Raw genomic sequence first — 68,895 nt, 5'->3', positions numbered from 1 at the left:
AGCAGCACATCAGAATAAATCTCTTCAAAAACTTTCCCCAAGCCTCCTCCCCCTCTGCCCACCCCGCCCCGCGGCTGGTGGCCTCCTTGCGCCCTGCCGGCCCGTCCCATCAGCTCCCCACCCACCCAGCTGGGCCTGCGTCCACCCTGGGGCTCCGGTGGCTGCGGCCGCCTTGACCGGGGGCTGGGGGCTGACGGGGAGCCCCTGCCAGAGAAGTCCATCCCATACCCGGACCTACCAGGCCCTGCGGGTGGACACTGCCGGTCCCTTGGCCCACACCTAAGGGTGTTGGGCCTCCAAGCTGGGCCAAGGCACCTCATTTCAGCAGAAGAAAGAAAGCTTTATAAAATAATTCATAGGAAACTTAAAACACTCAGACACCGAGAAATTGCAAATGGGGAAATATGATGGATTGTGGGTTGAAAGAAGGCGACTTTTACAGGCAAAATTGATCCCTTGGAAAACGTTTTTGTCTGCTATGAAAAATGGACACGATCTTGCTGGGGCTTGAGAGCTATAATCCCGAAAATAATTTGCTTTTGATTTTCTCTTAGTCTCTGCTGTTCCTCTCCCTGCTCGGGAGCCCCAGGCCGGCTGGGCGTGGGGAAGGCTCGCCCCATCTAGGGAGACCCGGGCTCCCTGTTCGCTGGGGGGCTCGCCCACTCTGTGTCTGGAGGGCTACTTAGCGAGGGTCTCTCCTCAGTGGACAGAGCCCAGCCCGGACACTCCCCGTGGTCCCCCCAGCCCTCCCCCTCAGTATCCCCTGCGCCGGGGACTTTCAAAAAGAAGCACAAAAATCAAATCATTATCTCCTGGGAGAGCTTGCAGAAACCATACAAACGCTCCTCTCCCGCACGCCGGACGCCGATTCCATCAGCGGTTAATCTCAGCACGCACCCCTCCCCCTGCAGGTGGGGAGACTGAGGCCAGAGGGTAGGGTCGTCAGACAGGGGCAGAAGTGGAGCTATACCCGGAGAGGGGGTGGCTTTGTGGAAAGTGGGGACACAGTCCTGGACTCCAGCCCCGAGGGTCTGCCCCCCGGAGCGTCCCCTGTCCGCCTGGGCAAAGCCCCCGTGAGGGACAGGGCTGTGAGCCCTGGGGGCACCGGGCCAGGGCTACTCTCACCTGGAGCTCGTGAGACCACAGACCCCTGGCCCACTGGGTCGGGGTCTCCAGGTGGGCAAGGCGGGCCATGCTCTCCTGGGGAGCCACCAGCTCAGCACGTACTGTGAGTAAACGACATCCCCTCACTGGACGTCTCCTCGGATCTGCGGATGTCGGGTTGGGTCAGAGTCGCGATGAAGGGCTGCAGGTAATGGGGTCCAGAGGGGTGCTGCCTACGGCCTCCTTGTTCCTGTGGCAGCCACCACGTTTTTAGGGGCACGGGGCTGCTGTCTGTGGGAGGTATCCTAAGTGAGGGGCACTGGAGCCTGGGCCTCCGGAAGCAGTGCCTAGAGGTGGCTGATGGGGTCACCAGGTGGCCTGGGTGGCCTCCCCCCTCCTTCAGGTCACAGGGTCTCTCCAACACCATCATCCTGTGTCTTTCCTCTACCGGGAAAGCATGTGACACAAGTCACGGGGAAGACATTCCTTGAGGAAGAAAGAGTGGGGGGGGGTGCGGGGGGTGATGGACAGCTGCCCTGTGACCCTGTAAAGGCCAGGCCTCTTGCCTCGCTGGCCGGCCCTGCAGAGGGAACACGGGCAAACCCTGCTCTGGGTCAGTCGGCCCCAGGAAAGGCTGTGTCTGCAGACGTGAAACCCGGGGCACACAATCCATTTCCCTTTTTGCTTTTGCCGCCAGGAAGCAGATCCATGTTCTTGACCCTGAGCTGAAAGCATGAAGTTGTCTCTGGAAAGAGGTGACTGGCGACAAACCTTCCAAGTTGTTCACCCACCAAGGTCAAGGGCCAGCCGAATCCTGACCGTCAAGTTCCGGCGAGGCCTGGACCAGGATTCATTCATTGACTGAGTGAACCCACCTCATGGGTGACATTATAGACACCCCCATGCAGGGGTCCTGGCCATAGCAGGGGGGCTGACCGCCACCGGGCAGGATGGGGGATTCCAACAGCCCCCTCCATTTCCCCGGGAAGGAGCTGTGGTCCCCAGCAGCCTCCTGGGAAGACAATCTCCAAGGGCTGGCGCTCCATGGCCGGTGGCTCCTTGGGTGTGTGCCCAGCGCCTCCTCACACTTGGGGTGGGGGTGAGGGATGCAGACAACCCCTCCCCCCGTGATCTATTTCCATTGCCCCCCCCCCCCGCGCTGTGATCTGTTTCCATTGCCTCCTGACGATGGACTGAGCCAGTCTATAGCCAGGTGAGGCTGGCCATGCACGCAGGCTTATTTTTCAAAAATCTGATGGTTTCCGTGACAGCCTCTTGGCAGTACATCACCTTTTGGCTGCCCTGCATGACTCTGTCCCTCCTCCCACCTTTAATGGTCCTCACCTGATGGGTGAGACCTGGAAGGCTCTCTCGAAAAGACTAATTCTCGACTTGGCCGAGGTCATTGATCACAGTTGCTTTCAGACACCAACTTTGAAGGTGAGGGGGGGCGCTCGGAAAGCAAGCTTGTCATCAGGAAGCTGGGAGCTGGGGCACCACGATTCCACCCCCCAAAGCTGGCTCCCTGATGAGCCCATGTCTGCCCACTTCCCGGGGAATTTGGGGCCCAGGAGCGCCACCCCTGGGTCTCCAGGTAAGGTTGCCTGGCCCCTAGCTGGAGCTGGTGGATGTCCCATGTGGCCTGGATCTGAGCAGGGGGTGCAGAGCCGTGGGCACCTGTGCCGCCACCACCGTCAGATCCACTTCATGGAGGTCCAGCGGGGTCCTGAGTGAGCCCATCCTGCCGCCCCCTCCCCAGATCAGAGCCCCCAGTCCGCCCCCTGGGGGGCCTTCCCAGTGTGGTCCGTCTCCAGGGCATCCGTGTTTGGTAAAATCTCCTGGCAACTCTACCCTCAGCCGGGTTGAGACCCCTGTCAGCCTCTGGTTACTCAACGTAGAAGGGAAGATGCCTCCCAGGAGCCAGGCACCAAGCTGCGGGTGAGCCTGCAGGGCTCGCGTGAGGGGAATCACAGACACCAGGTCCCGGGGACCCCAGGTACCCAGGGCTGGGGCTGCGGTGGTGGGGAGCAGGGCAGGAAAAGCTGATGGGCTGAGACCCGGGCCAGCTGGAGTGTGCAGGCCGTCTGGGAACTGCAGCGGCCAGAGGGCGTGGGTCGGAGCTCTACTCCCCACAAGCCTGTGGCTGGGCCCGGGGCACGCGCTCACCTCTCTGGGGGTCCCTGCAGGAAGACGGGAGGACAAGCAGGCCGGGGTCAGCCCAGAGCTGGGAGAGAGCAGCCTCACTCTGCTTCCACAGATGGACCCCACGCCTTGTGAGCAGCTTCCCCTGGTGGTGGTGGGGGGGGGCAGGCGGGCAGGTTCCCAGGGCCTGGGGCCGGCTGGTCCAGGCCCCTTTCCTCTGGACCGTCACCTGGACGGAGGGGCTGCAGGCGGGGCAGGAGGCTGGTGGCCCTCAGCTGATTGTATTAGACAGACCATCATCGATCTGGCTCTGGTTTATCCCTGGTGCCTCATTTCAATAAACAGCAGTTGGAAAGAATTAGCAAAGGACGTGGCTCTCTCCCCTCCTCCTTTCTCCTTCGCCCTGGTCTTCCTTTGGTTTGTCTGGAATGGAAGATTTATGAAGATTCAAGTAAGATTCTCATTTGTCCCTGGGACACGAGATCAGCGTACGGAGGGCGCGGCCAAGCCCTTCTTGTTTTCACGCCCTTACATGGGGTCACGGGCAGGGGCTCTGGGCACCAGGGGATGCGGAGGGGCGACGGGGAGATGTCACCGAATGGGGTTGGGTTGGCCTTGGGAGAAGCTGGCAGGAGGCCGCTCAAGATGGGATGGAATAATCCCATCGGCCGACTCACGGTTACTGGCCAGCCCTGGGCAAGCGGTTGTCATATCCCCTGTGCCCTGTTATAATTGTATCACATGGTTGACTTTATTTCCTGTTCTTCACCCATTGCAACAGACATTTCCCCAAGTTATTCAACATTTTCCCCAAGTTATTCAATATTAAAAAAATATTTTTTTAATGGCTGCAAAATGTTCAATGGATTGGTTGTAGCATAAAACTCCTAATAGTTTCCTTGACATTTAGACATTTGGGAGGATGCTATTTCACTGCTATTATAAATAATGTTGCTCAAATTGGCCACTCGGGTTGCAGCCCTGCAATTTCCTCAGCCTGCAGCCCTCTTTCCCTGATGCCCACGGAGCTTCCTCCCCATGGCCCCTCCTTGAAGCCTCCTTCTTTCCATCACTTCCATCCCCTCTTCCGAATACTCTTCACAGCTTTTCCTCTTCATTGTCTCTTCTAGAAAGTGAGCTTGCAGGGCCCAGGCTGGGTTTTACTTGCTCAGTCCCCCCTGTCAACAACGGTGCCTGGCACACAGTGATTTTTAAAATTGATTATGACAACCATTGCCTTCTTTTTTTTTTTAAATCTAACTTTTTAAAAATAAATTAATTAATTTATTTATTTTTGGCTGCGTTGGGTCTTCGTCGCTGCGCATGGGCTTTCTCTAGTGGGGAGAGGGGACTACTCTTCGTTGTGGTGCGCAGCCTTCTCATTGCGGTGGCTTCTCTTGTTGTGGAGCACGGGCTGTAGGCTCAGTAGTTGTGGTGCACGGGCTTAGTTGCTCCACGGCATGTGGGATCTTCCTGGCAGGGCTTGAACCCGTGTCCCCTGCATTGGCAGGCGGATTCTTAACCACTGCGCCACCAGGGAAGCCCCACCTTTTTCTTTTAAACAGTTTATTGAGATATTAGTTTACATACTGTATAATTCACCCATTTAAATTGTACAATTCCATGAAATTTGTTACATTTCATTATTAATTTTTTAAATTGTGGTAAAACATATACGACATGAAGTTCACCATTTTAGCCATCTTTAAGTGCATTAATTACATTCATTATGTTGTGCAACCATCACTACTACTTCAAAAACTTTTTCATCACCCCAACCCAAAAGTCTGTCCCCATTAAACACTCACTCCCCATTCCCCGCCCCTAGTCCCTCATAACTATATTCTACTATCTGTTGCTATGAATTTGACTATTCTTTGTATATTGTATAATGGAATCCTACAATATAGGGCCTTTTTGTATCTGGCTTATCTCACTTACGATGTTTTCAAGGTTCATCCACTTTGCAGCATGTGTCAGGATGTTATTCCCTTTTATGGACCAATAGCACAATCATTGTCTTTTAGTTGGGTGTTTAGACCATTTACATTTAATGTGATTATTGCTATCACTTGCTATTTGTTTTCTCTTTCTCCCAGATGCTCTTTGTTTCCTTTTTCCTCTTTTTCTGCCATCCTTTGGATTAATCAAGTATTTTTACGATTAAAAGGGGATTTCATTTTATCCCCTTTATTGGCTTATTAGTTGTGACTATTTTGTGTTTTTGGTGTTTTCTTTAAGGATTACACATCTTTAACTTATCACAATCTACCTTCAGGTGATGCTAAACCCCTTCACGTATGTGTAGGAACCTCACAACAGTAGCCCCCTCTTGGCCTCTGTGCTACTGTTTCATACTTCCACATATGTCGTAAACCCCATGATACATTATCAGGGCTTTTTTTTGCCTTAAACAATCAATTCCTTTTAAAGATTTTTTTTTTTAATTAGAAAGAAATCATTTTATATTTAGACATGCAGTTGCCATTTCCAGTGCTCTTCATTCCCTTGTGTAGACCTCTCTTTCCATTGGGAGTAATGTTCTTTTTGTCTGAAGGATTTCCTTTAACATTTCTTGTGGGCTGGGTTTGCTCATGATGAATTCTTTTAGCTTTTGTCTGCCTGAAAAGCCTTTATTTCACTTTCACATTTGAGAGAGCCTTCAGCAGTCGTAGAATTCAATGTCGATGGACCCTTTTTTCCTTCCAGAGCCTGAGGGACACTGCTCAACTGTCTTCCACCTGCATTGCTTCTTGCAGGTTGTTGGCTGTCCATCTTCCTTCCTCTGTCCCTTATGTACTTTCCCTACTAGCTGCTCTTAAAATGTACTCTTCATCCCTGGTTTTAAGAAATGTAACATGCTTCAGTGTTGTTTTCTTCACATTTCTTGTGTTTGCGGTTTGTTGAGCTTCTTGGACCCGTCGGTTTACAGGTTTCATCAATTTTGGAAAGGTTTAGCCATTATTTCTTCGTGTATTTTTCTATCCCCCATTCTCTCTGCTCTCCCTCAAGGGCCCCAATGACAGGTGAATCAGTACCACTTTTCCTGGTCGTTTTTCTCTGTGTATTTCATTTCGGACACTTTCTCTTGCTATGTCTTCAAGTTCACTTGCCATCTTTTCTTCTTTGGTGCCTACTCCGCTGTTAATTCCATCCAGTGTTTTTCATGTCTAGAAATTCGATGCGGGTCTTGTCTTATATTGTCCATGTTCCTCTGTGAAGTGCTCAGTCTCCCCTCTACCTTCTGGGAGGAGGGAAGAGGGTGATAACATCTACTTTAATGGCCATGTATACTGAACCTCATCTGTGTCATTTCTGTGTCCTTGTGCTGAGTTTTCTCCTCATCATGGGCCACGTTTCCCTGCTTCCTTGCATGCTTGGTAATTTTTGCTTGAATGCCAGACATTGTGAATTTTATCTTCTTGTGTGTTGGGTATTTCTGTGTCCCTGCAGATCCTCTTGAGCTTTTACTGGGGTGTGCTTACATTACTGGGAACAGTTTGCTCCTTTGGAGGCTGGCCTTTGAGCTCTGTTAGTCTGTTAGACCACAGCACTGTTAGTTCGGGGATAATTTTGCCCCAAACCTGAGGCAATGCCCTCTTGAGTGCCCCACCCAATGTCCTGTGTATCATGGGACCTTCTCACTCTAGTTGGTGGAAACATAAACCACTCTCAGGTGTGAGTTCTGAGGATTACTCTTTGTGTTCCTTTTCCAGTATTGCATGCTTTCCTTACGCACATGTGTGCTGATCAGTTCCCCTGGGACTTGAGGGGATGCTCTGCAGCTCTCTGGAGCTCTCCATGCAGCCCTCGCCCCTGCGGTACTTGGTCCTTGTGGGGTCACCTTGCTTGCTTCCCATCTCTTGGGGATCACTGTCCTGTGCTGCCTACATTCCAATGTCAGACAACCATTGTTTCATACATTTTACATACTTTGCTGTTGTTTCTTTTCAACATGAAGGTAATTTCAGTCCCTGTTACTCCTTCATGGTTAGAAGCAAAAGTCCTCCAATGGTTTAATAAATACTTCTAAGTAAATAAATGAATAAGTGAATGAGTAATGCTCCAAGCATACCTTTGAGCAGAAAGCCTTCCTCCTACTTAGGCTGATTACTATTGCCTCAGCTCCATGAGGGCTGGGGTGTCCTGTCCGCCCCTGCATTGCAGCATCTGGCCCAGGTAGGCAGGGATGCTGGCTACGAATCGACCCCTGGAAGTGCACCGGAAGGTCAACAGGTATGGACAATTGTAAGGCCCTTGACCCACGTGGCTAGTTGCCTCCCAAGTCCTCATGGAATGATCCCTACGTGCAGCCTGGACTCCTGTACTCAGGGGGGATGCGAGGAGAGGACGGGCTCTGGGTGGTGGTGAGCCCTTGTTGGTTTCCACCTCAAGCCCAGGAAGCGGGATTGAGAGCTCTCCCTGTCACGTGCTCATCTGTCCAGTGGGGACTACTAGGGTTCCCAGAGGGGCCCCTCCACCCGAGGCACCACTGAATTGTAGGGCAGGGTGCACAGCTCCCACAGGCTGACTGCGTGCACGGGGTCCCAGCTCTGGTTCTTCAGGCCCTGAAGGCCTGCTGGGAGGGTCCAGAATCCTGGGCTGCTGAGGCTCCCAATAGAGGGGCCTGGAGACAGGCTGTTTGCAGGCGGGGTGGAGATGGTTTATTTCCTCTTGACATAAAAATGACGGCCTGAGTGCTGCATTATAAAGGAATTACGGCTCAGGCTCTTCTGGGCCTGCAGATTTCCCGGGTGAGCGCAGGGGGCCACGGGAGAGTCCAGGGGGCTCTGGTCTCCCGGGGAGCACCCCAGCCTGCTGTCCCCCTGCACGGCCCCTAGATGGGGGCCTCACTGGACCCTGTCCCTAAAGGGGGGCCTGGAGCTCAGCTCAGCACATTTAAGGTGCCGCCTGGGTCATAGCCCCCCACTGGGGGTGAGGGCGATAGTCAGGGGGACAAGGTCAGGGTGCCCCGTACGGGGAGGCCAGACAGAGAGAGGAGGCTGAGAACGGGGAGGAGGGCGGTCTCCTCCACATATTTCCCCTCGTCCCTGACATGACCTCAGGGCCATGGCTCCTCGTGAGGAAGAGACCCCAAAGTGTCCCCGGGTGCTGGGAGAGGGAGACGGCAGGGCCATGGGAGCCAGCAGGACAGGAAAGGTGAGTCACCCTGGAGCAGTGGTCCCGAGGGGCCCTGGTCCCCAGGGAAGGCTGGGTGGAGGGGGCGGGGCAAGGTGGGGGCTGATGGGGAGAGGAGCCTCCGGGTACTGGGCAGAGGGCCCTGCGCCCCTGGGGGGTGGGCAGTGACCATTCTGGATGATGGATCGCAGAGGCTGCCCTGATGCAGCAGATGCGGGGCTGCGCTTGGCCTCAATCGCTCCCTGGGGGCCCCGATCGATGAAGGCCCGTGAGCTGCCTGAGCAGCCTGTGATGAATGGCTCAGGACTGATTTTCACTTAATTGACAATTTGGTGAACCTGTTTGCAAAATCCCAGGTTGGGCCCTAGACGGAGCCTCAGGGTAATATATGGTGGGGTCACTGGGGCCAGGCCAGGCCAGGGTGGCAGCCAGGGGGCAGCAGAGGCCAGCCAGCCACTGGGGGCGGTGGGTGGGCAGGGGTCGGGGGGGTGGGGTGGACACAGCTAGGCCAGGGCTGAGACTTCTCTGTGCCCGCCCCGGGGAACTCACTGCCTTGGGAGGGGGTGTGTATAAGGCTGGGAGCCCAGCTGCAATGGGGTCTCCCTCTCCGGTCAGGGACTCATTGAAGAGGGGGTGGGGGGGCCAGAGAGGTCATGAAAGCAGGTTGAAATCCCCAGGCCAGGATTTGATCCCAGCCCAGCCCCTGTCAGCTGCATCACCGGGGCACTGCTTCTGAGCTTCTCTGACCCTCGGTTTCCTCTTCTGTAAAGTGGAGCCCGTTCAAGCCTGCCCATCCACCCGCAGAGCCCATCTTATGCCTCATCTCTGACCTCCCCTCCATGCTCTCAGCTCCCTCTGTCCTCCACGTGGGTGACCTCCTTCCCATCCCTGGGACACTCACCCCACCTTTGTTTTTGTTTAAAGCACTTGTCACCATTTGGCATATCTCCCAGTGTGTGGGCTTGCTCGCCTGTCTCTCTGCTGGACCGTTAGCCCCACACGAGCACAGGGACGCCGCCTGTCTGTAGCCTGGCCTGTGGGCTGACCTCCCTCCCTGCTCGGGCAGCGGCACCTGGAGGCCTCCCTGAGCCTGGGAGCGGCCACGGCAGGTTGTTACCAGGACGACATGAAAACAGGTCGAGAGCTCACCTCTGCCGCTGGCCCTGAACTCATTAGCAGGGCCAAGACTTGGGAATTGTAACAGGACCCCTGGGTAATCCCTTCTGGGGGCCACCCAAACAAAAGCCAAATTAAGCGGACAGAATTGCAGTGGGGAGGCTGGGAGCCTGGAATTTACCCCCAAGAGCAAACAAAGAATGTCCCCTTCTCAGATGTAGGTTGCGTGGAGTCTGATTTCCATCCTGTGCAATTTAAAGCCACCCCAGGAACCCGTGGACAGTACCCCTCCCTTCGGGGCTGGCACTGATGGTCCCTGGCAGAGGCACCCCTGATGGGACATGGCACCTGCACCTGCCCCGCGGGTGTTGGGTGGTCAGACGTGGGGAGGGGTCCCTGGGGGAGCTAGGGCACTGAGGGGTGTGCTCTGGGCTGTGGGAAGGCCCCTCCTCCCACACACAGCGCTCAGGGGGCCTCTGGACTCCCCTCTCCAGGCCATGCCCTGCAGCCTGTCCCCTCCTGCTGCAGCCTCGGAGGCTGTTCTGGGGAGGCTGGTGGGGGCCTCTGGGGAGGTGCTGGCCACCTGTGGGCTCCCGCTAGGCTGGAGGGCCTGGAAGATGAGCAGGGTGGGGGGCAAGTCTGTGACACCAGCTGGTCATGGCCTTGGGCCTGGCCCCCACCCCAGACCCAGTCCCAGCAGCTACTTGTAAACTTGAGCGAGTGGCCTCACTTTTGGGAGACGCAGTTTACTCATCTGTAAGTGGGTGATGGTCCCCTTGCACTGATTGTCACCGGGATCAGCCCAGATGTCCACCAGGCTTGATGCTGGCAGCGTCTGGCTGCGTGGCCGGAAGCTGTGCCTGGTGGCAGTGGTCACAGTGTCAGGGTTGGGAAGCCCCCACGTGCAGGTGAGGTTTTCGGGGGTGGGAATGGGGCCCCTGCCACCGGCGCTGCTGGAAGGGCTGGAGGGGGGACGCCCACACCTAAAAGGAGGCATCGTCCTGGCCTTGCTCTGTGGCGACCACGTGGCCCCACGGGGCTCCGGCTTCTGAACTGGCTGAGCGCGTGTGGTGGGCCGGGTGGGGTCAGAAGTGCCGGGCCTGGGAATGCGGGGCCCCTCCCGCGGTGGTGGGCGCACGGCAGGGCCTGAGCACAGCTTTGGACCCCCATCCAAACCCCGCAGGTGAGAGCCGGGTGAGCGGCAGGGGCAAGGGTCCTTCTAATGCCCCGCAGAGGCGCCAAGCACGCCCCGACGGGTTCGCTATTGACGACACGAGCTCGTCCATCCCCCCTGCCACAGATGCCTCAGCAGTGCAAACACGGCTGGATATTCACTACGATCAAGGGCTCCCCCGCCAGCTGCACCTGGGGGCATCCAGTGGACGTTTGGAGACATCCTTGAGACTGAAATCCTTCCCCTGGGAGAGCAGAAAACACCGCTGTCAGCTCGGCCCTGAGTCCTGGGCCCTCTGGGGCATTTCTCTGGGTCCAGAGTTCAAGCAGGTGGTCAGGGAGCCTCTTAGAGTTTGGCCTCCCCCACGGTCCTCTGAGGGGGGACAGCCACGGCCAGAAGGGACACAGAGGCCGGGGAGGCTGCCCAGGGCTCGTGGGCAGCAGACCCAGGGTCTGTGCGGATGTAATTAGTTAAGGATCTTGAGATCGTCCTGGCTTAGGGTGGCCCCACATCCAATGACAAGCGTCCTTATAAGAGAAAAGCAGAGGAGATTCACGACAAACACAGAGAAGCCGTATGAAGACAGGGCAGAGACTGCAGTGACGTGGCCACGGGCCAAGGACACCTGGGGCCCCCAGCAGCTGCAAGAGCCAGGAAGGACCCTCCGCTGGAGCCTCCTGAGGGAGCACGGCCCTGCCCACACCTTCATTTCAGACTTCTGGCCTCCTGAACTGGGACAGAGTAAATTCCTGTTGTTTTCTGCCATCTAGTCTGTGACAGTTGTTACAGTGGCTCCAGGACACTGATTCAGAGCCCCAGGTGTGTGCGACCCCGGCTGTGTCTGTGCCCCTCTCACCCCACCCCTCCTCACTCCCGTTGCTCCAGGAATCAAGGGAGGGAGAAGTTTCCTCCCTGTCTTAGGACCCCTGGATGGGTCTGAAAAGTGAACTGACAAGGATGGATGAACAGAGAAAAGCGCACAGTCTATTTGGTATAAGTTTTACATGACATGGGGTCCTGCTAAGGAAGTGAACACCTGAAGAAACAGTGAGCCCCGGGATGTGATGGGGGCGTGTGTGATGGGGGCGTGTGTGATGGGGGCGGGCAGTCGTGGAGGAGCCGGGAGGGTCAGGAGCGTGAGGCGAGCATAGTAAACGGGGAGCTTAGCAAGGCCTGCCGGTTAGGATTCCTCCCGGGTCCCTCGTCTTTAGAGATGAGGATTCTCCTGGCCTCCGGCTGCTGGGAGGGCCTGTCTCACCCGACGGTTCAGGGGAGAAGGTGGGGGAAGGTCAGAGCGACCTTCCTGTTTCCACAATTTTCTCAGACTCCTTCAGCTTTAAACATTCATCAAGCCCAGGTGCCGTATTTTGGGGTAGTGTGTCCCAAACCCCATCACAAGCTCCCGCTCTGTCCCTCGTCCACTTTCACTGGCCTCCGACATTTCCACGGTGACCCAAGGGGACCTGGCTCCCCAGCACAGGCCTGGACCACGCTCCAGTGATTCCAAGTGGGGTGAGCCACGTGGAAAGGGCCCAGGGAGCTGGCGTGGGTGGCTGAGCCGACGTCCCACAGGCCCGGGGAGGGGGCCCCAGCGAACAGTTGGGAAGTGTGCCAGGCAGAGGACACAGCAGGTGCAAAGGTCCTGAGGCCAAAGACTCAGAAAGGAGCCAGGTCACAGGGGGGTGGAGTGGGGATGGAGTGGGCGGGGCGCTGTCGCCAGCACTGCTGGAGAACAGGAAAGAGGGCGAGCCCCAGGGACTGCCCAGTCCTCTTTCTCACCTGGTGTCCCCCTGGCTGGTACACCTGCTTCCAGCTGGGAGCTCCCCAAGGGCGGGGCAGGACCGTGGGGCCCTGGGAGCCAGGTAACGGGTGTGAACAGATGCTTGTGGAAGCAGGGGGAGGGGCCTTTCCAGGTCACCACTCTGGGCAGCCCCTGGACGGCCTGAAGCCCCAGTCAGGAGGCTCCACAGTCTACCTGGGCAGCTGGTCCAGCCTTCCTGCCCACCTGGGTTCACCCAGGCTGTCTAGTGAAGCAGCCATGCCCCAGGGCTGACCCATGGGACCTGGGTTCCCGGAGCCTGAGGATGGACCTCCCTCCTGGGGCAGCTCTTGGGGGCGGGGGGCTGAGTTCCCCAGTGGGGGACTTTGGATCCAAGGGACCTCCTGACCCTTGACCCTTGCCCAGGCCACTTCCTGCCTCCTTTTCCTCCCTGGGCTCAACAGAGACGCTATTGTTCAGACCCGTGGAGAATCGCAGGCCTCCCACTCACCACTCCTGGTGACCCAGGGACGGCTCCCCACCCCCTCCCAACCAAAAACTAAATAAAATAAATAGATGGGAATTCCGAGGGGGCACTGGAATGCAATCAGCCAAAAAGGCCCGAGTGCTTCCGAAACGATCGGATTCATCAGCACGATGGCTCTGCAGCCCGAGTCTGAGGAAGCCAGGCTTAGGGCTTTTGTCTCGGGTGCCAGCGCCTAAGCTCCTGCCCAGGCAGGAATGTGGGCCCGACCCGGTCGCACCCTGAAACCCAACGCCGCTGCCCCGGTGACTCTGGCTCAGCAAAGGCCCAGCTCCCCTCAGCTCTGCGGGATTTTGTTCCCTGGCTGAGCAATTTCTCCAGCACTTTCCCTGGGATCAGCTCCTAACCAAGGCCATAAATCTTTTTCTTCCAAAATGCAGACCTCATTCCTTTTGGTTTCTGACACAGATTTGCAGCATATTAGACCAGGGGGCCTGGAGCTGGGGTTTAAAGCCCTAAATGAGTTTGTGAATTGCTTTTGTGGCAAGGTTGCCCCCCTCGGATGGCACCACTGCCGACGCGGACCCGCCTAGGGTCAGGGGCCCATCTCCACCCTCCCTCTGCCCAGGGCCGATGTCCTCGGTGCCACCTGCAACCCTGACCGGAGTGGGCTGGTGGGTCTACTGCTTTCCTCGCTGGTTCTAGAAGTGTCTGCACAGGTGTTTGGCATTCACAGCCCAGCCCTTTCTGTTCTGAAACAGTCAGGGCCGGCAGAAGCCCTCGCTTAACAGCAGTTTAGCTGGCTGAGCGGTCACTGCCTGCGCGGGCCGTGCGGTCTCTCTCAGGTGGCTGTGTCTTCATCCTACAGATTAAGGACGAGGCTCGGAGAGCAGCTGGGGAAGCCCAGCGGTTCAAGCCCAAGGCTTCTGTCCATCCCACTCCCCCCGACAGCCCCACTAGCGGCAGAGGCCACCCAGAAGGTCACGCCTGGCACCGTCCTAAGGCTACCCCACAGTGCAGGGCCCAGGCAGCGCTCTGAGCTCTGAGGGTCTTCACCAGCTCGGCCCCTGTCCACCTGCAGCCCTGCCACTGAGAAGGGCAAGAATGACTAGCTCTTTATTACTGCAGAGATTTCTAGAAATTTTAGACCAAGAGCCAAGATGTCCATTGGTGGTGGAGGACCAGAAGGAATTAGCCACGAGTCGGGAGCAAGTCCTCGCAGAGGGCCTGGCTCCGCCGCGACCCGAGCGTCCTCCCTGCCCGGCTCCCCCGAACCGTCTCCTGGCCCCCAATCCCCACTACGAGAAAGGGGCCGGCGGGGGCGGGAGTGGGGGGCCTGGCTGGTGCCTCTTCTCAGCCACCCACTCTGGACAAACACCGTGACCTAAAGCAGAGCCGGGACCGCCAACCTTTTCATCAAGAAAGGTTTAATTTATTGGGAGTGCGGAGTCACAAATCATAGGCCTGGAGATTTATCACCTCCAGGAGTGGAATTGACCACAGAGAGAAGGCAACATTCCCAAGCTACACTCACTCCTTTAATAAAGTTGAAAATGTAAAATATGCCCGTCCCACCCTGGGAGCCGTGGGCAGCGGCCAATGAGTTTATGGAGGGAAGTAACACATGACTGCTCGCCATTCCGTTCTGGAGAGACAGAGATGCAGTGGGGACCTCCCAGGTCACGCTGGGTGTCTATGATTTAGGGGTGATAACGGCCCGGAGCCGGGGCAGGGAAGGTGGCAGACCTGGATGGGGGATGGCGCGGGGGTTCCCCAAGCCCCCTGCATGCTCTGCCCCTGCTCCGTGCCTGGAAACAACCTTCCGAGCTCTCAGTGGAGATCCCCAGACCTGGAGGGTCTCCTGCCTGGGGAAGACGACACCCCTTAGGAGAAAAGCTAATCCCTGCCCCATCCGGCCTTAATCCACCCCTCAGGAAATGCCTGATCCCCAAGGCTAGACCGCTCGGAGATGTGAAATCAGGGGTGTTTCCTGGCAGGGGTGGTGCGAGATCTGAACTGGCCCCTCGGGCGGGGGTGTCCAGACTGGGGCCTGGAGTCAAAGGCTCTCAGACGGTCTGGCCAGTCACCTCTCTAGTTAGAGCTGGGAAACTGAGGCCCAGAGGGGGTGGGAGTCACTTGGGAGCCCACGGGCAGCCCCCAGCTCTCCCCAACAGACGCAGAGACCCTCGGAGGTGATTCGCCAGCTGGGATGGGCCAAGTGTCCCCCAGAGACCCCCTGAGGCCCTGGACCTGGCCTCCTGGCCCCCCACATACACGCCAGGCCGGCCTCTGCCTGGGACTCAGGCTGCACGGGAGGGCCGTGTGGCCTCCGTCCGCCATCCAGGCCGCAGGTTTGCTTCCTGCTGCGGTATCAGACCCGGTGGTGATGCTCTGCCCTTGGCCTGAGCCCATTTCTGCCAAACAGTGGTGTCTCCTCCAGTCACCCAGCAGTGCTTTCCTGCGGGTTTATCTAAATAAAAATGTAGAGGGTGTCCCTTTGCCCTCCGCCCGCCCCAGGACACTGTGACTTTGAGCCCCTCTGGGGATGGGACCCTCGGTGCCAAGAACTTCCTTCAGCAGGGAAATCGGAGGCGTGGCTTTGAAGCAGGAGGTGGCAGGGAGGCTGTGGAGCAACAGGTGTGCATGTGTCTATGCACGTGTGCAGGGTGTGTGTGTGGGGGGGTGGGTGCACTGTGGGCATGTGGGTTCGGGCACGCGTGCCCATGCACGCACGCACGTGTGCACACATGTGTACAGCGTGTGCATGAGTGGGCACGGCGTGGCCGTGTGCGTGCATGCCTGCAGGGGGGGCGGGCAGTTGTACCTGTGAGTGAGCGTGCGTACCTGCCTGGCGCGTGTGTTGATACCCGCAAGGGGGCTCACCTCCTTGGGTTGTTTCTTCCTTCACCAGGCCCGATGCCCTGGGATTCCGGAGACCTGAGACCCTGGGATGGGTATGACTTGGTCCCCCCCAGCCCGGCCCGCAGCTGGCCCCCCCCCACACCCAGCATAATTCTCTCCTGCCTGCCGCCCAGCTGCTCCGGCCCCCCTGCAGAGCCGCACCCTGGGCCGCCCTCCCGCCAGCTCTGGGACCACCCACTTGTCCAGCCCCTGCTTCCCCGCCCCCAGCACTCTACTTAATGTCTTTCTCATAAGGAGTTTTAAATTATAAGTCTAAATGAGGTCTATAAATTTGACTTCATAAAATTCCACGCACATCATTTTCCAGCAGGAAAGGCTCTCTAAGAAATATTTTCCTTAAGGCCCCCTGCGTCCCCCTCCCTGTGCAGTATAACATTTATTCTAATATTAAAATGGCAGGTGTTCTATAAATCGTGAGTCATTAGCACGCTTCATTGATTTTCCCGCAGCTTCCAGCCCGGGAGAAGCCACATGTGAATATCAGTCTATTCGATTGAGATTCATACCCTATTTGGGGGTCAAAGAGCGGGACCCCATGAGCTTGAACTTCTATCAGCCTAAAGCTGATCAATACTTGGAGATATATTGGGGGCCGGCCGCTCACACAGATTAAGTGGCCATAGATATGAGGTGCGGGGGCGGCCGGCGGAGAGGGAGGCAGAAGATGGGGCCCTGCTGCCTGTCCAGCGAGGCTGGGGGCTCTCCCGGGCCCTGGTGGCGGGGGTCCTCAGAGGGGCTAGACCCAGAGGGAGGGCGCTGTGATGCAGGACGGGAGCTGGCATGCTCAGCCAGATGACCCCTCCGGAGGTGGGGAGGGCAGAGGATGGCCACTGGGGCCCAGAGATCTAGAAAACTGCAGAGACCCTGGTCCCGGCCCAGAGACCCGATCCACAGAGCCAGGGGCCCAGTGAGTTCCCGCGCTGGAGGACCCTGCCGCCCGGAAGGCCACTCGGGGAGCGGGGGAGGGGCGTGCACCCTTGTTTTTAATTGTAACAAGGGATTCAAAATCTAGCTGCAGCTCTTTGTCCTGGTTTTGGGGTCTCCAGGGCTGTCCAGCAGCTTCCTCCCACACTCTGGCCTCATCCTTCCTTCCCAGGGCTGCTCCCCGAGTCGGCCGCCTTCTCAGCACATGGGCAGGCTTCCCTGCTTGGCGCTCCCGCGGACGCCAGCCATCCGGGCCTCTCCGGTCCTGCCTGGGAGTCCAGTCCATTCTGCCTGGACCCCTGGCCCCTCGAGGTCCCTGGGTGACATCGTACACCCAACACCTCTGAGAGCCCGCTGTGTCCCAGGCCGGGGAAAACCACTAGAAGGTCTGCAGAAGCCAGCCCTGACCCCGATCCCGCATTTTAGGACAGGCACGTGCGGTCAGTGCTTGCTGGCTGCGCCTGGGGATGGTCAGGCTGACCCGCACCTCTCCCCTCCCCGGAAGTGGGGGGTGCCCGGCCCTGGGGACATTGAAAAGGCACGTCCTTGCTGTGCCCTTGCGGTGGGGTCACTGCCGTAAGGATGGCCCGCCCCCTCATATATCACCGCCCACCCCGCCCCGCCCTTCAGGCCCAGCCGGCCTCTACCGCAGAAGGCAGGGGATCTGCTTAGTTATTAGGGAGATAAATAATTTGAACTCTGGCCTTTTACCTTTTCCCCCAGAGGGCGGGCCGCCCCCACGCCCCTCGGGCATCCCGCCTGGAGGAGCAATTTCATTAGGAGTCCTGGCAGCTGGCAGAGGCCACCCTGCGAGGCCAGCGAATAGAATTTCTTTATGGAGATGAGACATAGGAATATGAAAATTTAAGGCGGAGCGGATGTAATTTAACTTTGCATTATTTATCGGGGACACAAATCCTTTCTAATGTTGGCGGATTTGGGAGGGCCGGGCAGGGTTGCTGGGGCCTTTGGGGAGAGAGGGGGCGGCTGGTGGGCTGCTTTCCACCCTCTCTGCCTATACAAAAGTGATGGGGGAGTCGGCAGCACCGTTGGGCCGTAGGTGAAGTTGCAGATGTCCACACGGGCTGGGTGGCCAAAGGGGACGGGCCCAGCTGCGGTGGGCAGGGCTGCGGGCATCCAGGGGCAGCCCAGGCGGGGGAAGGACGGAGGCCCCCTGGGGATGCCCTGCACCCGACTCTGCACCCAGTGACTAGCTTCGCCCCGGGCCTGGGGTGAGCAGGGCCCTGAGCGCCCCTCACCACGGTCCTGAGCGGACCTCCTCAGGGCTGGTTAGCTCTGGATGCTGGCCTGGGGTGGAGCTGAGAATCCTCCCTGCAGGGGGCCACGGTGACAAGGCAGCACACCCTGGGCGGCGGAAGGACAGATACGTACCCCCTCCCAGCCCTAGAGGCCACAAGTCTGAAATCCCGGTGTCCGCTGGGCTGGCTCCTCCGTTCCAGGCCCTTCTCTAGCTTCTGGTGGAGCCCGCAGTCCCCGGCGTCCGTTGGCTCGTAAAGCATCACCCCATCTCTGCCTGTGTCATCACAGCGCCATCTTCCCCTGTGTCTCCCTGTGTCCCCGGGTCCAAATTTCCTTCTTCTCTGAAGGACACTACTCAGGGTCAGGGCCCACCCCACCCCAGCCCGGCCTCCTCCTAATTTGATCACACCTGCAAAGACCCGATTTCCAAATAAGTTTCCATTCGCAGGTACTGGGGGTGAGGACGCGGACACCTCTTTTGGGGACACATGATTCAGCCCACAGCAGGAGGGGGAGAGGCATCTGCCACCTCAGACCCAGAGGACACTCGTTCGGAGGACGAAATAGCCCGAGTGCTATTAATTTATCCTGTGCTCTGGAATGTTCTCTTTTTTTTCCCATAAAAAAGATTATTCAGTGTAATCTGGTTTTTCAAATATTCAATTAACTCAAAACTCTAGTTGTTTGCTAAGTTTTTAAGTTCAGTTTACAAATATAATTCTCTTACGAAGCTTTGTAAATGCTAAGAACGATGTTAAGGAACTTCTATAACTCAATGAAATGCCCTTAAACATTTAAAATCCATTTAACGACCTTAATATTTTGTCTCTTTGTTCGTAACTTTGGTTTCTGGACGGAACAAAGAAAAATTCCCCAAAGCATAAATCATTGTGTATCAAAAAAAACCACAGTGAACTTGGAAACCCAGAGACTCTTACGTCTTCTTATGTTTCCAGTGCGGTTTACAAAGTTAGTAAGAGATTGACCCTAAAAGTTGGAATCGGTCATTTAATTAAACATATCAGTTGGAATCACAAGCTGGCTGATGACTAATGGACCAAGATGAAAACAGAAAACAGCAAACACACAGATTCCTTAAACCCCAAGTGGGGAAACATTCCCATCCTTAATTCTGCATTTTCCTGAGTTAAAGTTGCTTCCCTCCCCCCCGCTGCCCCCTCACTCGGCTGCTGCCCTGGGTCACATCCCCCGGCTCTGGGAGGCCCTGGGACGGTGGAGCTGGACCAGCGCTGCAGGGTGCGGGGACGGAAAGTCCCGCTGGGCCTGGGCACAGGAGGAAGGGGGCGGCTGTGCCCCCTGCGGCTGCCTGGGCTCCCCCATCCCCCTCGACCCCAGGCTCATTGACCCCTCTCCTCGCCAGCGACTGGGGGAAGTCAGGAGACGGTTCCATTGAAAAATTCCTCAGAGGGTTTGTTAAAGATGGTGACAGGAGGCCAGCCGGATCTCTTGGGGAGGGGACTGCCGCCAGCCTAGACCTAGTGGGGCGCCTGCCCACCCACCCGCCAACTGCAGCCAACACACAAAGGGCCAGATGGATGAGATGGACGGCCAGATGTAGGGGTGGAGGGTGCAGGCCACCGGGATGGGTGAGGGGTTGCACAGGCCTCTTCCCAGGGGCCGGCCCTCTGGAGTCAGCCCCCAGACCCGCTGGGAGCCCCCAGCTCATTGGCCAGCTGGGAGGCCATACGCCTGCATGCCTGGGCCGGAGGAGGGGCTGGGAGCCGGTGGTGGAGAACGCTGTCGGGTTAAGGATGGCACAGAGGTGGGGGACCCGGCACAAGGGGCCCAAAGCCTGGGAAAGGCGTGCCGTCTCTGTGTGAGGGTGACAATGACACTTACAGGAACGGGTAATGAGGAGGAATGGCAGCGCGGTTCTGGGCTGCCTCGTGGTTTTCCGGCAGCTCAACCCATCCCGGTGTGGACCCACCTCCTGCCCCTCCACCAGCTGCTCCCCAGGGCGTCCCCTCCAGCCTCAGCCATCACCCCATCACCGTGTGCTCCAGAGACGCCTGGCTGAAAGCCGCCCAAAGCCAACATCTAAGCCCAGATGCCAACCCTCCTCTGACTGGAACAATTCCACCCATTTGCTCCCGGAGAGAGACCCCTTGCTTCCTCTCAGTGCCCCCCGGACCTTCCCAAGCCTATAACCACGTTCACCCACCCCCAGGCCAGAGCCACCACGTTGGCACAATGCACAATGCCAAGGACTCGTGCAGAGAACTCAGGAGCCTCCGAGAGCAGGGGCCCTTGGCCGAAGTTGGAGAAAGTCCACAGGACCAAGCCAGCGACCCCCGGGGGAGGAGGAGAGAGCTAGGGGTGGGGTGGGAGCCACGGAGATGGCTGTGGGCTCCCCCAAACTGTGCTCAGAGCCCCATCAGAGACAGGGGGGATTATAGATGGGGGGTGGGAGTAGCTTTGGTATGGGAACCTTCTAGAAAAGAAGAAGGAGTCTACACAGAAGGAAGATGCTGACCCTTCCCCAGTGGGTCCTGGGCCAACAGCTCTGGACTCTAGGGCACGCAGGTAGGAACAGGCTGTGCCAGAGTGCTCCCATCAGCCCGGTGAGCTGCCCCCTCCTGCCCAGGCTGGACCTGGTCTGCTCTGCCAGGAGCTGACACCCCCAGGAGCCCAGTACAAACAGTGGGAGGGGCCTAAACGGCCAGTCAGACCTCAGATAAGGCCTCCAGCAGACACATCTCAGAAGGGACATTTGGTGGCCCAGGAAATGGCCATGGTGTGACACCCAAGAGAAGAAGCAGGTCACAAAGCAGTTGCGTACAGATGCAACCCACCCAAGACATATACGCCCCAGCGAACAAAGTCTGGAAGGAGCAATACCAAAATGGTATCTTTGGTTAGAGGAACTCAGTGCCTTTGCAGGTGGGCTGAGGTGTGTTTTTCTGCTTTTCAAATTTTGCACGATGAGCATATATTACTTTCATAAGCAAAACATAAGCCATTCGCATTAGTTTATGAACACTGATTGTGGCCTCTGCCTTCTGGTGGCTGTGAGCAGGCAGTCCCGGACCTGGGAGATGGGACAGGAGAGCAGGGACCCCCAGGAGACCCCAGGAGGGCCCCAGCAGCTCCCACCAACAGCCACCCACCCATTTTTCAAATACCTGGTAGGGCCCTGGGCTCAGTGGTCCCCACTGGTGACCTCATCTCTCCAGGCTGCAGTGTATCCCACGCCCCCATATTTTACCTCCCTGACAGCCTCCCCGCCAGCCAGCCTGCTCCTCCCTCCGGGTTCTGACGCCCGATGTCACCTGAAGGACTAGGAGAGAATTCCGCCCACCTAAGTTATGACCCAACGTGGAGCCGCCAAGGCCGCCCGTAAAATTTCCTGCCTCGTTATCCGTCTCTGCCCCGCCAGCCAGCCTGTATCCAAATCCCACCCCGCACCGGGCTTCATTTTAACTAATAGGACACTTAGTTTAATGAGGAGAGTTTGCATAAGAGGAATTTGCTAATTAAATTTTAAACCTTGTCATTCGAAAGATTAGCCGGAGCTCTGAACAAAGCCTTTGTCAGGGAGAGAGGGAGCCGCCCCCCTCCACAAGGAAAGTCCAGTTTAAGGTCTTGAGTGCAAACTACTGAGACGCTTCTGCCTGACCAGCCAAAAAGGAATCGTCTGGAAGGTGTAAGAGCCTCGTGGCCCCAGGATGAGCCGGGCTCCTGAGGCCATCGCTGGAGGAGATGGTGAGGGATGCTCCCCCCACCCCCCACCTGGGATGCCAGGCACCCGACGCAGGCTGGTGGCTGCCCCCTTCTAAGGGCCGAGCACCCATCTCTCTCTTCACCCACCTGCCATCACCTGGGGACCGGTCCCCACAGCTCAGAGCTGGTGGTGGTGGCTGGCTGGCCTCCCCTGGCCCCCAGAGAGGCCAGGGCAAGTCTCTCCAGTGCAGAGGCTGCAGGGGCTGCCCCCGGCGCTGGGCCACCTGCCCTGCCTGCAGCCAGCATTGTTCCCCCAGCAAAGAAAGAAAACGAGGCGGGGGCGGGGGGCAGCACGTGAAGAGAGTGTGTCACCACGTCACCGTATCACCCGGGAACATCACAGGTCTCGACTTCTGACCTTTCTGGAAGTCAAACAAGGCTGGTGGTCAGGGCAGGCTAGCTTGGGTACAATGGCCAGGGGGCCAGGACACAGCCACTCCCCAAACGACCACCAGGCCCCAGGGGCTGGGGGCTGGAAATGCACTTTCCGCCTGTGCCAAGGGCCTCCCCCAAGCAGTGGGGTCTCCCAAGCCCCCCTCCTCTCCAGACAAGCCCTTTCCAGGAAGGGGAGCGGGTCCTTAACATCCATTCCTGTCACTTGCTGGAAGCTGGTGACACTGGGCCTCTGAACTCAGCTGGGGAGGGTTCCTCTGCGGCCAGACTCCTGCCTTGCAGGTGGGGCCCATGGACCCCACCACAGATGCACCATCCCCTGTCCCGGGCAGCAGCGCTGAGGACCCTCTGTGTGCTCCACCCTGGAGGGGGAGGGGAGTGGAGGGGAGGGTCTCCCGGGAGGGGGGCTTCCAGGGACCACTCTGGGGAGGGGAAGCATTTGGAGGGGTGGGACGCTGATGCTGACTCCATGACCCAGCAGGGCGGGGGGCGGGGGGTTCGTGGTCCTGCTTGCTCTCCTTAATCACATGATTTCCTGTTTGCCGACAGGCTGGGAGCCAGGCCTGTCTGGGAGGGGTGAGTGGTGCCCCCTTTATAAAATTGAGGTGAGGGACTTCCCTGGCCATCCAGTGGTTAAGACTTCGCCTTCCAATGCAGGGGGATGCGGTTCGATCCCTGGTCGGGTAGCTAAGATCCCACGTGCCACCCCGGGGAAAAACCAAAACATAAATCAGAAGCAATATTGTAACAAATTCAATAAAGACTTTAAAAAAAATTGAGGTGATATTCACATAACATAAAATTAACCATTCTAAAGCCTACGAGGTGCAGCCATCACCCCAGATAGAAACCCCGGACCCATTAGAAGCCACTCCCTATCCCCGCCCACCCCACAGCCACGAATCTACTTTCTGTTGCTGTGGATCCACCTGTTCCGGACATTTAATAGAAACTGAATTACATACAACGTGTGGCCTTTTGTGTCTGGTTTCCTCCACCCAGCACGACATTTCCAAGTGCCCCCCGTGTTGTATCATGTCCATGCCCCACTCTGTGGTATGGATGGACCACATTTTAAAATTAATTTATGTACTGATGGACATTTGGGCCATTTCCACCTTTTGGCTGCTGTGAACATACTTGTACAGGTGTTTGTCTGAGTCCCTGTTTTCAGTTCCTTTGGGTTGGATCTAGGAGTGGAATGGTTGGATCACTTGGTGATTCTATGTTTACGGCTTTGGAAACAACAGACTGTTCTCCTCGGTGGCTGCGTTGTGAACATTCCCACCAGTGGTGCCCAGGGCTCCAACTTCTCCCGCTCCCGTCGTCCTTATGACTGTGGCCATCCTGAGGGTGTGAAGCAGCGTTTCCCAGGGCTCTGATGCCTGCTTCCCTGGTGCCTGGTGCCGTGGGCGGCTCCTCCCGTACTCGATGGCCAGGATCAGCCCCTTTGATGGATGAGGAAACAGGGCTTGCAGAGGTGCTGAGTGTGGACCACAGGCGTGGGTGGGGGGTGGTGGACGTGGGCTTCCCTCCCGGCCCTCAGGTTCCGGGACGCGGTCCACGTGGACAAGGACCTCCTCCGGCCACTCCCCACCCTCCCCCTTCCTGCCCGCCAGTGGGGCAGACCCTGGCCGGAGCAGGGCAGATGGATGTAAGCCACCTCTGACCCCATCTGGGTTCCCCACCCCTCGATTTGGAAATGCTCCATTCAGAAGCACGGGGCACTCCAGGGCCCCAGAACCTCAGCACGGAAGCCGTGTTTCCCTCACAGCCACCAGACCTACAAGTTAGGGAGAAAGTCCTGGGGCAACTCTGTCCATGCCCCTGCCTCAGGGCAGGTCTGATCTAACCTGGCCGAGGGGGTATTTGACCTCTGTGACAACGGGCTAGAGGTCCCTCCCATGGTTCACGCGTCATTGCCCTCAAAGAGCATGGGTGGGGGGTTGTGAGTGTGAGCCGTGTGGAGAGTGGGTGAATGTGCTCACGGGTGAGCGTGCCTGCGTGTGAGTGTCGCTGGCGTGTGCACCTGTTCTGCACGTAGCTCTGTGTTCTGAGTTGAGAGTATGTGCAGGTCCGGCGGGTCTGGCAGGTTCCCCCTCCTCCAGGTCAATGGGATTTGCCCGCAGAACCTGAGGAAGGTGGCTTAGGTGCTGCCCCAAGGTTTACCGAGCACTTCATTCATGCTTGTTTCCGGCTTTGCCTTGGTAAGCCTCCCAGGAAGCCTGGAAAGGAGGTTGCACTTGCTGCCCTTTGCAGGCTCAGAGAGGTTGAGCGGCTCACCCATGGTCACACAGCTGCAGTGAGTAAGTAGCACAGATGGGAGGGTCCCCGAGTCCATTGACCGGAGCCTGTGCTCTACCAGATCCATAACCACAGACGTGGGACTCAGTGGGGAGCCCAGGTCATCCCTACCCTGTGTTTCTCAGGCTCCCCGGACCTAGCCTCACCCCAGCTCTGCAGATGTCAGCCGGGTGGACCCCTGACAGGTCACATTCCACAACCTGGACGGGCTCTTGGGAACACATGGAACTGAGGGTCTGAGGGCTGTGTGAGTGTCGGGGGGCTTGTGGCCACTTCTCCAGGGATGGCCTCCACGCCGGCTGTGACCCTCACACGCACTCCCACACACACGCTTCCCTGACTCTGGGCTCTGCAGAATTTCTCACAGGTTTGGCCTTGGACCCCACCCCTGTGATGGCCCCGTGGCGGCTTGCTTCTTAGGCTTTGCTTCTTCAGCTCGTATCTATTTTTGAATGCTGAGGGGGGCCCCGCCGGTCCCGCTGGAGGGAATATTTTTATGGTAAAAAATGAGCCAAGTTGCATCAGCTCCGGGGGCGGCGGGGGGAAGCCATCACCACAGGTCACCCAGGCAGACTGATGAAAATTCTGCTCATGAAGTCGCTGCTCCCCCATTAATTAGGGGGGAGGGGGCCCCTCCGTGCCACTGTGCACCTCGCCCACGGCCAAAAGCTTGTCAACACTTTCCACGAAGAATGAAAACGTAAATAACTTTCAGATTATTCAATGTCACCAAGGTATGGAAAAAGGTCGTCATGCTGGCTGTCATTTATCTCGTTGCGGATTTAAAGAGCTTTTTTCTATTAAATTTCTTAAAATTAATGTTTTATGTTGCTCAGAGTAATTTGAACAATTATGGGCTTAAAGAATTGATCATTACAGCTCCTGGGATTTAGCGCTCCAGACTGAATCCTTTGAAAACCCACTGATTTATCGTTTTGCTCCTCAACCAGGCAAGCCCCCGGGGTTGGGGCCCCCAGCCCCCTCCTGCCCCAGTCGGGGGACCAGTCCCCAAGATACGTCCGCCCCCTCCTGCCAGCAGGCGGGGAGGAGGGAGTTAACGCAGGAAGGGGAGCGGCGCGTCCCCTGGTCTCAGGGAGAGAGGTGTCTCTGATTCCCTGTGGTCCTTCATCCACTGTGCAAATTTTATATTTAAAAGGAAAGAAGTCCTTTTATGTACTGGTCGAAATTATTATTTTTATTATTCAGGTATTTACGTTTGATAATGTATACAATCGTCGGGTTCAAAAATTAACAACAATGTATATGTCAAGATGAGTATTCTGCTTATGTTAAAATTTAATGTTCTAATTATTATGATAAAGAGATTACTGTTAAAAAAAAAGTTGACGAGCCCTAGCCCCCGTCCCCCCTCCACGAAAAAAGCTCAAGTGGGTCCCGCGTCCCCGCCAGGGTGCCTCCCACCCCGAGCCTGCGGCACCCCTCCCGCTCGCCGCAATTCGGTCGGGGTCCTGGGAGGGCGCGGCGCCGCCCCTCCCCCAACGTCCCGCAGGCCGCCCCGCCCCCGCCCCTGCCCCCGCCCCCGCCCGGCGCCCACCGGCTTCGCAGCGCCCTTTCCTGCTCGGTTCCTCGCCGGCGGCGCCCGGAGCCGGTTGGGCGGGGGAGTGGTCTGCCCGGCAGCGGCGGGCCCCTCGTGGGCGGGTCTCCTCCGAGGCCCCGAGACCCCAGGCCTGGTCCTCGGACTCGGAGCTGGGCGCCCCCCGCCCGGTTCTGCAGCCAGAGGGCGCGCCGGGAACCCGCATCCTGGCTGCCACCCACAAGCGCCTAGACGCCCCGCCTGGTTGGAAATAAGTTGTGGTTTCCAGGTGACCCCTGCAGACGGGGCCCGAAAGATGGGGCGTCCACCTTCCCCTGCGGAAGGCCCGCAGCCCGAGGTCCTCCCCACCAGAGGTCTGCCCCGCCCACCGCCTCACTGGGGGTTCCGAGCCTCGGGTTCGGGCTTGGGCCTGCAGTCCGAGGTCACGTCCGCTGGCTGAGCGGGGCCCGGAGGTGGGAGCCCGCGTGTCTGCCCGGTGGGGCGAGCGGAAAGGGATAACACGCGAGCTGGCGCTCAGCTCAGATGCGGAAACAGACCCGCGAGATGTGCAAACGGGCACTGTAGCGGTGACCGCGGGTCTGACCCAGCTGAGCCCCCGCCCGCGCGCCCCCAGTCCCGGCCGGGGCGCGGGGCGCGCGCGTCTCCTCCGGCGGACGCGGCCTCTGCGGCATCCACTCTCCTCCCCGCGCCGGGGGGGCTGGGCCTGGGGCCCCGATGCCGCCCCGACGCGCCGCCAGCTGGAGCGAGCGCGGCCGGGCCTGCAGACAGGCGGAGGGCCCCGAGGGGACACCCGGCACTTTATTAACCTGTCAGCGCCTGAAAGGTCCCGGGCGGCCTGGGGGAGGTCTCCAGGCTGGGGGGGGGGCGCGATTTGAGGATTTATACCCCCCTCGGGGCTGCCGGAGGAGGCAGCGTCCGCCCCGCGGCCGCCAGGGCCCCCTCCCCAAATCCTGAATCCGACCCGGGCTCAGCCGCTTTCCGCTCGGGGTCTCCGTTGCCAGAAAGAGTCCAAAGTGGTTCCCCCCAGGAGCCCGCCCCACCTGCCGCTCGGCCACGCCCCTGGGAGTCCGAGACCTTTGACCGCCAGCCCCCAGGCCAGCCTGGGACTCCTTGCACTTCCCGCCGGACACCTCTGCTCATCATGGGTCCCGCAGTGGCTAATGCAGCCACCCACCCCGACCCCTGCTCAAACGGCTCTTCCCCGGGTGCTCCCCCCGACTGAAGGGAGATCAGGGCCTCTGCTCCCACCCCCGAATTTTCTCCTGAGGGCCTCCCCCATTTCTTGACCCTGGCATGCCACTGCCCCATTAGATACCCAGGGCCCAGGTGTGCCTGGGAGCTGCCAGCAACATTCCTCCTGGTGGGGCCACATGCTCTGGGTCCTGGGCAGGAGCGGGTGCTGGTGAGGGAGCTGTCCCTGCCAGGGCCAGTGGGACTGGGGGTGACTTGACCAAAGCCCCTTGGGCTGCCTGGCCGAGGGGACATCTGGGGAGCTCCCCCTCCTCCTTTCCCACACAGGGGACCCTCAGCCTATCCCCCATCCTCTGCTCTGATCTGGTGCCCAGCTCCCCTCCCCGCCACTAGAGGCCTGTTCACCCACCCAACTCAGTGCCCTATTGTCCAGTGAAGGACACAAGAGCCAGGCCTGTGCCCTTGGGCAAGGTTGGGGGGGGGGCAAATTCACTAACTCTCCTTTTATGTCTCCCCTTGGAGGGGGCGGTCACCACTGTCTCCACAGGAGGAAAGCAGGGCTCAGAGGGGGCAGGTCACTTGCCCAGGGTCACACAGAAAGTTAGCAGATGGCTGGGACTGGAATCCAAGTTGGAGAGACCCGCGTGACCACGTTCCTTGAATCTCCTGACTGGTCGACTCCAGCAGTCCCCCTCCGCCTGCTGCAGCCAGCTCCCAGCTGTGAGCAGTTTTGCTTGGTCGTGTCACCTGGCCACCCCAGCACCCGCCTCTCCCAGGGAGAGAGCGGGAAGGCCCAGCCCCTGCACCCATGGTTGGACCGTCTGTTCTCTCACATCTCCTTCCAGTGCTCAGAAGCCTGGCTGAGATCCAGGGACAAAGGGGCCCCAGTTCACACCAGGTGCCACCCCTGGCAAGGAGCCAGCAACTACTCCAACGGGGCTTCAGCTTTCAAAGAACAGTCCCCCACTCCCAATGACCCCCTCCGCCTGCACCCCCCAGCATCATTAAAGGTACGGGCTTTCCAACGACTGTTACTGACAAGTTTATTGAAGTCCGGGAAAGAACCGATGGTCAGAGAATAAATAAAAGACAGGGGACGGTCACAAAACCAACAGGTAGCTTGGGATGCAGGCTTGAGGAATAACTTGGATTCACACCCAGCCAGCCTTTGTGTCCGTGGCAGGCGGCAGGCAGCAAAGCATCTGGCGAGGAGGGCAGCGCAGGCTCGGGAGAAGCCCCTGCTCCAGCCTTCTCCAGCGGGGCGTCCAATCCTCTGGCAGTTGGAGCCCGTGGAGAGGGGGAACTGGGGGCTGTTTGGCAACGGAAATCGGGGGGCTGGGCTCAGCCTGGACGCTGAGGGCCTGGGGGCGGCTGTGACTGGTAGGGAGCTCCTTAGGGGCTTAAAGAGTCCACCTCCCCCCCCCACCAGGGTAGTGGAGCCCAGAAGAACGGGAATATCTAGAGCCAGTTGCCCCAGGGGAGAGGGGTAAGGAGGTGCCTGGGGAAGGTAGGAGTTGGTGGCTGGGAGGCCCCCAGAGGGACCAGGAAGGACACAGGCGTGGCCTCCTGCCTGGCCAGACAGGCCAATCTCTGACCTAAAGGTGGGGGGACCAGGGGGCTACAGAACTCAGACATACGGAGCCTGGGAAATGAAAGCACAATTAGTATGTTTTTTTTTTTAATTTTAGAAATTAAAGCATCTTCTGGCCTGAGGGCTGTGCTGGTCGGGGCAGAGGCCCCAGAGCAGAGTGAAGGCCTGGCCTTGGGGGGGGGTGTGTGTGTGTGTGTGTGTGTGTGACATTTCCTGTTTGGAAACTGCAGCAAGCACTCAGTTAATTGGTCGATAACGGGAGAAATCTGCTTACAAAACAAGGCTTGCTGAGCGGCCACCAGGTGGGCTGGCCCCCTGTCCGAAGAGGAGCTTCTCAGACGGGAGCCTGGAGAGTCCCTCTGCCTAGGGGAGGGGGCTGCGGCGGGGGGCACTCCGCAGAAACGAGCCCTCCCTGAGTCCTCATCCTGTCCCCCGCCGGTGGCACTGCGTCCTGCAGGGGTCCAGGGCTTTGGGACAGGAGAGCTCAGCTCCAGACCCCCCCAGCCAGAGGCCGTGCTGCTGCCCAGACCCCTCGTGTCCAGTGCTCGGTGGAGCGGGGGGTCTCAGTCAGAACTGAGCGTGGTCCACCTCGTCCAGCCAGGAGGCGGGGCTGGCAGGGAAGTCGGGGTAGCCCCCGCTGCTCCCCGTGGAGAGGTCAGAGCTGGGTCCGTTCCCTGCCAGCACCCTCATGGGTGGGGGCCCACCTGGGGCTCCCGAGGGCACAAGCCCCAAGCCGGCATCCGGGTACACCAAGCTGGAGAGGAGGGGCTGGGGGCCAGGGAGGCTCTGCAGGGCAGCAGGCGATGGGGGGACGCCGTAGGGGCTGCCGGGGCGCAGCTCTCGGTACTGCTCCGGGCCGGCCAGGCCTCCGTGCTCCAGCGGGAAGCTGCCTGGGGCCCCCGAGGGCCGGCCCAAGGCTGGGGCAGGCTCTCCCAGGCTGCCGTAGAGGCCATTGGCAGGGCCCATTTCGACCATGGCTGGCTCATCTGCAGTGGAAGCAGAGGGCACTGCTCGGTGCCCACCCTCTGCCACCTCTGGCCCCGCTCAGTGCCCCCTGCAGGGGTGACCTGCCCCACGTCACACGACAGGTCAGCCCAAGTCTCTCACCCCCTCCACCCCTGAGTTTGTTCAGCTCAATCCCACCTGATGCCTAAGGAATGGTGGGCTCCCCTGGCGGGATCAGGGCCAGGAATAGTCCAGTCAGCGCCCAGGGTTCCAGTACGATCCCAAGACTGCCCAATTATGCAGACAAGTTAAGTCCCAGAGAGGCTAGGTGAGTAGCTTAAGGTCACAAATGCTGCCAAAGAGTCTCTTGCACAAACTTTCTGAGGATGGACATTAAGGGGTGGGGGGGGTCTTCCTGGTTTGGGAGGAGATAATCGGGTTCCAGAGAGGACCCTCCCCCAACTCCAAGCAGCTCGGACTTTTCATCACCCCAAAATTGTGCTGCCACCTTCCTAAAAATCGTTGCAAGTGCCGGGGGGCAAGGTCACAGCCCAGACCCTCCCATGAGGACAAAGCCTGCTGAGGGACAGGCCCTCGGGTCACAGGGGTTCTGTCCCCCTCCAGAGGAAGAGCAGTGGTCCGCAGTGGACAGACCACAGGGCTTGGGGATGGGGGACCAGGGTCTATAAACGAGAGTTTTACACGTGAGGCTAACGAGGCCAGGACCTATAGGACACTCAAATTTCCAGGCCCCCTGCAGTCAATCAACCCAACGCTCTGCCCCATTCGGGGCTGCCGCTGTGGGCGCCGCGGGTGAGAGGGCCGCCCGCGCCCGCCATACCGGTGAAGGAGACCTCGGCGTCGCTGTCCTGCCCCTCTTCCTGGACGCTGTCCTTGTCCGACTTCGAGCCGCCGCGGGCGCGCTTCATGTTACGGAAATACTGGCCCCAGCGCTGCCTGCCCGCGTCCTTCTTGAGCCTCTTTTCCTTGGCCCGGCGGTTCTGGAACCACACCTGGGGGCGGGGGCGGGTGAGTGGCCGGCGCCCTGGGACCCGGGGCGGCCCTTGCCGGCCAGCGGCTCGCAGGGCGGGCGGGGGGCGCCGGGGCGCTGACCTGCACGACGCGCATGTCCAGGCCGGTCTCAGAGGAGAGCTGCTCGCGCACATGGCGCGCGGGCTTCGGCGAGGTGTTGTAGGCGCTCTTCAGCGTCTCCAGCTGCTTGGCCGTGATGGTCGTGCGCGGCCGCTTGGCCGTGGCCTCGGCCTCTGCACCGCGGGGAGCCGTGAGCCTGGGTCTGCTCCTCCAGCTGCCCAGCGGTCCCACCCCCCACCCCGGGCGCGCGGACGTCGGGGCCACTGAGGCCGCCGCCGCTGCGACAGCCCGTCTCGGCCGCGGAGGCCAGCGGGTTTCGCGGGACGCGGGCACCGGGAGCGACGGAGAAAACGCGGCGCGGGGCGTCCGGGCCCTGCGAGGGGCGGCCCTGCGGCGGCCTTCTTTAAGGACCCCACGGCCCTGGATCGGGGCGCAGGCGCCTCCAGCCTCGGCCCCTCGCTGACAAGTGCCGCCCCACCACCCCCCGGGGTCCTCTTTGTTCCAAGGGTGCGGGTAGGGCCGGAGCTTCACGGTCAAGGATTTAGGAAGATAATTCAGACGCGGAAAGTTAAGCCACGTAATTCAGACCAACAGCCCCGCGCTCCCAAGGGCGGCGGCCGCTAAGACCCCAGACCCCGGCTTCCCCGGAGCGGGTCTGATACTTGCCCCCGCCAACTCCAGCTCCGGGGCCAGGGGGTGGGGAGGCGCTTAACTTGTCGCCCCGTAGTGAGCGCTTCGCGGAGGACCCTGGAGGGAAGGATCCCTCCGCGGCCGATCCCGACTGGCCTTAGCCCCATTGTGCAGGCGAGGAAAGGGGAGGATGCGCCCTGCCCAGGCCAACCCCGGGGACCGTCGCCGCCTCCCACTGACCTCGCTGCTTGGCGGTCTCGTAGTCTGCCTTGCACACGAGCCGGCTGTCCTCCATGAGGTAGAACTCGTCTCCCGTGGCCAGCTGCCGCTTGCACACGACGCAGGCGAAGCAGTGCAGGTGGTACACGAAGTCCTGGGCGCGGCGCACCACCTGCGTGGGCGGGATGCCCAGCTGGCACGCGGCGCACTTGGTCCCGAAGCGCCTGCGGGACGCACAGGGCGCGGCTCAGCGCGGCGGGCGGATAGGAGAGCAGCTAACGCGGCGCCGCGCAGGGCGGTTTCTGGAGGGAGGCTCCCCCCGGGCCCTGCCCCTGGTCGCCTGCACGGCAGCTCCAGCAGAGCCGCACAGACTACCGAGAAGGGGATCCGGAGGCCCTGGGGAGCACAGCGGTCCTCTGTGCTGGAAGGGGAAGGTGAATCCTGGTAGGCGCCCCATCCCCAGCATTAAGGACAAAAACAAGATCAAAATGAAGAGGGAGTAAGTCCAATAGAGTGCTACAAACTTGGGGTTATCTTTTTAACAACTGCTTCAATGATTCACAAAATTAATTACTTTAAAAAATTGCTAATGTGCTAGCCCAGCTGACATCGGAGAGGCCCCAGAGTGCCCTGCCTGGGGAAAAGGAGGGGTTTGGGGATGGGGGCTTTCGGGGCTCCAGACTTGGTTATTGTGGGGGTCCGGGGAGTCCCTCAGGGTGGCCCGCTCTCGGCCTCCTTTCCACTGGGCAGACTGCAGCCACCCCTTCCCTCCCAGGCGGCAGCCGGGCTCACTTGAAGAAGTCGTCCTTGCAGTAGACGCTCTCTCCGCGGCTGAAGCAGCGCTCAGCCAGCGGCGTGTGGCAGTCGCTGCACTTGAGGCACTTGCTGTGCCAGTGGCGGTCCAGAGCCTTGAGGATGAAGCGGTCCAGGATGTGCTGGTCGCAGCCAGCACACAGTGGGATGTCTGCAGGCAGAGGAGCCACCAGTGGTCATGGGCACCGCACAGAGAGGGAGAGGCCTCACCTTCCCACCCAGCTCCCGGGACCGGGGCTGCCAGGAGACCCCCTTCCCTGCACACCCTCTTCCCCAGCCAGCTTGAGCGGCTGCCTAGCTCCCCAAGTTCAGGGAGTGCATGACTCTGAAGTCCACAGCCCGGCACACAGTTGAAATTCAGGACAACTGAAACTAGGTTTAGAAACATGCCCATGAGCAGGAAGGAGCCCAGGCCATCCCATTAGGCCAGATACCTTCAACTGCAAAATGCTTCCAGTGCACGAAGGACGCACGTTGAGCTCAAATGAAACCCCCGCCCCAGGGGCTCTCTTAGAGGCTGGGCTGGAAAACGGGTCCTTACCATCACCGGAGGCCAGGCACATGTGGGTCGTGGGGCATCCACCACCCAGTTGCCCTCATTACTCGCACAATTAAGCATCATGGCGGCTAGGGGCTCCTTGCAGGTGCGGCTGCCTGGCCCCGTGGCCCTGTCTGCAGGCCACCAAAGTAAAAGCTGCTGCCCCCCCCCGTCTTTGGGCGGCCGTGAGGGTCCTTGTGAGTGGACTGGACACATGGACCCTCTGCCCTCATGCTCAGACGTGGATGCCTGAGCTCACAGTAGGCAGTTTGCCCTCCCCACAGAGACACTTGGCTTCTGCTCCCCTGGGCCTGCAGGCCTGCAGGGGAACCAGGCTGGGGAAATGCAGGGAGCCACAGGTCCATGAGGGGCTTTTCAGGGTGCTCATGGGGTGAGGACTCCGTGTTACTTTAGAAAAGGTCTCCGGAGGGAAGAGAGCCACGAGCAGGAACTGAAACGTACAGAAATATCGCACCACCTCACCACGCTCACCTCACTGACGGCGGACTCCTCCGGCCCCAGGCTGGCCTGGCAGCGGTGAGAGGGCCGGAGAGGGACCTCCCTCAGCCCCAGGAAACCACGAAGGACGGGGGTCCCGCGTCGGGCAAAACCGTAGCCCTGGGTGTGGAGCCTGGGGATTTGACGCCTGCCCTGGACCCCCAACCCCGGGCGGCGGTGGCAGGGCGGCCAGGACACCCGGCACAGAGCTGGTGGCTGGACAGGCCCGCGCAGCGCGGATTCAGCACCGCGGCCCGGACAGCGCCCCGGCCGCGCTACCCGCGGAGCCCGCGTCGGGCAAAAGCCGCTCCCGCCGCGCCCCTCGCGCTCTCGCGAAGCCCTGGCGACCCGGGCCTTACGTTGCATGACGACTCCGGACTTGGCGGGGTCTCCTACCCTCCGCGCTGGCGAGGTCCAGCAGAGCCTTGCGCCCGCCCGCCGATCCCCGCCGGCTCTCCTGAGCCGTTTCGCCCAGAGCCCGCACCCCTCCCTTCCTCTCTCTCCGCCCTCCCGCCCCTTCCTCCCAGCCCCTGTGGCCACCCCTCCCAGGAACCTTCGGAAAATAAATAAGTAAGTAGGAGACGGATGAGACCCCACGGCCTGAATGTAACCCCTTTCCCACCTGCTCCATCCCTGCTCTTCCCCACCCCTCCAGGGCCGCCTCCATCTCCATCCTGTGGGTCCCGCCTGCTTGGAAGCCCGCGGAGAACCATCCCAGTTCACAGGAAGCCAAGGCGCTGGGGGCGAGACTGGTGCCACCGGGAAGTTGGGGGCTTTCCTGTAGGAGGACCAGCCCCGAGTGGGCCAACAGAGCAGGTGCATGTGAGTGCAGACACCGAGACCCCAGCTAGGGGTGTTCTACGGCCGGGGTCCAGCTCCACGCTGGCCCTTGCATTTGACTCTCTTCCCCTGGAAAGTGTGTAGGGTCTGGGTGCCGGCAGCCTTCTTGCAGATCCTCCTACCCCGTCGTCACTGGGTCTCACGTTTGCTCTCTGTGCGCTCTCCCGATTAGGGCGAGTATTTCCTGAACAGGTCCTGGGACCCGGAGGCCCTCCCCCCCACTCCCCAGCCTGTGCGCCACGACCAAACACCCGACAACACAGCTCCAGGGGCCCAGAGGCAGCCTCGCTGCTGGGATGCCCAGGCAGGGACGCGCTGTGCTGGGGACCTAGCACCTACTCCTGCCGGCGTTCCCTGGCTCCCGCCGCCTCCGTGGCCAGGCCGGGAAGGGAGCGAGGACCTCTGGGTCTCCACGGGGTCCGCCCTCCCGGGTGCAGCCGCTCGGCCCGGGCACCCACCTCGGCGCAGGTCTTCCCTCCGCGCCAGCAGCGCCAGCAGCAGGTCGCCGCCCGCCGACTCCCGGCCCGGGACCAGCTCCCCGCGCGCCTCCATGGGTTCCCGCCGCCCGGCGCCGCGGCTCTCCGGCCCTGAACTTTCCAGGGGCCCGGCGAGATCACGGCCTCAAAGGCCCCGGGCCGGCGTCTGAACAACTCCCGGCGCTGCTGGGCGCTGCGCCCGCGGGCCGCCCAGGGGCCCGGAGGCTCGGGCCGCGGGGAGGCGGAGCGGCGGGGGGCGGGGCCGCGGCGCGGGGCGGGGCCGGGGTCGCCGAGACGCGCCGGTGGCGTCCGCGGACTCCGCGCGCCTTTGCGCGGAGAACTGCTGTGCCCAGACGCCACCGCGAGTGCCCGGCCCGAGGGTGGGGACGCTCAGGGGAGAAGCCGGGCCGGAGCTGCCCGAGGGCGCTTGACCGGGCCCGGCAGCTTCCTGCCCCGGCGCCGGCTCAGGGCTGAGGCCTGGGCTCGGGCGTGAAAGCCCGCGGGTAGCCTGGGGGTCAGGGAGGGAGCCGAGTCCTACCGCCGCTAAGGCTCGGACTTAAGAGGCTACGTACGAGCTGGGAGGCTTGGTCACAATGTCTGGTCGCATGAGCGCGACCCAACACCCAGGAAGGGTGAGTGCGGCGCCCGAGGGCTCACAGCGAAGCCACCAGGAGTTGGACCCAACCTCAGACCTTCCCGCTCTGAGCAGCTTCTGGGCCCCACCCTTGGAACTGCAGCCCACAGTGGGCGCAGGGAAGCAGGGTGAGTCTCCGGAGGGAAACCCAGTGTCCTCGGCTCAGACTCCAGGATGCAGCCAAGACTCCAGGTCAGGAGGGATGGAGCTGGGAAAGCCGGGATCCACTCTCACTTCCCTCCACCCGCCAGCACCCCTGCTAGCACAGGAGGAAGCCCCCGTGCCCGATTTTCCCACACCCTGCCCCCAGTCCAAACAGGTGAGCTTGCAGGAACCCACCATCCTTGCAGGTAGAGACGCACCTACCCCAGAGGGCATCCAGCACCTGGCCACAGGCCAGGCCAGCCCCTGCAGTCACCCACAGTCAGCACACAGCAGTGTGGGCCGCTGGCAGCGCGGGGCATGGCGAGGGCAGGGACCCCAGGAGGCACTGGGGGACTAGAGGTGGACGCCACCCTCCCAGAGGCTCCACCCGGGAGTCCCGCAGTAATGCCCCATTCTCACCCTGCCTCCGCCTGGCCTCCAGTGGCCTGGTCTGTACACTTTAATTTGGAGGCCGGCCTGGAAGGACCTGGGCAGGAAAAGCAAGCTCCTCTTAGCTCTGAGCAGACCCCATGTCTCAGTTTGAGCAAAGCACCATGCAGCCAGCGCCTGCCCCTTCACTCTGTGCTACATTTGTTCCCCGGGACAGAGTAAGAGCGTGCAAGCTGGGGAGCCGAGCGGGTGCTGGGTGTGCTGGGGTGTCGGCCGTTGAGTGTCAGCTGCTGCAGAGGCCTGCCTGAGAGGAGCCATGTGTGGTCCGACTGGGGAAGGGGCGGGCGGGCCCATGCGCTCGGCATCTGGCCGGCTGGCCAACAATGCCTCCATTATTTCCCAACGTCCTTGCGGTCGAATGGCCCTTGGGGAGGGCGGTTTAGGCAGTGGGCCGACCCAGGGGTCTCGGTGCTGTGCAGTTGGGCCGGCTGGCGAGGTCCGGGCTGGGCTCTGTGTGGGAGCTGAGATGCGTGGGGTCTCTGGATTTACTCGGCGGCCCTTTCTCTGCCCATCCCCTCCCCACTAGAAATGCCTGTGAGGTCCCTTCTGTTCTTGGGGCACTCCGCAAAAAGCCACGGACACTAGAGCGCAGGTCCAGGCTTCCCGAACCATCGCAGGGAGCTCCAGGCCCTCTGCCCACTCAGGGGTCTGCCAGCCTCCCCTCCCCTCACCCCGGTTCCCGTCTCATGTCCCGCCAGAGGTCTCCCCAGACTCTTTCCCTCCCTGCCCTTGGTGTGCTGCACCCATTCCTTCCCGCTGTCCCTCTGTTGGCCTCTGCCGACCCTGCTGTTTTTCCCCTCGGGGTCTTCCTGCCCAGGTTGGAGGCTGCGGGGCAGGCGGGGCTCTTACCCCTAGTCCCGCTGAAGGTGCAGAGAGCGGCGGCTGCGGGGGCCCCGGGCCGATCTCGGTCGCCCTCGAGATCCGTTTCCAGCAGCATCGCGGCCGCGGGGCCAGGCCGGGCCCAAGTGGTGCGGGCAGCGCTCCTTCCTCCTCCTCTGTGACCCCCGCCCCCCGGGAGGGTTCGGCCCTCCCCGCGTCCCTGTGCGCGCAGCGCGGCCAGACGCGGGAGCCTCTGGGCCGGGCGCTGTCCGCGGTGCTGAAGGAGGCGCGCGGCCGCCCACCTCCCCCAACCCCGCCCGCCGCCCCACCTTCCCAGGTCCCCGGTCCCTCGGCCCGCCCCACCCCCCGCCGCCAGGCCTGGGCGGCAGCGTCAGCCGGCTCCGCCCTGAGCTCCAGGCCTGCCCTAAGGCTGGGGATTCGCCCCAAGCGGGTGCTCCACCCTGCCGTTCCTGCTCTTTCCTGCTCCCCGCCTCCTGGAAGGCAGCGTCCAGGCCGCGGGCTCTCCAGCCCCATCGGCCTCCAGACAGGCTCCTACTGAGGCTCTAGCTCCAGGTGCTGCCCCGTTCAACGGTTGCTTTAGGCATGAGGAACTTTCTGCACGCCCGACCTCCCCAACACGCAATGCCCCCAGGTCTCAGGCCACAGCCCCCTCCCACTCCCCCAGGGCAGCCGGGAGGAAGGGCAGCTGGGGCGCCCCCAACAGAAACTACTCAGACAGAAGGATCCAAGGGCCGTGAGCACCAAGGCCCTGGGTGACAGGGGTTACCGGATGGTAAGCCTACACCGGCACCACACAGACCGGGCTGGGGGCCAGGGTGCCCGCCGGTCACTCAGTGCCAGCGGCTGCCTGTGCCCTCTCTGGACGGGGGCACAGCCCGGCTGGGAAGGTGAATTCACAGAAACTGCAGCCAAGAGAACTCCCCTGAAGCCACACTCAACCACTGGAGGCCTCCCCACCCCAAAACAAGGTGGGGGGAGGCGGGAGAAGAAATCAAAATAGTTCACAGGGACTTCCCTGGTGGCGCAGTGGTTAAGAATCCACCTGCCAATGCAGGGGACATGGGTTCGAGCCCTGGTCCAGGAAGATCCCACATGCCGCGGAGCAACTAAGCCCGTGCGCCACAACTACTGAGCCTGGGCTCCGGAGCCCTCAAGCCACAACTACTGAAGCCCATGTGCCACAACTACTGAAGCCTGCGCGCCTAGAGCCCGTGCTCCGCAGCAAGAGAAGCCACTGCAATGAGAAGCCCACTCACCGCAACGAAGAGTAGCCCCCGCTCGCCACAACTAGAGAAAGCCCGCGCACAGCAACGAAGACCCAACGCAGCCAAAAATAAATAAATAAATTAAATAAAATCACTTAAAAAATAGTTTGGAACCGGAGGCAGCAAACAGGTGTTGGGGCAAAGCCTTGGGCATGAGGCACACCTGGTGGCCGACTGCGAGGCTGGGCATTCAGGCCTGGCGGGAGTGGGGTGGCCCAGGAGAGTGGTGCCCAGGGAAAGCCGAGGTCTGGCAGCTCCCTCACCTGGGGGGGCCTCTCTGGTGCCTTGTGAGTAGGATTTACACCCAGCGCAGTCTCCATCCCGTCTCCCCTCTCATGGGAGGAAGGGTGCTGTCCTGAGCCCACTCCGTCTAGCTCGGCTCCAAGAAGACCATCTATCATTTATCATCGATTTCCCATCTTTCACCTTCCACCTGACCCTTGGGCCATCTTCCAAAAAGCCTCTGGTTCAATACAAGAAATTCTGGGATTTCAGACGTCCTGTCCATACACCCGAGAAGGGAGAGGAGGCTTCGTCTGGCACTCCCGCCCGACACCGCATCCCTTATAGAGCTAGTTCTCACTTCAAAAGAATTACAATTTTTTCAAACATCGGATTTCTTTATTCTTAAAATGTGCACATTATAGTTTACTTAAATACAAAATGTTCATTTTCCTTGCAGGTAAGAAATTTCACCGACACTTCCATGTTCATTAGCTTCTTTTTAATCAAAATCCTTCCATTAAAAATAAATATACATTTAAATTACCGAACTATTATATTCATTAGTCTCAATACTTACAACTTTAGAAAACAGAACTTAACCCTTGCCTAGAGGGAGCGTCCAGTTCTGAGCAGCGACGGGACACCGCGCCCGTGGGCCACCTCGGCACGTCCTCTCCCTGCCCTACTGCCCCTCAAGCTGCAGTATTATTACAAACTGCGGAAGCCAGCATCGCCCTTCAACTAGGTTCTGTAAAGTACACAAGATGGTACACTTGCAAAATCACCCAGTTCCCACTGTCGAAAGAAACTTCCTTTAGGGGAGAAAAAGACATTCAATACAAACCAAAAGGCAGTTTAGTTAACGGTTCTAAGTATTTCCCTTTGGGTTCTCTGTAAATCTGTCCGGTTTTCAAGTTGAAAAGAAACAACAGGTGTCTTCGGTAACCCAGGCACACAACTTAGCCATGAAGACAAGCTCCTGGCTTTTAAAACACAAAGGCTTCCAGGGGTTAAAAAAGTGTCAAACAAGAAGAAACCTCTCACGGCAGAGAAGTGAAGAGGAAGGGGCGGCTCAGGAGCTGGTTCCTGCCCAGAGGCCTCCAGACCACGCCTCCCACTGAAGGTGACCACGAAGCTAATGAGAGTTGTTCAAGGAATCAGCCGCCTATTCTCCCTAAGCTGCAACCGTCACATCAGCGTTACATGGCCACATGGTCAATGGTACTTAGTAAACACACAACTGGAGTGTGGAACAGGCAGAGTGGGAAACACTGTTACAACCATCATAGTCACACACAGACACACGCACACACACACACACACACACACACGCACGCGTGAGCGCGCGCATGGATACATCTGAGCCTGTGAGACAAACCAACAAAGCCACAAAGGATCTCAAAGGAAATGTTCCCCGCCACAGTTTGTTGTTTCTTTGCTTACGTTTTCAGAGGCAAATTTACTTCTAAATGTTTTGGGTTTTACAAATAATGTGTTAAAACCATTCAATGTTAGAAAATTAATCATCGAAGCCTGGGGCACTGGGGCCCTGCACCAGGACCCGTGGTGAAACAGCTTCGGGCCAATGAAGTTTGGCCGAGACCACAGTCTGCCCCGGGCGCCACCGGCCCCCTCACACTGAGCCCTAGGTTCTCACGGGGACTCGCAGGTGCCGGAGGATGACGACACAGGACCGAGGGCGCCTCCAGAGATCCCGAAGGGCAGCCCCCTCCCCAAAGGCCCTCCCCTCCCACAGTGGACGCAGCCTGGGATTCGCTTACAGCCTCTGGTCACCAGATCAACAAGCACAGACAATGCCCCTGAAGACTAGAAGGGCACCACCCTGCCCCACAAACCCGCCGGCCCCCCTTCCCCTCCACACTCTCATCTCCACGTCTGCAGAGCCTGGGACGACTGACTAAGGGGGCTTCCCTACCCCGGTCCTGAGCTGCCTTGGCGCCCCGGAGATGTTCTCTGGCTTCAAGCAGAAACAACCAAGCAGCTGAAAAGCGCAAACACGAGTGAATCACTGAGAACACTGGCTTCCAGGAGCAGCGGGAAGGGGAGGCGTCCGGAGGCCCCAGCAGGGGAGGGAAGGGCGTGAGTTTTCTCCAGATCCCAGAGCGAGGCCTTGCAGTCTAGCAACTCGAGGTGAAAGCGGGTGGGAAAGCTCTGCTCGTGGGGCCTGGCCTCCCCACTTCTGTTTTCAGACCTGGAAGAGTAAAAGCAGACAAGGCTTTCTGCTCTAGGATCTGTGAAAGGCGCCACCTGAGGGTCCCAGGAATGCAAACAGTCTCGCCACGTGCCGGGTGCGTCCCCTGCAGGGAGAGCACGTGGGGGAGCGGAAGGCGTCATCGAGGCGACGCCAGGTCCGACGCGTTGACCGAATCCCTGATCTGAAGATTAAAGCTGCAGGCTTTCTGAAGGCGGTTCCACGGTCTCGCCGCGTCCTACACGGACGGGTGGTGATGCCTGACCTTCCACCGCTTGGACCGCACCCGGAAGAAGAAGTACATCACCATCAGGAACAAGGACGAGGCCACGTAGAGCACGACGCAGAGGCTCATGTCCAGGCTGGAGAAGCCCGTCCCCAAGAAGGCCGCCCCCACCCCCGCCCCCCGGCGGCCCTCGGCCCCGCTCAGACTCTCGAGCTTCACGTCCAGCCCCTGGTGCGACCTCTCTGACAGGCGAGGCCTGGGGGGCAGCACGCCGGGGGGACGGAGACTCTCGGCACCTCGGTCTGCGGGCGGCTGCTCTGGGGAAGCGTGGCCCCCCGCCCGCTCCTCGCCCGTGGCCGGGGCGCCTTCACCGGTGTCTCCCAAGTCCGAGGAGTACGTGTCCTCGAGGTTGTCGCTGCCGTAGTGCCGCTTCAAGAACAGGAGCACCTGGCCTTCGTTCCAGCTGGTCAGGCCCTTGATCTCCTCGTGGCAGGCCGGGCAGAGGTCCGGAGTGGGCCATGGAACCTTGGGGAACTTGGGGTCCTCACTCGGATGGCCTGTGAGGAGGAGGAAGGGCCACTGTGAAGAGGCCTTGTGGCCACCTGACCGCCCACCCTGGCGCCGCGGGCCCCCGTGCCTCCTGCCTGCCCACTACCGCCCTCTCCCTCCACCGCCTCCACTGCGACCGTCCAGTGGGGTCCAGACGACGCTCCCCTCCCACCCGCCCTCCCTGCACGGCTGCCCGCACGGCACCGCCGCGTCCCCCCTCACGCCCTCTGGCGGATTCCCGGCCCACAGCACAGGGAGCCGTCCACACTCAGGCACCACCACTCACCTGGCCAAACCCCGCCCCAAACACCCACACGGGCCGGGCAAGTTCCCAGCTCCACACCCTTGACCTCGCAGCCCTGCTCGAGGTGCCCCCACCTCCGCTGTCCTCCCTTCCCTTAAGCTGCTCCCTCAGCATGCGGATGGGCAGAGGGGACCCTGTCCCACGCCCGCCCTCCCTCCCTCCCTCCCGCTCGCTCCCTCCCTCGTTCAACACCCGCGGGCAGAGCGCTGCCTGGGCTATCAGCCAAGGACCGGGGGGCAAGACCTCGAGGCAGAGCCATGAAGCCCCCGCACTCGCAGCTGCACTTCCAAACTCCTGTTTCTCTTCCACTTGCGACGCTGTGACAGCCCCGGACCCCCGGCTCCCGCAGGCCCCGCTGACAGCAAGCGTGGCCCGTGGCTCCCCGGGCGTCTGGAACTCGCCGACCTGACTTGGGGCCGCCCCGCCGCCTCAGAGTGCTTCCGGAAGCACACGTGAAGGGAGTCAGCCAGTCTGCGGGCCTCCAGACTTGGCGGCGGTGCCCCCCTCCGGGCCGCTCACCCTGCTCACGACAGGCCGCGCTGGGCAGAAGCTGGAGGGCGACGCACACCACTCAGGGCCTGGGCGCGCCCCTTGGGGTCTGCGTCCAGCGGGGGGGTTTGGATTCACAGCCCGAGGCGGGAGGAGATGCCAGAGTGTGTCCGGCACAGCACCGCACAGACCTCAACCCAGAGGCCGGAGGCGGGACCGAGGGCGCTGGGGGGACACGCGGAGTCTAGGAGCCACACGACCACAGGCGCCTTCCTGGCGCAGCATCTCGTGGGGCACAAGGCAGCGCCCGGACACGGCAGCCTGGCCGGAGCCTCGCCGGCTGCTCTGGGGCTGAGCGCTGCCGGGACGGGGTCACCACGCGGCCCGAGAGGGCGGGCGGCTGACACCCTGGACGTGGAGCGTCTGTACCAGGGCCATAGCGGAAGTGCCTTCACCTGCAGCCGAAGGCGAAGGACAAACCCGGCCAACACGAGGGGCCGCGGCCACGTGACTGGAGCCGCAGCGGTCAGCTCCGAGTCCAAAGAAAGACCAATTCTCTTTAGTGCTTTAGCTGTAAGATGTTTTTATAATACAGTGGATTAAATAAAAACCAATAGTTTAGTGGCATTTTCTATTCATCTCTATTAAGATTTATTTCTCAGTGGATTATTTTTAAGCCTAATTTTAATCTACCATTGATTTAGGAACAGTCTGAACTACTTAACTCTGAGAAAATACACGCGCCCTAGTTTCTTAAACAAAACCAGCCTGAGGAATTTGGTCTACGGTCTGAGAGCAGGTTTTAACGACGCTAAAATTTCCCTTACTGAAAATTAATTATATTCTAAGTCTTCCACTGTCGAATTTACTCAGGAGCCTAGCGGGCTACCGAGGGGGAAAGACGTTTCCATTTCCATGCAGCCCAGGAGCCCTGCAGTGAGAGAACAATCTGGAAAGCCAGGGACTGGCAGCTGGGAATGGCTGTTGTCTCTGGCAGCTCCCTGGCCAATGTCACCAGGAAACTGACATCTGGTCAGGGCAGACGACCCGGCCATGAGCCCCGTGGGCAGGCAGGCTGGCACGTGGCGGGCAGGCAGAGTGGCGGCGAAGCTCAGGTGCCATCCCCGCCACCCACAGCTCGGGCTTCGCACCCAGGCACAGGCCACGCGGAGTGGCTTCTGCTCACCTGCCAAGCGGTTGTTGACCACGTTATGCTTCTTCCAAAGCCAGAGAATTGCCTGGTCCGGGGTTTTCACAGAATCCATCGATTCTTTAGCCATTTCCTCAAAATGCTCACCGCATTCCTTACACCCAAAGAAGACGTGAACGTACCTCCTGATGGTCTGCAGCACTGCCTGGGGGTCGTCTTCAAAACCTGCGGAGGGACCAAAGCGTGTCAGACTATTTCCACTAGAACCGCAGGGCCTGGGGTGGCATCAGGGGGGCCAGGGACGAGCTGAGTGCCTGACACGGGCCACGGGCCACGGGCCAGCCCCCTGGGTCCTCGCATGGACACGGGAAGAAACCAGCTCCTTCCCAGACGCCCACCGCGACCGCAAGATGGCTGCTTGCTGCCTCGACACTGCGCCAGACGCGCGCACCCCAAGAGCAGACGGCCGCCTGTGTCCAGCTGCCGGAGCCACTCCAGGACGTGCGCTGGCCCTCAGGAGAACGAGCCAGAGGCCTGGAGCTATTAGGTCTGCCAGGAGCCCCTAGCCCCACGCCCAGAGGTCCGGGCTTGCCCCAGGCCTGAGTCCCATGTGCAACTTTTCCTGCCCTACAAGCAACCCCAGAGGCTTGTGCTGGGGCCGTGGCAGCCACTCATTCGAAATTTGCAGTTGTTTTGCTTTGAAATCCTTGTGAAACACAAGCCCGAATATGAAGCAGGCCTTAGGAAGAGCCTCCGGGCTTGCTGCCAGCCCCGCCCTGTGGCGGATCTTCCACGAAAGGGGCAGCGACGGTCACGGGCTGGTCAGCTGCTGGGGCTCCCTCTGGGAGCGACAGGGTGGCAGGCTGGTGAAGGTCTGCACTCTTTCAAAGAGGCCGAGCCTCTCTGTGTGAGGAAACCCTCCAGCATCTACCAGCCACACAGACGGTTTTCACCACCGGGTGTAAACACAGACCCTAACAGGAGGACATGGGTGCCGAGTAAAGGCCCTGGGAGTGAGGGGCACGACGTCTGAAGAAAGCAATCCCCCCAAGAGCAGGATAACGCAGCCTGCAGTGCACTGAAAGGAGGACCCCTGAGGACGGCAGAGGGGCGGCAGCACAGGGCTGGACCAGAGTCCTGTCCAGACAACTAATACGGGGGATTGGGCGTACGAATAAGAGACTGTGAGATTAAAACAGATTAAATGTCAGCATTAAAAGAAATCCAGCAAAATAATTGGAAAAAAAAAAAGACATGGTTTTGGAGACTGAGTCCATCTTAACAGCAGGCCCTCACGAGCGACCTCTCTCCGTGGCCGGTGCGGTCCTGGCGCTCGTCCCCACGGCCCGGGAAGCCGGCCCCGCCCGGAGAGGCCTCGTGGGCCGTCAGCCTCGGCAGGCCTGCTCGTGTCACTCAGAGGAGGCCCGAAGCCGCACCCCGCCACCTGCCCCTGGCTCCCAGTGTTTCCCAGGGCGGCCGGGGGGCACCCAGCCCTGAGGCCATGTGCACACGCCGAGGCCTCCCTGTCGGCCGGGTGCTCCTCTCCCAGCCGCGGGCCTCTGGCTGACATCTGCCGCGCCCGGCGGGGTAATCCTCCTTCCTGCGTCCCCCACCGAACCGCTGCACACTCGGGCCGCCCTAATCTTTAAAGTGGGCAAGAACCATAAACCCCTACCTGTGGGGGATTAGAGGCCGCGGCAGGCTTTTAGTCGATGGGGTTTTAGCATGCAGTAAGGAGAGGAAAGACCTTCCAAGACATAATCCGTGTCTCAGTCTGACCCAATTCCTTCGGCGTGACACAGGCCCCTCGAATATTGCTGCAATTCATACGACGAAGAGAAAGAACGCTCAAGATCTCTTTGTGTGCTCTGTCATCCTGCTGCCCTCGCTCTGCCGGCATCGGTTCTGCAGGATTTTATAGAGTGTCCCGGTGATGACCTCCTCCCTGCTGTCCCCACCGCCTTCAACGTGTCTCCCTGTTCTCAGCAGAACTTTCCCCACAACTGAGGCTCACGTCTCAGACGTGGGCTCCCACGCCGCGGCCGGCGTCCCGCCAGGCAGCGCTGAGGCTCTGATCTCACTTGCTGTAGGGCTCCCGAGCTTTCTCCTGAACACACCCTACGTGTTCTTCTGTGTGACTCTTAAGAGAATTTTCGATTGAAAGCCCACCTCTCCCACTAGACCCCGGAGGAGTAGAAATCTAACGTCACCTGGAGCAGAGCCGGGGGTGGTAGAGATGTCTGAAAATGCCACATGCCCCTCTGCTGCTTCTCCCTGACAGGTGGCCTCTATCTCCCCACCGTGAACCTGGGCTGGATGAGACCTGTCTGAGCAACAGGCTGTGACGGAAGTGATGCCCAGACCCCAAGGCCCCTCCCGGATGTGGCGATGCCCCGTGGGGAGCTGGTGCTGCCTGGGAGCCCGATCTTCTGAGTCTAGACCAGTCAGCCGCCGCCACCTGAACGAGGCCGCAGGTGAGCCCGTCCAAAGAGCCGAGCCCCAGAACCATGAGCAAAAACCTGGTGGTTGTTTTAAGCCACGGCATCTGGGGTTCGTTTGTTACACAGCAAAAGGTAACTCTTAAAAGAATTTTACAATTTTACTGGAAAGAATATTGGACGGTGTGGGTCCCAAGACTTCACTTTGACTTAACACAGACGTCAGTGAACCTGAATGGTTAAAAAAACAAAACTAGGACTTCCCTGGTGGCGCAGTGGTTAAGAATCCGCCTGCCGATGCAGGGGACACAGGTTCGAGCCCTGGTCCAGGAAGATCCCACATGCCGTGGAGCAACTAAGCCCGTGCACCACAACTACTGAGCCTGTGCTCTAGAGCCCACGAGCCACAACTACTGAGCCCATGTGCCACAACTACTGAAGCCTGCATGCCTAGAGCCCGTGCTCCGCAACAAGAGAAGCCACCGCAATGAGAAGCCCACGCACTGCCACGAAGAGTAGCCCCCGCTCGCCGCAACTAGAGAAAGCCCGCACGCAGCAACGAAGACCCAACGCAGCCAATAAATAAATAAATAAATAAATAAATAATAAAATAAAATAAAATAAAATAAAAAACTAAAAGCAGATATTCCCATGGCTGCCAGGGGCCTGCTTAAACTGAGAGGCATACACACAACACAGTCCAGAGAGTATCCAAAAATCCAACACGTTTTTTAGCGCTTTGTGTGGGATATAAACGTGGTCCCACCTCCTGCAGCCACATCTGTGTCATCCCCTCCCCTCGTGGGCCTAGTGGCTCACTTCTAACGAACGAACATGGCAGAGGTGACGGACTTCATACCACCGAGGGCCCCGATGAAGCCGGCTGCCTATGCGGAGGCCACACGGTGAGGAAGGATAGCCCCCCATGTGGGGCGCAAGTGTGGAGAAGGCGTCTCTTCCCCACCGTCCCGGGCCAGCACTCTGCGCCCAGGGTCTGGGAGACCTGAAGCCGAAGACCCTGGTCAGGCCACACCTGAGCGCCCGCCCCACAGACGCCGTGAGATAAGGAGCGTGCGCTGCTCCAGGTGACTTGTTAGAAACAACAGGTAACAATACGCTTCTCCAAATGTGTTTCGTTTACTCTCGTGTTCTTTAAAGCAAAGAAAGAGGCGCTGACACCGAGAGGCGTTCCTGGCCAGCGCTCCCTCACCCCGCCCATGACTCATGTCCCAAGGGTCAGCCAGGCATTGGCCGTGAGGGAAGAGGGTGGGGACTCGGGCTCTGGCATCCTGAGCCGGCACAGGGGCTGAGCAGACCTCCAGAAAAGGTGCTTACCTCCACCCTCCTTAGCATGGACCCCGGGCACCCTGAAGGCACGTTACCCTCTGCGTGAGCTTGGGATGGCCCCGGCAGGCAGGGGCACAGCGCCCGTGTCGGGTGGCCCAGGTGGGCACAGCTCACCTGTGCCGTCCAGCGCTTCTGGATGGGTCCCAGCTCGAACAGTCAAAGTGTGGAACAACTGCCACAGAGAGCACGTGTAGCCCCTCAGCTCTGGTCGGCTTCCTTGACATCCAACCCACTTTATGTGATTAGTAAGGAATATTCCAGAAATCTGGGGGGGGGGGGGGTAGGAAAAAAATAAGAGATAATTGAATTGTTAAAATTAAAAACAGTTGGTGGTGGACTTCCCTGGTGGCGCAGTGCTTAGGAATCCGCCTGCCAAAGCAGGGGACACAGGTTCAAGCCCTGGTCGGGGAAGATCCCACATGCCGCAGAGCAACTAAGCCCGTGCGCCACAACTACTGAGCCTGTGCTCTAGAGCCCGTGAGCCACAACTACTGAAGCCCGCGTGCCTAGAGCCCAGTAGCTGCAACTGGAGAAAGCCACGTGCTGCAATGAAGACCCACCACAGCCAAAAAAAAAAAAAGTTGGTGAATGTCCTCAGTCTTGATTGGGCGGTGGTTACACAGGGAGCACGTCTCTCAAAACTTCAACTGTATATCTCACCATGTGTAAATTTAAATCCAATAATGAATAAATGAGAGGAAAAAAAGTGTCTATTTTACTAAAGGAGTTCTCAAAATATGCAACCGTGGCCCGTTCTTTTCCAGTCTTTGGGGAGAAGGGACGAGTTCACCTGTGCCCTGACGAAGCAGCACTGCGAAGCATGAAAGACACCCATCTTTTTTTAAAGTTAGAATTAGTTACAATGAGATTTATAGGAGAAGACTAATAACAAAAACATTCAATTGTCAGGCAATTCTCCACCTGAATAAAGAGGATCTCCACTTTACAAGCAGCGAGCCGAAGGCCGAAGGGCTGTAACAGCCCAGAAGCGGGGCTGCGAACTGCGCTCTGCAGGCATCCCGGCCCCTCGGTCCCCACGGGCGACTGCACAGGCCCGGCCCCTGCGGGTCTGAGCCCCTGCTCTCGGCCACCTTCCCCGTCACACGGCTCAGGTCCCATGGAGCAGAGGCCAAGGCTAGAAACCGGCACCCACAGGGCTGCTGGAATCAGACCCCGGGGAGCCTACGCCGTGGAGCCTGTGGCCACAGACGCCGGCCCAAGACCTTGGCTGCACGCCCGGCCTGCACGGCAGCTCGACCCATCGCCTTTATTCACTACTTTTTTAGGTGTGAAATCTAGACGAGTTTACTAAAAATTAAAACAGAAAACAAACCCTAATGCTACACTGCCTGACAAAACCCCCATCGTCTCGGTCGGCCATCTGTCCCAGACCCAGGCAGAGGTAGCTGGAGGTTGCTGTGGAAACCGGGCGGCAGAACCGGGGAGGGAGACTGGCGGCGCATCGGCCGAGGGCAGGTGCGGGGTCCCCCAAGCTCCTCGAAGGGGCTGCCTCACCCGCATCTTGTTGTTGACCAGGTCGAGGACGGCGTCGTAGGGGATCCTGTCCAGGGGCAGGCTGGCCAGCCACTCCTGCAGCGTCTCCAGCAGCTTCCTGACCGGCGGCCGCCCAGGGAACAGCTGAGCAGGGAAGACCACACTCAGGGACCGGTCGGGAAGCGCCCTCCACGGCGCAGCGCGCGGCCTCCCAGGGGCGGGGACAGCGGGAGGGCTCTGACCTCTGCAGGCGCAGCGTGAGGATTACTGTCTCAACAGTTTCCGTTTATTCATTTGAAACAAATCAGGTGACTCATTATTCCCTTAAACGTAAATTCTACCTCCTGAGTTTCTTCAAAGATCTTACAACGTGAGTAAACTCTGACCAGCGGAAGTGCTGGCTGCGAAGCACCTTGTCAGGGACGGCACACGCGTGGCAAGGGAAACCTTTCAGAATTAAGCTTCCTTATCTCTGAGGTAACAATAGGTGCTATGAAGGGTGGCCTCTGGAAGCAGACTTCTCCCAAGGCAGCAGCGGCAGCCAGCGCAAGCCCAAAGGTGACCAACGGCGGGCAGGGCGCGTCTAGGGCCTGGGCTACCCCCGAGGTCAGAAAGCAGAAGGGCCACGGCCAGGGCTGCTGGGCCAACAGAACAGGGGCCCAGGTCCATCCCCGGGGAAGAGGGACGACCGACTCCTCCAACCTCTGCCCAGAGCAGGGGCTCTGGGCCCAGAAAAAGACCACAAGCCTGGACTTTCAGCGCTGGAGCTAAGAGTTCTTGGCAGGAATGTAACCCCGCCAGCCGCTCCCCTCTAAACGTGAGCTGACACAGCAGCCACCACGTGCCCCACCCCCAGGGTCCACCCGCCACCCGCCACCCGACAGGACACCGCCGGCTGCAGCCGTCTCCCTGCCCGGAGGCCCGCCACTCCCCACCTCTCCTCCCAGCTCCCCGACGCACAGGCCTCCTGCCCACTCCCGCTCACTCCCGCTCGTCCTGCTGGTCCTCAGGCCTTCCCCGGGCACCGCTCGCCGCCCCCCCCCCCAAGCAGGCAGGGCCCTCAGACCCCGCGGCGCTGCCCTGCAGTCCCCACCCCCCGCCGAGTGCGCGGGCACCTCCACGCGGCCAGGAGCTTTGTGCCCCGCAGGCCCCCGGCACACGGCAGGCGTCTGGGTGAGTGGAGGACGGGCGAGGTCGCATGGTCAAGCCCAGGCTGGCCCGTGGCCCCCGGCCCAGGCCAGATGCCCATGCACCTTGGCCAGGACGGTGACGAAGTCCTTGAGTGTCTTCAGCTCGGCCCCGGCCAGGGACCTGCGGGCGGCCAGCTCCACCCTCAGGAGGTGGTGCAGCCCCGATTCCAGGTCAGCCGCGTACAGCTTCGACCTGGGAGGAGACGCTACAAGGTCAGTGTGGGCGCCTCTCTCTTCACGTAGATTCCCGCGTGCTGGCTCCTACCCCAGAGGGACGCCACCCGGGGAGACAACGCGGAGAATCCCCGAGCGCCGGCAGGCGGCTGGCGGGCTTCTGAACGAGCCGCCCTGCAGTGACCCCCGGACCCCCAGCCACACTCTCCCGGCAGCTTCACTCACCTGTCAAATTCCCTCCAAACTACGGCTTCAGAGTTGTCTTCTTTGCTTGGTTTTTCAGGCAATGAAAGCGATTTCTTCCTCACATCCGGCAATGACTTCAAATAAGAGGAGAAAAACGATCGGAGAGGCTTCCCGCTGCGAGAAAGGGGAGGGCAGGGCGCGGGCTCAGAGGCGGGCTTCGGCGGCCTGGCCCCCGTCCGCAGGCGCCTTGTGGCCCCAGGTTCAGAGCAGCCCTCCCTCCGTAACTCCGGGGTGACGTGCACCACCTAGCCCAGCCATCCTCTGGGCATCTACTGCAGGTATCTTGGGCGGGGCGGGACGGTGGCAAAGCCCAGGCCTCGGGGAGCTGGCCCCCCACCTGAGAACACAACATCCCCACCGAACAAAACCGAATCATCGTACTACGCTGGTTTGAGCATCTGCCAAGATCAGCTTTATCCAAACTGTGGTTTCGACATCCTCTGCCCACAGGCTGCCAGCTCCGCGTGGGGCGTCCGGAGTCGGGCGGGGGGGGGAAGGAGCGCCCGGCCCCTCCTCACAGCCCGGTGGCTCCTAAGCACTGCGGAGTGGCCCCTCCACTGGCGGGGAGTAGAGGGCTGTGAAGGCTGTTACTGTGCCCTCCCCAGGTAGCTCAGGGGTCCCCCAAAGGGTCCAGAGCTTATTTTCATTCCCCAAAGGAGAACGCAGCAGTTATTGGTAAAAATATCAACGTCATTTTATGTTGAGGTTGTACAGATGACGCTTTGAATGTGAAACGAGCTTTTTTCTCCAAAACAAGATGATAGTTTGTTCAAGGAAGGTCTGCTGCAGGGCCGGGCGCCCCAGGTAAGACCTCCTGGCTTACCCTGAATTCCATTTTTTTTAAAGAATAGAAAATACACCCAAGGAACTACGGCGTGCTTGAGGCTCCTGGGGGCGGCGCCCTCGGTGCCCCAGCTAAACTTCCCAGAGGCTGAAACAGGAGCCCCGAGGGAGGAAAGTGCCTGCCTTCTCGTCGCCGTGTCCATACGCGGTGCCTCGCCAAGAGCTCCGGGGACGCGGGCGAGGCTGGCCTGGGGCCTCCGGCCTGAGGCTGGGGCGCCGGGCAGGCAGCTCACCTCCCCACCTGTGACGCTCTCCCAGCCTCGACTCAACTTGCTTCCTCTTCAGCCGAGCTTATCTTACGGGTGTGCAGGCACCCAGCGCAGAGGCAAGCGGCATTTTGATGATGGTGCTGCTGGTGTCAGCAAGGTGAGTGCCGTGCGGGGCCTGCGGCCGGTCTCCCCCACCGCCCCACACACCAGTGAGAGCCCAGGGGCTGGGGGTGTCGGTGGCGTCACAAACATTCCTGAAGCCAGACCCTACTTACACGGTAACTAATCCGTGGGACCCGTTTGGGTAAATCAAGTAACACGAGGGGACAGAAGAAACACCGAGCTTCTGCAGAAAGGCTTTATCCCAGCCCAGCGCTCTCTTCACCTCGATGTTCTCGTAGGGAATCAGGTCTAAGATCACCTGGGCAACGAGAAAGTACGGTCACCTTCGCCGTGGACGGCAGGGTCCTCTGGAAGTGGAAGTGACGAACGCAGCCTCCTACAGCCTCGCGGCTCACCCCCTCTAAGCCAGGCCACCGACATCCCTGCTCCGTGGCACCGTCAGGCCCCCAAGTGTCGCGCGGGCAGGGACCACAGCCTCCGCCCCGTGCAGACCGCCAGCGGGGTCCATGCTGTGCTCCTCACGCACCCTCCGAGGCCCACTGTCGTCAGACAGGGATGGTCACCCCCACGCGAGGTGGGGCCGCGCCCCGGCCTCCAGCTTCCCCTCCACCCTCAGGGCCTGCGTGGGGAGGCTGACAGCACCCCCGGTCGGCCGTTCCTCCCTCCAGAGCTGCCCAGTCCAGGGCTGCTGAGGCTGAAGGCGCAGTGGTGGGGGGCAGTGGCAGGGGGACCCCCGGGTGGCATCTCAGGAGCTAGAAGAGTGTGAAAGACGAAGAGCAAGCCCCGGGCGTGCCACCTCTCTCTCAGGAGCGACAGAGCCGTTCCCAACCAGGGGCCTCGGCCGGCAGCCAAAGCCCCACTGGGACCACCACACTTCCTTCCCAGAGCCCCGATCTCGGAAGAACAGGCGGGAGGCCAGCAGAGAGGGAGAAACACGGCACCCGGGGCTAAGTTCCGGAGTGAGGTGTCTTTCTCTCATCCCTGGGAGACCTCGGGGTAAAGAATCCCTGTCCTCCAGCCCGGCTTCTGGCACCTGGATTTTACTGAGACTTTGCCAAAGGCAAGGGCTTCAGACCCACACGTGTGAAGTGATAATAAAGCAAAGATTCATGACAGAAACACTGCTTTACAGAATCTGGGATTTGGCAAAAAAGTTGCGAGTTCAGAATACAGCAAAGAAAAAATCTTGATCATAACGCCTAGGAAAGAGAGAATGCCCTCAGGGAAGACGCGCGTCCCGAGGGCCAGGTCTGCCGAGAGTCCCTCCTGGTCCCCCCCGGGGGACCAGGCCCCCCACCCAGAGGACCAGGCTGCACTCGGGAGCTGCTTCCTCTCCCCTTGGAGGCAGACCCTCGCCCCAACAGTCTTCTCTGTAACCACTGCGTCTGCTGAATAACACAAACGCCAATTCCGAGAATACAACAGATCAGGCGACGTAGTTACTGTCACACAGGAATCTGATCACAGACCCGACACTGGAAGAGGCGCAGACAGTACCTCACGTCCAACGTAGGAGCTGTTGCTTTCAAATAAGACAGCCACGTAACGGCCACCGCTGTTGTCAATGAGAGAAAGAACGTCCCTGGGCCTTTTAAGAGGAAAAGAGGCTTTTAGTGCTTTCAAGGCCACCGTAGACCAGTGCCCACGTCACTTAACGCAAGTCTCTACTTTACAAAATTAAACTCAGCTTGCAGCGTGCCACCTTTTTTACAGCACTACGCACCGAATGGGGTTCAAAGACGGGCACCCGGGAGGCCTGCCTTCGTCCGTGTGGCTCTGCAGGAAGTCGATCATCGTGTGCCTCACCGTCTGCGGCTCTCTGTCCGGCCCTGCAGGGCGGGACCCACCGTCACGGCCGCGTCTGCCTGCCGAGCGCCCGTCCCACCCCAGGGCCTCGATGGTGTGAGCGCACGCGGCCGTGGATTCACATGCCGGGAGGCCTCTCAGCAACCAGCGTGGGAATCGGTGAGCTCCAGGGACACACGGCCACGGGGGGGCGCCCCCCCACGCACGCACACGCGCACGCACACACGCACGCGGCGTGGAGACAGAGGCCACAGGCACGTGTCCATCTATACCAAGTTCAGAGGCAGGCAGACTGCCCTCACTGTGGGCTCCCGGGGGGAGATGGGGGGGATCACTGACAAAAATTCATCGGGTGCCCTTGTGATGTGTACACTTCTCAAACTCTTCTTTTTTCCAGAAAAGATTACTTAAGAAAATAAATTTCACCACCATATTTGCCAAGGAAGGCAAAGCACAGAAGAAAGAATTCTCACTGAAACTAGGACCGTTTGAACCCTTACAGGAAAGAAAGGGCCAATGGTGCCGATGTAAACGTGCCAAAGCCGGGGTGAGGGGCAGACCCATCCAGGGCGTGTTCTAGTCTCACTTGAATAGATTTGTCTAAGAGGGAAGGAATCTAGGACAGTAAAATAGAATACTTAGGTCCTTACCTTTAAAATCTTCTCCAGTTGTAAAGTCCTTTGCAAATGCTTTAAAATACTAAGAAGAAAAACATAGAACAAATAAGAAACAGCGTTGCCTGGCGTCTGTGTAAACGTTTAATCTTTAAGCAACAAAACGACCATCATCTTTGAGAGCTTTAGTCCCTTTTCTCCAGAAACTTTACGTTGACTGATGACGAACCACATTTCTATGTGTTTCTGTGGATGATACTGTTTCCCTCCAGATTCACGAGTGGCTGCTCAGTACCAACCGGAACCCCGCTGTTTACATTTTCTGCCCCAACAGGACTGGAACTATGGCAGATGGCGCGTCCCCTAAAGGCTCCTGGTGCTAGATATTCACGGTATGTCCGCTCAACGACACAAAAACTCCTAGGGACGAGGGCAGGCACTATATCAAGTGTCTTTGAGCAGAACAAAAAGATTTTACATCAAAATTAAAAACCTTCTTCGTTAAAAGACACAGTAAAGACAGTGGAAACAGTGACAGGCTGGGTGCTGACACCCGCGGACACGCATAGCTGAAGGAGGGCGAGTGTCGGGAAGACACAGGACTCCTGTACATCAGTCAGAAAAGCACACACGCGGGAGAGGAAAATGGGCAAATGACACCAACAGACAGGGCCACCCGTGGAGCAGTGATCACTCCCTGTCACCCGTCAGCAGGGAAGGCCCAGCACCACATTCCAGGCCGGCGCCAGGTGGCACAGGACACACACGTGAGTGCCCACGGCAGCTCAGGGCCCGCGGCGGTAAACCGCGCTGCCAGCGGACCCCAGCCCCAGCCGGTGTGCGGGTGATTCTAGCAACGTCCTGTTAGGAAAAAGAGGAGGCCTGAAGCTCACACACAGCACACAGAGCCCTGTGTGTAAAGCTGAAACAAAGTAAGACAGGAAAATAGAACAGGAACACGTTTCGGCATGGGGCTCAAGGGGAAGGTGACTCTGGTGGGGCTGGGGCACCAGGCCGACCAGTGGGCGCGGCCCAGCCAGGCGACGGATGCGCGGCTGTCTCCAGGTCAACACTTAGGGGACGCTGCGCCACAGAGAGCGTGGGATGTGAGGGCTGAGAGGCAGGGGGGCCTCCAAGCTTCTCAGAGGTCACTTCCAAAAGCTCAGCTTTTTTCCCGAGATGTCAAGTCATCGTGATGCGCTCGGGTGCAGGCGAGGGACCGCACACATGCGCACACAGACCTGGGTCTGCTTCTCAGCTTCCAGCCCGCCCCCTAGTGGGAGAGACAGGGACAGCCGTGCCAGGCACACGGCCGGGCAGGCCGGGCACACGCTGGCACCCAGACCCATCGCCGCGTGTTGACGGCTGGAGGCCTCTCAGGGCAGCTCCCGGCCGCTCCCCCACCTGCAGGCCTCACCCCCCTCCCCTCGCTGGGTGTCAGCAGGAGCCGCGGGTACAGCCCCAGCACAACACGGGCAACCCAACGGGGTGGAACGAGAGGTGACCCTCTGCAAACAGAATCCCCGCTACGTTTCAAGACGCCCGCCCCAAATGCTGAAAATGCAGGGATTACATAGGCGGTGGGTTTCAACTGAAAGCCGCCGCCACGAGGACAGAGGAGGTGCTCACCCGGAAGGTGGGGTAGAAGTGGATCTCGTAGGCGCGGCACACCTCGTGGTTCTTCTCTTCTGCACAGTCCAGGGCGGCGACTCGGATGGCAGCGGCCCAGTCTGAAAAGCAGGAGTGAGACCGTCAGTGCGGCCCCGTCCCCACGGTCCACCCAGGCCCGCAGCCTTGCGGGCCATCCCGCAAGCCCGTCCACCCTCGGGACAGTCCTGAGCTGAGCTGGGAAAGAGGACGGGACCCTCATCGCTGACGGCGACACGGCAAAGCGCTGTTTGCCGAACCTGCAAATCGCCCCGCAGCCTCCTCGGTCTCCGAATTAAACGACCCCGAGACGGATGAGAGCGCCAGGAATGGAGGGCTGTCATCAGCCCTTGGCCGGCCCTCCGTCAGGGACACCGGGACAGCGTTTACAGTTTAACTGGACGTGCGTGGTCCAGGCCGTTTAGCCAGAGCGTTCCCGCGTACTCACTCGAACGAGAGGAAAGGCCGGCAGCGTCTGGCCACCGGTCTTTCAGGCCAAAGACACAGCCGTGTGCAAACACCAAGGAAGTGGTTCCGAATGCTTTCCCCGAGGCCCTTCCCACACCCTCAGACACTGCTGCCGTTCTTGGGAGTAGAAAAGGAGCAGTTTTAAATATTTTTTTTCCTACCTTTAATATCAACACTTAACCAGCTCACAGTTGAGTCTTGTTTCACTCAAACCCTGAGCCCCTTCCCAACTGTGCCAAGTGGGCCGCCGCCAGCCAGTCGTTTCAACATAACCGACCACGTGCCTCCCAAAGGGAAGAGCTTCTTTCCCAGCACAAGCGTCCTCCCGGCACCACACCAACTCAGACCAACATGCTTCAACAGCAACAAACATCTGGTCGGGAGTCTAATCTTCCTAATTGTCCCATTTTTGCTTACTTTGTTTAAATCGCGTCCAAACAAGGCCTGTCTTCTACACCCGTGGTCTCCCGCCATCTGGATTTTGTGACTGCCCCCTGCCCCCGGGTTTTCTGTAAACACGCGGACCTAGATCTTAGCTTTGGGGGAGAACAGTTCCCAGGTGGTGTGGCATTCTTCCAACAGGGGATGGGTGACCTTTGGCTGCCTTCCTTCTTACTGACACCCCCCCCCCCCACCGCCCAACACTTTAATTCCCGAGGGCTGCAGGCCAGACGGCGGGCGGGGGCAGTCTGTACAGACGAAGCTGCGCCCTGGAGACCCGGAGGCGCGGCTCACCCAGCGGTAAGGGCGGAGCTCGTCCCTTCGGTCACCAGCTTCCAAGGAGCGGTCTCCCCAGCATCCTCCAGTGAGGTTTTCCCTTTAAAGATTTGCTCCCTTTCTCTGGGACAGTAAGATTCCCAAACGTTTCCTGGCTCCTCGCCTACAGGGAGATGGGCTGCAGGGGAAGCAGGATGAGCTGGCGGCCTCTGCAGACACACAGAGGAGCAGAGAACCACCTGGGCAGGACCGGCCGGAGGGGACGGGTCAGGGACAGGGCGAGTCCCGCTAGCCGCCTTCTGTACCATGTGACTTCTGAGTAGGAACTGACAACGGTCCGTCCCTGAGGCGCTGGTGAGTTCCGACAGACACCACCCATCTAAACTAGTCATTTGGTTATAAATCACGCCAAAGGGGTTTTCTGAGTGTTGCTAAGACCTGAGACTTCAGAGGTTGTATTAAAAGCATGCCTGGAAGGAGAGAGAAAATACTGCCCATCACTAAGTATTATACAAACGTGACGGCTTCTACATATTAGCAATTCAATCATTACTTTTTTTTCCACCTCATATACCACTTTTGCCTAAAAATACATGCCTTTGGGACTTCCCTGGCAGTCCAGTGGTTAAGATTTCGCCTTCCAATGCAGGGGGTGCAGGTTCGATCCCTGGTCGGGGAGCTAAGATCCCACATGCCTCAGGGCCAAAAAACCAAAACATAGAATAGAAGCAATATTGTAACAAATTCAATAAAGACTTCAAAAATGGTCCACATTAAAAAAAAAAAATCTTAAAAAAAAAACATGCCTTTTTCCTCTGTAATTATACAAAATATTTACCGACGTTAATATAATGCAAAGAATCAAATAAAAAACAAAAAGAAAAAGAAAAAAACCAAAGTTCTACTTTCACAATCAATGACCGAATAGTGTTCCACTTAATGTGGCCTCAGTGAAACCGGTTCATCTCGAGGCCATTTAAATGGATGGAAAACAAAAATCACAGAGCCCTCCCGAATCACAGGTCACATCTTTCTGGAGTGTCCAATTACAAGGACCTAAGGAAGAACAGTTAATACCCTCATCCACTTAGTGTGGCAGAGGCCCAGACGCAGGACAGGATGCACGGCCGGCAGGTTGCTGGGCTCCCAGGGCCACCTCCGCCCCGGCCGCCGGGCTGTGGGCGCGCTCGCCACCGCGCTCCTGCTACCTCCTCCCCGGCGCACAGACACAGCGCTTCAGGGCTTCCTGAGAATCTCCATGGCACACTTTCACTCCATCTTCAAAAAAAGTGCTCTAGGACCCAGAGAGAAAGAAAACGGAAAACTGCTTCAAGAGCTGACATTATGCACACAACGGAGCCAGCCCCGGACAGAAAAAGCCGTTCACGAGGGTGGAGTTTTCACGGTGGGACTTGGGCCCACTTTTTTGTTTTTCAGATTTTTCTTAATAAGTACGTGTTACTTATAAAAATAAATGTAGAAAACTTGGGAACCTCAGGGTACTTGCGGGGGCCGCGTGTCCCGCTCCTCAGCTTGCACCTCCCAGGATCCCCGGTGCAGGAGGCCGCAAACAGCACCCAGCACGGCTGCCGCGCGCGGCCGCAGGGAGAGGAGGCCGCAGGCCCGGGTGCCGGCCCGCCCAACTCTAACACGGCGCTGGCTTCACGCACGGCCCCGCTTCGACCGCTCCGCGACCGCAAACGAGAACCGCGGGCTCCACGGGCTGCTCGGCCCGCAGACCCGGATCGGGGCCCGGCGCCCACCCCAGCCCGAGACTCTGCCCGGCCCGCGCGGGGACACCGGCCCCACCACGACGCGCCCGGCTCTCAGCCCACAGGACCCGGTCCTCGGGCGGACACTGTCCTCTGAGCGCCCGGCCACGTTCTCCCTCAGTGCCGCACATGTCGCCTCCTCACAGAGGCCATCCCTGGCCCTGCCCAGGAGCGGTCACCAGGGCAAGAGAAGCCCCGCCAGCCTCTCTTCCCAAGCGGAGCAAGTTCACAGGTTATGCGCTGTGGGGCCTGCCTGGCGGGCAGCTGGCTGTTACGCAGGAGGCGGGGCTGGAGCTCCGCCCGAGGTCCAGTCGGCTCGGTGGCTCCAGAGCCCGCGGCCCGCCGTCCCGGCAGGCAGAGCAGACGCAGCACCCGAGGCGCCCGGCCCGCCCTCCACCGAGGCGGATCTTCTCCCCGCTTGGTCCTGCTGCCTCCAGACGAAGACATGCCCCACTTCCAACTCAGCGCCCCCCGACGCTGCCACCCTAACGTCCGCCCCCCCAAACCCTCAGACAGTCACGCGTGGAATGAAGCAGCCGTTTCCTCTGATAACTTCTTTAAAAAGCCTCTGCACAACGCGGCCCCTTCTTAAACGTACAGACAATCCTTGTACTCCCAACACATCTCACACCTTCTCTTCACTAGACGTGGGCCACCCCAGAGGGCAGGAACCCATTCGCGAGCGTGGCACCCCACCTCGACCACAGGACGCAGCCACGTCACGGGCCTGAACGCACGGACAGAGCGGAAGGGCCTGGCACTCCACCCACAGCACCACGGCCGGCCAGGCCCGACCCGCACGATGCACCTGTGCCGCGAGGGCCGCTCTCACCTCCTCCGTCCTGCTCGGGACTCAAAGCTTTCAAGGCAACGCTTCTCCTCGTGATCCTGGGCAAGCCTCACAGGCAAGCCTGGGAGGCGACTGTCTCCCTTCCTACTTTACCGGTGAGGAAGCAGCTCAAAGTCCCCACAGGATGACCGAGGGGGACCTGGCGTGCTGCCCTGGAGCTGTGCCAGGCTGGACCTTTGGGCAGCAGCCGGGAAGGCAGAGGAGACCGCCAGGCAGGGAACCTCCCCACCTCCTGTTACATTCATGACACACTGACTCTGAGCTCGCTTTTCTGTTTTTGGCCACGCAGCATGTGGGATCCTAGTTCCCCAACCAGGGACCGAACCCGCGCCCTCTGCAGTGGAAGTGCAGAGTCTTAACCGCTGGACCGCCAGGGAAGGCCCAAGCGTGCTTTTCTAATAAGTCTCCAGGCAGGGCAGCCCGCCCTCAACTGGCAGGTCACACTCGTCCAGCTCAGCGTCAACTCGCACCTTCCCAGTGAAAAGGTGGAAAGTTCTTTTTGGCCTGACACAGGGGATGCTCAGGTGGGGAAACAGGCTTTGCTGGGGGTGGGCACCCGCATGCACCAGCACCCTGGGAGCCCTCCTGGGAGGGAGTCAGTGTGCACCCACCATCCCTTCAAGCTGGGACCAGGCCACTGCCCTGAATGGACCCCAAAGGTCCTGCAGCCTCACTGTGTCCCACCCCAATGCAGCAGGCAGTGCCGGACAGCAAAAGGACACCCGGCTGGAGGCAGAGCGTCCAGCCCACACCCGCTCTGCCCCCAGGTTTCGAGGAGCTGGGAAACTTAGGAGTCTCTCTGTGCCTGTGTCACCCCAGCTGTAAAACAGAGACCCTAGATTATATCTTCCTACTCGGGTTTTTCAGCCTCCAAAGCGCCTTCAAGTGTCCCAGGCACCCAGTAGGTAGACCCAGCCCTTCAAAATAGGGTACAACGGCCAGTGGCTTCAAAATGAAAAAGAAAAAGAAAAACAACCTTGGTTTCCTCCAGGTTTTTAACCAATTGCTTATTCCCAGCATAACAGTGAAAAGTTGAGGTGTTACCTGAAAAAGCAATGGTGCCTCAGGAGCAGTCCAACCGCGCTGAAATGCTTTGTGGGATGTTTTAGAAAAACTTACGCTGGCCTAGTCTTTCCTTGGACGTCTCTAACAGATGAAATGCTTGGTAAATGTACTAGCATGAGGGTTCCCTACACTGAGTCCATCCTAAGTCAGTATCAGGGAGTAATTTTCAAAAAGCTAAGAGCATGACTCATACGTTGCAGAGGGAACAGGTGTCACACATGCCCTGACCTGGTTACTGAAGGACCCATTCGGGGTCAGGGAGGACCAAGCACATGGCCACCAGCACCAGCCCAGCTGAGACAGAGCTGGCCAACACCAGCAGGGTTCCCCTTCCCACTGGACAGAAGCAATTTGCATCTCTGCCCGATCAGGTCTGTGGGTTCACTGCAGCCTGAGTCTGAGCCCTGAACTAACAGTCATTAAGCAAAGGTCAAACACAGGTACACCCCCTGGACTTAGTCCTTGGGGAACCTGGGGATGAGGCCACATGACACTGAGAGGACACGAGTCCCACCCTTCTGTCCAAGTTTTAAATGTGTCTCAACAGCAGGATGTGGAAGAAAACTAGCCCGACTGGGCAGTGCCTGGCCAAGGGCAGTAACGGCAGCTGTGCCCTGGAAACGAACGCGACAGTGACGCTACAGAGCCCCGGGCTGCCAGCTGTTTCACTTGGCAAGTCTGGGCCAAACCCCACCTACCCCAGAGTGCACTCCACCTGGAAGGCCGTCCTTCCTCCCGTTCGCAACCTGGACACCACCTCCCAAACACCTGAACGCTCTGGAGAACAAGCGCTACTACCCTCCACAACCCACCCCCCCCAAGCCCGTCAGCCCCTCACGAAGCGAGCTGGCGCGGGGTGGGGCACCTCCCTTCCCCCGCGGCACTCCCGCCGGCCAGTGGGCCTCTGGCCCTCAGTCCTCCAGGGAGCAGCCAGGGATCCTCCAGAGGAACCAGGTCGTGTGGCCCCAGCTGAAAGCTGCTCTTCCTCCCTGCTGGCCAGGAGGAGGGAGAGCACGGCTCCCCCGGCCCCTTTCGGAGCTGGACCCTCTGGGCGCGGCTCGGTCTTGCCTGCCCCGGGCCTCGGCCCTGCCGTCCCCCCACGTGGCGGGCCCCTCGCTCAGCGGCCCTGCCCTGCGCCGCTCCCCCCGCCCCGCTCCCCTTCCTAGGACTCACCCCTCCAACCCACTGTTCAGGCTGCCCGCTTTCCGTTCGTTGTCTGCACCTCCCCCCGAAGGACGGGGTCCACGGGAAAGGGAACGCACTTGGATTAACGCAGAGCCAAAGTCTGGCGCTGCTCTGGCAGGGCGCACGCTGGCAGCCAGAGGACAGCCCCCTGCCCGGCCCGAGGGCTCCCACGTCCACAGGCGGCCAGGGCTCCACTCCAGACGGCGCGCCCCGTCGAGGCGGCAGCCTGGCGCGGGGCCTGCCCACACCTCACGCGGCCTTTGTCCACCTTTGAAAGAAGCCGCGGGAAGGCCCGGAAGGAGGCAGATGAGGGAGAATTTCGGTTATAGAGGCGCCAGCAGCCACTGCAAGTATCCTAGCAGATGGACGGCATTCACGCCACACAAAAGGGAGACAGTCTACTTTATCAAATAAAATGCAAACCATTTCAGAGGTTGAGCTTCAGGGTCTTTGCCCATTCAACTGGTACCCTCCCCTCCTCCTGCCTCTCCCACCTGTTGGGACCCCACCACACAAAGGAGAGAAGCACTCTAAACCGAATGCAAATTGCCTGCTTTCAGGACAAGACAGCGTCAGCCACCCCCAACTAGACACGGGGGTGAAGCGCGCCAGCTGCGAGGCAGGGAGGCCGCCAGAGCCTCCACAGGGAGCAGCGGTGAGGCCCGCGCCCGTTCCTCACTCCCACTCATGAGCCCGTCTGTTTTTAGTACCACAGGCTTAAAAAATACTTGCGAAACAATTAAGCTTCTATACACAGTGGACTAAAATTTATTTCAAGTTTCCTTGTCAAGTAACCATATCACTTAACCTAACAGGATTAAGCTTTTCACCATTACTTATCAAGTTCTAATAAAACATCTATAAAAGTCTGATTTCTGGTCAAGCAACAATTGGTGCTAGAAAATGATTACAGTGCAGATTAATTAACCTCCGAGGCTTAAAAGGATGCAAGCGAGTGTTGTGCTTAAGGCCCAGAGCTCCATGACGGCCTCCTCTTCCTCCTCATCCTCGGGAAGTCAGGGGGACGCTGGGGTTTCTGATCCCACATTCCAGCTGCTGGAGGACGTTCTGGTCCCTGCGTAGGCCCCTTCCTGGACGAGCAAAGGGCTTTTTAGATAAGCTCCAAGTTCAAGCTGCAAATCAGGACACACAGGCCTAGGCAGAAACTAAGCCCCATGCTAAGGAGCGCGCGTTATACACGAGCCCTCAGAGCAGCCTGGAGTTGGGCGCTCTGCCTCAGCCTTGCCACGGGGCCGAGGGCCGGGACTGGGTCTCAAGCATCCTTTCATGCCCCGAGTTCGCCCGGTGTGGTTAAGCTGACCCTGTACGTGGTCCCGCAGGCTTTGCAGTGAGCCCACTGGATGCGGACGGGCTCCTGCTGGCTGGAGGCTGTGCATCACAAGGCAGGAAAAGCTCCCAAGATCGGTAAGGTCCTTGACTCGCCTGCAAAGCCCAGGCAGGGCCAGCGGCGTTTACCACCAGGGCTCCTTCACTCAATGTCGCGGGCTTCACACAGCGGCGGTGTCCCTCTGGACCTGGTCGCAATGAAGTCTGGGTCTTGCAGACAAGTCTTGGTGGCGGGAGCCCATGACAGGCTTTGCTGGGCCCGTAACGGGGGAGGGAGGGGGGGTGCCCCTGCCCACCCACCTCTCTGGGGTCCAGGCGAGCTCCCGTTCCATCTGCACCCCCTCCTCCCTCAGTCCCGCCTCCTTCTGCAGTGCACAGGTAATGACCCGTGGGGAACACCAGGTGGTCTAGTTCACGTCCACGAGGCCTCCGGCCATGCTGACCAGGAGACCGCTGGTGATGAAGAGCTCACGGGGAGGTGAGACCAAGCCCCGGCAGCAAGAAGGGGCCCGGCTGTCCCCACAGACGCCAGGAGCGAGCCGTCGGGGCTCTGGTGCCCCCGGCCTGCCACTCAACCGTGTGACCACACATGGGTGACAGGAGGAGAAGGGGCGTGCGGCGGGTGCCTGCCTGCCAGCTCCGGGGCGCCCCTCTGAGTCTCTCATCAAGAATTCTGGGGCCAATGACAGAAAACCTGCCCCTGCTTCCCTGGCGCTCTTCCCCAAAGACAGAGCGAAGGAGAGATGGGCCGGGACAGACACCAGGACCCGGTGATGCTGACAGGGACACTCCTTGCCTTGACAAAGTCTCCACGGCTATCTCAGAGCCGTCACGGTGGTGGGGGGGCTGCCCCCCCAACAGGTGTCTCAGCTCCCACCTCAAAAAGGAAGTGGCATCACCAACTGAGCTAACATCACAGCTCCGGGCAAAAGGATTTTCAGGGACACAGCAGGGTTTTGTTTTGCGAAGGACTTAGAAGTGACAGGCCTGAGCCAGATCTACATAAACGCTGGGAGGACAGTTGGCACCCAACAGTAGACCTTTTGTTTGTTAAGCCATCTTCTTAGAAGGAAAAACAATTATTTTAAAAATCTTGAAAATATCAGCGAAGAGCTAAAGTTCAATCCAAATCTTTTAGAAAAACAAAGGTGTCCCTAAGCTGTGCACAGAGAGGCCCTGCCGAGCGGAGGAGCCCCGCCCTCTGCAGACCCCCACCCACTCTGGGCAAGCGGAAGAGGCCACTTCGGAGGCGCTGATGGGGGCACAGCAGGGGAAGCAGGTGCTCCTCTAGCTCAGTGACCGCCCCCCCCGCCCCAGGCAATCTCAAGCCAGGGAGTAGAGGCTGTACTGTAACCACCCACCTTCTAGAAGCCACACTGCTGTCGAGACTGGGGTGGGGGGCAGATGCAGCAAGCTGGCTGGACACTGCATTTCAAGAGGGGTGGGAAGAGGCAGCTGACGGGCCTAGTCCAAGGTCTGCGTGCCCCGGGACTCACTGGACACTCCAATTCACCAGTGACTGAGCCGGCCCAAAGCAGTGACAGCGGGAGCGATGACTGCACTCAGACCGCACCCTGTGGGCGCTGGGCGCCCCCTCCCCTGAGTGACGGCCCGCGGCCAGAAGGCGGCGCTGGGCAGAGGGGCTGCGCCAGCCTCCTCGGTGAGGGTGAGGGCAGTTCTTCCCAACGCGTTCCACGGGGACTTCGCGGAAATGAGGCACCGGAAGGGACCTGTGGCCAGTCACATGGGACCCCAGGGCCAAGTAACGGGTTCCTTTACTGGGGAGTTCTCGTGTGTGGACAGCCACGAGGGAGTAGTTCATAAGCCACGCTCCCGCCCCCTTTGGCCACAGGCCCATTCCTGCAGTGGTCCTGCAGGCTTAGCGTCCCTGAGCACAGAAATCCTCCACCTCTGGGGCTTGTGCTGACAGGATGCCAGGCCTCACGCCCAGAGCTTCTGATCCAGCAGGCCTGGGCTGGGCCGACAAAGTCCCCAGGTGAGCTCTCTCTGGGGACCCCAAGTGCCAAGGCTCTGCCTCCAGTTAGAGCTGGCGCTCGGGAGCCCCCCGGGCAGTTTGGCCCTCAGGACCCCCTGGCCGCCGCTCCCCTCACCCTGCCCCTGCCTGCCCTGTCTTTCGAGCCACAGCTGTTTTTCACTCTCAGCCACATCTCCTTCTGTCTCAGGCCTGCTCTTCCTGCTTCGACTTCCTGCTCATCCTGCTTCGATGTCCAACTCTTTTAAGATAACCTTATTTAGCTAACAGTTAAGTTAATCACACCATTAGGTATGGGTTTTACTAGTTTCAGTTCCAAAAATAACTTTCTTTCTGAGTTCCAGGGACAATTTTCAAGGCTCCTTACATGCTGATTCAACTATGAAATACTTTGCAACACTCAAATCTGGTTTACAACATTTACATTTCAGACAGTAAACTGAAAAAATCAAAATATGCACAGAATAGGTGACAAACGTCTTGCCAGAGCTACCCGCATTTTAATTTACCTATCTGTGTCTCTGCCGCCCAATGACAAAAGAGAATTGCAAAGTCCTCTGTTTGGTGTCAAAGCAAAGGCTTAAAAAAAAAAACCTACTAAGGAGTAAAATGTCCGTTTCATAGTCTCTGATTTCAGTTCTGACCAGTGCCAAACACTAGGGACTCAAGAAAACATTAGATCAAAGAACGGACCCTTTAGAATCAACAGGCCCCAACACCCTAAGGCAAGAGGAGACGTATCTAAAAATAATCATTTACAATCATGCACAAAAGCCCTATTTAGACTTTTTTAAAGTTTCGTTATGAGTCTGTCTAGATATGAAAAAATCGCAACAGGGTTGGATGTAAAACTAAAGTGCAGGAAGAGAACCCAGCAATTTGTTACTCTCTTGCCCACTGAAATACATAATTAGAGGTCAGCTCAACCTCAGCAAGAGTCCAGCCAAACCTCGCTCTTGCTGGAGACCAGCTCCCACTTCAGAGCAATTCGCATTCCATTCTGAAGCGTGGCCAGCTTGCAGGAAGGCTGCAGCAAAACCCCTAATTGGCTACAACTCTGCCATTTAGAGCAGGCCAATAGCTTAGTGACTGATTAGCAATTTGCAACATGAGGAAGGTGCCAAGCATCAATAAAGTGTGGGAACATGACCAGAAGTTTGGTGGGTGACAGATTTATCCAAGGCTGCGTATCCATGAACAAGGAACCAACGAATGAAATGCTTTGAAGGTCTTTTTCTGCTTCTATAGAGAAGTCTCCAGCGTAGTTGGACATCTATGTTGTGGACACTGAGAATCCACCATATGCTTAGCTAACTAAACCAGAAGAGGATGAAGAAGGACTTACAGGGAAAGTGGCTTGGAATAGGAACGGGGATCCTCAAAGAATGAGGAGTCTAGGCACTGGAGTGGAATTACTGAGAATGGGATGCACGTCGGGACACAGCTAGGATAAAGGCCTGGGGCGCTAATGAAGGTCTTAGGGACTCACAACTAGGGGTCTGGAGAGCTAGGCGATAATGGGGAGGCCTCCCTGTCCCCAGCTGTGGAGTGAGGGCTGGGGGAGAAGGATTCTTGTCATTCTGACTTGACACGGCCGACTTCCCTGGATCTCACGGGTCATATGGGGGATACACCCCGGGGTGCAGGCCAGCAGCGGCCTATGCGAGGTGCCCCCGTAGGGCAACGGGAAAGGGGCCTGAGAGGCTGCCGCGAGCCGGAGGAGAGAAACCGGGGGTCACAGGTGCCAGGCCGAGCGGCCGGGGTCGAGTCCCGCGCGGGGGCGCGCCTCACCTCGCACGTCCCCGGCCAGGGCCCGCCAGGTGGGCGCGTAGCCGATGCAGTGGCCGCACCACGAGGAGTAGAACTGCACGAGCCACGCGGCGGAGCTGTTGGCCGTGGCCCCGCGCACGCTGCCGCTGTCCAGCACCCACACGGCGTCTTCGCCCGCGCGGTACAGCCGCGCCGCGCCGCCCGCGCCCGGCCCCGCCGCCGCCGCCAGCAGCACAAGCAGCGGGGGCAGCCGCGAGGGCCGCGCCGGGGGCGGGCGCCGGACTCGGGCCTCCGTCCCCGCCTGGGCTCCCGGGCTGCGTGCCGCCAACACCGCCGTCCCGGCCGCCGCCATGTTGGGAGTGCCGCGCCGCGCCTGACCTTTCACCCTGGCAACCGCCGTCACGTGCGCCGCGCGCGCCCGGCCCCTCCTCCAGCGCCAGGCCCCGCCCCCACCGCCGGAGACCAGGCCCCGCCCCCAGCTCCGCCCCCGCGCGCCCGGCCCCGGCTCCCAGGCGCCCCTCAGTCCCGGACCCTGAGAGCCAGGCACCGACTCGCCCCTCCTCCAACCGCCTGGTCACGCTTCCTGCCCCGCCCCTGAACTCATGGCCCCGGCCCAACGGCCTGGCCCCGCCCCTCCATGCCCCGCCCCCACTCTCACCGCCTCCGCAGACACACCCCCTCCCCACCCCAAGCTGGGATGGGGTCGCCAGATTTAGCAAGTGAAGGTACGGGACGCTCAGTTAAATGTGAATTTCAAATAAACGGAGAGCTGTTTTTTGTTTTTGGGGTTTTTTTCGAGAGTTGTTTCTAAGTCTACGTATGTATCATACCTGAAATGCAAATTTAATGGGACATACTTAGACTTCAAAACGATCCGCTGTTTAAATGAAATTCACATTTTACTGCGCGTCCTGTGTTTTCTCTGGCAACCCTACCTGCGGCTTCAGAGGGTCTGCAACGCTGACCTTGACTTTTTAATATGAGATTTTAACTCATAAAATGTAACAAAACACCCGCACAAACTCAGATGTGTTACAGAGCTAAATTTTGGAACGTTCAGGGATGACTTCTCTGCGCACCTAGGAAATAAAGATTCCTATGGCGTGTTTGCTCAGTATAACAGCAGACCTGTTTTTTCAATTGCTATACCTAATTGTTTTATGCATATCAAGATTTTCTCTGAACTGTGTGACCAAAACAGAAAAGAAAGGAAGTGGACACAGCGGACGTGAGTCAGCATCCGTCATCCATTGGCCTGGAAGGTCAAATTCTCACGTTCCAGGCCACCTCACTCTTATGCGTGATTGTTAAATATGTAAATGATATGATCTGAACACAAACTACATTTATAGCAATGCAACCCTCTCTCTGCCCTTTACATTGTGAGGTTCTGTGTAAGATTTTGTCCGAAAAGAGCTTTGTTGTTTTTGTTTCAGACAAGGGTTAGAAAACCCTGGATAAGATGATCCAAACCAAAGGGCCCCTGGACGAGGCACTTGTGCCCCCTCCCCATTCATTCTTCCTGCCTTCCTTTACTAACATTTCCTGGGCTTCTGCTCCACACCAAGCCCTGGAGACAAAGCCAAGCCTGAGTGCCACTGGGTCTGCGTTGCAGGAGAGAGACCCAAAACAAATAAACAAGTAAGGTGAAGTTAAGTGCTATAAAAAGCAGTAAAGCAGGGCGGGAGGAGGGGGCTGTTGCACACAGGAGGTCAGGAAGGCCTCTCTGAGAAGGAGACCGTGGGTGAAGGAGGTGAGGAGAGGCAAGCAGCCCAGGCAGAGGAACTGCATGTGCAAAGGCCCTGAGGCAGAAGGGGCGAGTGTGCCAGAAGGACAGCAAACCAGGGGAAGAGAAGAAGCCGGAGAACCTTGAGGGGCCATCGCCGCCCTCCAAGACACAGTGGGGCTCAGGCAAGGGGTGGGCAATGGTGCTGGTGAGAAGGGTTAGACTTTGGGTATGTATGAAGGTAGGATACGTGGTGGATTAAATCCAGGGTATGCGACAAAGAGGTCACGTTTGCCTGCCGGGCTTTGGCCGGAGCAGCTGGAAGAATGAAGCTGCCCTTGGCTGAGATGAAAGACTGCAGGGGAGGGGGTGGGAGAGCAGTGCAGAGGTGAGAGTGGAGATCAAAGTTGGCCTGGCCCTGTTGAATTCCAGAGACCTTTTCAACATCTGCGGTTGGTGTCGGGCCACTGGTTGGCTGTGTGAGGCTGGGGCTCAGATGGTAAGTCGGGGCTGGTTGAGGTCCCCACAGGAGG

The 68,895-nt window shown here is 59.3% G+C and overlaps 2 protein-coding genes across 3 annotated transcripts; both read right to left on the bottom strand.

The window, feature by feature from the left end:
* Positions 1-29,366: 29,366 nt before the first annotated feature.
* Positions 29,367-37,015, bottom strand: LHX3 (LIM homeobox 3). 2 transcript variants are annotated; one of them, XM_061200879.1, is made up of 6 exons: positions 36,928-37,015; positions 32,478-32,649; positions 31,707-31,909; positions 30,858-31,009; positions 30,586-30,757; positions 29,367-29,785 (listed from the first exon to the last, which is right to left on the bottom strand). In XM_061200879.1, exons 1-6 carry the CDS (start codon positions 37,013-37,015, stop codon positions 29,367-29,369), a joined length of 1,206 nt encoding a protein of 401 aa, XP_061056862.1. The 2 variants fall into 2 exon arrangements, with proteins under 2 accessions (XP_061056862.1, XP_061056861.1); XM_061200878.1 differs by lacking the exon at positions 36,928-37,015 and adding an exon at positions 34,833-34,926.
* Positions 37,016-38,825: 1,810 nt separating this feature from the next.
* On the bottom strand, positions 38,826-66,988 carry QSOX2 (quiescin sulfhydryl oxidase 2). Its single transcript, XM_061199617.1, has 12 exons — positions 66,658-66,988; positions 55,452-55,552; positions 53,859-53,907; positions 53,126-53,231; positions 52,900-52,990; positions 51,555-51,700; positions 50,207-50,341; positions 49,871-50,000; positions 48,639-48,761; positions 47,238-47,388; positions 43,375-43,563; positions 38,826-41,403 (listed from the first exon to the last, which is right to left on the bottom strand). The coding sequence occupies exons 1-12, from the start codon at positions 66,986-66,988 to the stop codon at positions 40,859-40,861; spliced, it is 2,097 nt and encodes a 698-aa protein (XP_061055600.1). The 3' UTR covers positions 38,826-40,858.
* Positions 66,989-68,895: the final 1,907 nt, after the last annotated feature.

This window comes from Eubalaena glacialis, chromosome 9 (genome assembly GCF_028564815.1).
Source record: "Eubalaena glacialis isolate mEubGla1 chromosome 9, mEubGla1.1.hap2.+ XY, whole genome shotgun sequence".
In the NCBI taxonomy this organism is placed as follows: domain Eukaryota; kingdom Metazoa; phylum Chordata; class Mammalia; order Artiodactyla; family Balaenidae; genus Eubalaena; species Eubalaena glacialis.
This window is presented reverse-complemented; position numbering and strand designations above follow the sequence as displayed.

Coding starts and splice junctions, on each gene's coding strand:
- LHX3 (XM_061200878.1), bottom strand. CDS start 34,926: ATGGAGGCGCGCGGGGAGCTGGTCCCGGGCCGGGAGTCGGCGGGCGGC. Junction 32,650..34,832: donor GAGGGAAGACCTGCGCCGAG/GTGGGTGCCCGG, acceptor CTCTGCCTGCAG/ACATCCCACTGTGTGCTGGC. Junction 31,910..32,477: donor TGCAAGGACGACTTCTTCAA/GTGAGCCCGGCT, acceptor TGCGTCCCGCAG/GCGCTTCGGGACCAAGTGCG.
- QSOX2 (XM_061199617.1), bottom strand. CDS start 66,988: ATGGCGGCGGCCGGGACGGCGGTGTTGGCGGCACGCAGCCCGGGAGCC. Junction 55,553..66,657: donor CCTGGCCGGGGACGTGCGAG/GTGAGGCGCGCC, acceptor CCTGCTTTTCAG/ACTGGGCCGCTGCCATCCGA. Junction 41,404..43,374: donor GGTCAACAACCGCTTGGCAG/GTGAGCAGAAGC, acceptor TCCTCCTCACAG/GCCATCCGAGTGAGGACCCC.